This window comes from Bufo bufo, chromosome 8 (assembly GCF_905171765.1).
Source record: "Bufo bufo chromosome 8, aBufBuf1.1, whole genome shotgun sequence".
In the NCBI taxonomy this organism is placed as follows: Eukaryota; Metazoa; Chordata; class Amphibia; order Anura; family Bufonidae; genus Bufo; species Bufo bufo.
Window position 1 is genome coordinate 189,462,969 of NC_053396.1, and position 52,713 is coordinate 189,515,681.

At 43.7% G+C, this 52,713-nt stretch overlaps 1 protein-coding gene across 1 annotated transcript; it reads left to right on the plus strand.

The window, feature by feature from the left end:
• Window positions 1-9,987: 9,987 nt before the first annotated feature.
• On the plus strand, window positions 9,988-48,321 carry LOC120977355 (gap junction delta-2 protein-like). Its single transcript, XM_040405275.1, has 2 exons — window positions 9,988-10,058; window positions 47,490-48,321. The coding sequence occupies exons 1-2, from the start codon at window positions 9,988-9,990 to the stop codon at window positions 48,319-48,321; spliced, it is 903 nt and encodes a 300-aa protein (XP_040261209.1).
• The last annotated feature ends 4,392 nt before the right edge of the window (window positions 48,322-52,713 follow it).

Sequence of the window (52,713 nt, forward strand, 5' to 3'; positions counted from 1 at the left end):
CTTGTCCGGAGAAGAAAAGGTGAGCGCTACCATCAGTCCTGTGTCATGCCAACAGTAAAGCATCCTGAGACCATTCATGTGTGGGGTTGCTTCTCATCCAAGGGAGTGGGCTCACTCACAATTCTGCCCAAAAACACAGCCATGAATAAAGAATGGTACCAAAACACCCTCCAACAGCAACTTCTTCCAACAATCCAACAACAGTTTGGTGAAGAACAATGCATTTTCCAGCACGATGGAGCTCCGTGCCATAAGGCAAAAGTGATAACTAAGTGGCTCCCCAGATCTTAATCCCATTGAGAACTTGTGGTCAATCCTCAAGAGGCGGATGGACAAACAAAAACCCACTAATTCTGACAAACTCCAAGAAGTGATTATGAAAGAATGGGTTGCTATCAGTCAGGAATTGGCCCAGAAGTTGATTGAGAGCATGCCCAGTCGAATTGCAGAGGTCCTGAAAAAGAAGGGCCAACACTGCAAATACTGACTCTTTGTAATTGTCGATAAAAGCCTTTGAAACGTATGAAGTGCGTGTAATTATATTTCACTACATCACAGAAACAACTGAAACAAAGATCTAAAAGCAGTTTAGCAGCAAACTTTGTGAAAACTAATATTTGTGTCATTCTCAAAACTTTTGGCCACGACTGTAGATATGGAGAGGCATCTCTGGACGGCGTGCAGAGATGCCTCTCCATATCTATACTAAGGCTGTGACCAAGGTCTAGTGTTGACCGAAATGTTGGCCAGTAAATTTGTATTCACTTTCTGGACGAATGCCATAACGGTCAACTAATAAAAAAAGTATATTTGATACACCAGCAACTGAGTGGCGTGGTCTATCTTCCATTATGTGAACGCTAAATACCACTGAGCACCACCCGTACATAAAAGAGGTGTGCCGTTCAACTTCTCTTTCTCCATGTAAATAACATGACCCCCTCCCCAGCCACCTCCAACATACAGTTCCATGTAAATAACACCCCTCCCTTCAGCCCTAACATACAGTCCCAGTTAAATAACCACAACTCCCAGCATTGCTCTGACTCTCCCTTCACTTACCTCTCCTCATGTAGAAGACATCACAACAGCTTCACCTCTTCACTGCCTTCCTCTCCTGCACTGGTCACATGATGGTGACATCATCACAGGTCCTTCTCAACCACTGCCTGTTTTTCTGGTCACATGACCTGTGATGTCACCACATGTCCTTCAGCTCTTCCAGTGCATTAGATTAAATTGTATTGCTGTCAATAGGAGGGCAATACAGTTGTATCTAGCTGGCAGGCAGGAAATTCGGGGCCTGGTCCAAAACATCAGGGGCCCAGGCCCCAAATGCTTTAACCTAGCAACGCCCCTGATCCTGGCCAAAGGTTGGCAGCCTAGAGTCTGTGGCTCGATCTTCCAGCTGGCTCCCTGGTCCCAAGGCTGGTGGCCCAGGGTCTCTGGATCAGTTGTCCTGCTAGCCCTCAGGTCAAAGGGTTGGTGACCAAGGGTCTGTGACAGAGTATCACTGTCTCAGCATCTTCTTCTAGTCACTCATGCGCTCGCAAGTCTCTTTTTACTAAACACTGGTTCCTATCTGCAGATAACTAGGGTCTCTGGCTGCTCTCTTTTTTTCCAGTATATGAACAAGAACTTTCTAGTTGGAGGGGTGGAGTGGTGAAGCACAGCCTAACCAGAAACACTGTTGCAATTCTAGTCTGCCATAGACTTTTATAGATTTTAAAGGGTTTCTGTCACCCCATTAAAACGTTTTTTTTTTCTTCTTTAATAATAATCCCTATAGTGCGATCTCATGATACATAATCAAATTAATAATTTAGGTTCAGTAGATTTTGCTAAAAAACGATTTTTAAAATATGCTAATTACCTTGCTACCAGCAAGTAGGGCGGCTACTTGCTGGTAGCAGCCGCATCCTCCGATGGTAATGACGCCCCCTCGGCATGCTGATTGACAGGGCCAGGGAAGGTAATCCTTCTCTGCTGGCGCTGTTAGAATTTGAAATCTCGCGCCTGCGCCGTACCTGGCTTCAATCGGCGCAGGCGCACTGAGAGGCGGCCGCTCTGCTCGACCGCTCCATCCTCAATGCGCCTGCGTCGATGACGTCATCGCATACACCCGGAAGAGAAGACGCCGGCATACACCCGGAAGATTGAAGCCAGGTACGGCGCAGGCGCGAGATTTCAAATTCTAACAGCGCCAGCAGAGAAGGATTACCTTCCCTGGCCCTGTCAATCAGCATGCCGAGGGGGCGTCATTACCATCGGAGGATGCGGCTGCTACCAGCAAGTAGCCGCCCTACTTGCTGGTAGCAAGGTAATTAGCATATTTTAAAAATCGTTTTTTAGCAAAATCTACTGAACCTAAATTATTAATTTGATTATGTATCATGAGATCGCACTATAGGGATTATTATTAAAGAAAAAAAAAAAAACGGTTTAATGGGGTGACAGAAACCCTTTAAATACAAGTCTATGGGAATGACTAAGTACTTTTTCAAGACATAAACAAGTCTTCAGACGTAAACAACAGAGCTAAACCAGACAGTAAAAAGGTCAGTGTGTGTGTGTTTTTGTTCCCTCCAAAACTTTGCATAGTCCCTTATAGTAACTGTGGAAGATTTCTAACGTCTCAGTGCACAGAATGGAATGTCCTAAAGTCTCTACGTATTAGGCGGCTGTGGATTAACCCTTTCCGCAGTGCAGCTGTAGTGCAATAACAGTGCAGATGAACAGGATATATTACAATAAACATACGACATGTAGTTCAACAACATAAAACAGTATACATGTATACACTGGCATAAATCATAGTGCAAGTTAACCCTTCCGAGTGCACTAAAGTAGTCAGTTGATTGCTTTGCGTAGTAGCAATAGGGGCAATAGTCCAAAGTACTCTTACTCCAGGGCACTACAATATTGCTCGGGTGCACAAAGGGCATCATGCTGCACCGGGGCACTAAGGGGGTATTCAGTAGCATGATTCCCTCTTAGTGCCCACTATGCAGTATGTTGCCTCCTTAGTGCCCCCATGCAGCATAATGGGATGGGGGCACTTTGCATTTTATCACAGTTGGGCGGTAGGAGCTCTTTATCAGAGGAATAAAGCTCAAAGGCTATAAAGCCATGAACGTGCATAGAATGTGCAGATTATTTTTAAGTAGACATATGTGTCTAGAGTGATTTTTCGCATTGAAGCTAAGATCCTTCGGCTTGACAGCAAAGTTTTCACATATTAATGTAAAAAGCTTAGTAAGTATAATCTGAGAATATGCCACACACTCCGAGAACAAGCTGCTGTCTGTGAATGGTGACAATCAGTGCAAATTCTGATAAGATGGATTCTGACCAAAAACAGACTTCCCCGCTAAAACCCTCCTTTAATAATCTCTCTGGATGCAGTGAATCAGCTTTGGCATCTCGACAGAGCGGAAGAATTGCAAATTTGGTACTAAAATTAGAAAACGTCTTCAAAAAAAGGCTCCTCTCCTCGACCAATCAGTATCGTCGTTTATATCCCGGGAATAGTCACTTTTTTTAGAACCGAGGAGAAGACATCTGCTGACCTTGGGATGGCACTGGGACAAATCGTTTCCCAAAATGGAGAAAATAAATGACAGAACAAACTCCCTTTGTAAGACCCTGGAGCTACAGTACGTTACCGAATATCTACCATTTATGGTGGGCCTCATTCACATTTCCATTTTTTACTGAGGTGTGCTGTCCGCATTTTCCACGGACAGCACAAGTATCCATTGATTTTGATATGTCTGTTCACACCTCAGTATTTTCTTACTGGCTATAAGGGTTCATGCCGATGGCCGCTGCCCGTCCGTTCCGTGCATTGGGGACAGCAATTTGCGGTCCCCAATGCACGGGCAACATCTGTGCGGTTTCTGCAAGTGGATCCAGACCTATTCAACTAAAATGGGTCTGTGATCCGTCCACACTGCAAAAAAATAGAACATGTTCTATTTTTTTGGGGTGCGGAGCCATGGAGAGAAACCCCAAGAAAGTGGGGTGAATGGGTCCACATCTGTGATGCGGTGCAAAAACGTCTGGGGCCCTTATATTGCGGGCCCACTGTTTGCCGACACACTAAGGGCTCGTGCACGCGAACGTATATATTTTTTGCATGTTCGTTCAGTTTTTTTTGTGGAACCATTCATTTTAATGGGTCTGCAAAAAAAACGGAAGTTACTCCGTGTGTCTGTATTTCCGTTCCGCAAAAAAATAGAACATGTCCTATTATTGTCTGCATTATGGACAAGGATAGTACTGTTCTATCAGGGGACAGCTGCTCCGTTCCGCAAAATACGGAATGCACACGGACGTCATCCGTATTTTTTGCGGATCCTTTTTTACGGACCGCAAAATACATACGGTCGTGTGCATGAGGCCTAAGTCAGTAAAAAAAAATCACAGAGACGTGCACTACTTCTGTGATCCATATTGTGGACCAAACATGCCCATTGAAGTCTATGGATCTATGAAAATCCGTGTTTAGTCCGTTTTTCACTGACCGCTGATAGAGGAGATGCTTTTGAAATTAATTTTCAGCCTAGCAGTGTCTGTAAAATACAGGTGACACACGGAGGGCAAAAGTCGGACACATGGACCAAACATGGATCCTTCACAGACAACTTCACGGATGAAACGCAGATTTTTTCATGGACGTCAAGCGGACACGGAAATGTGAACGATGCCTTAGGCTCTATTCACACTTACTTTTTGGCTTGTATTCATAACATAATAGATGCCAGTAATAGCACCCTATAGCAAAAGGGACGGAACAGCCAGGGCTGGGCTCCATCTCTCCAAGGGCTCCATAGCAGATAGCTGTCGGCCAAATGCTCATTAGGGTGCCGCCTCACAGTGCAGCTGGCCACGTGTGACCAAGCCACGCTCACATATGGCAGCCAATGGCTGCATGATTTTGCAGTAACATCATGCGGCTATTGTCTGCTGTGGGTGACCAGCTGGAGAGTGGGGTCATACCCCTACAGATATTCTTCCCAACTCCCCCATACACAAGCATGCGTATTCAGTAAGACCAAATGGCAGCACTTTATCTCCCATGGAAACAAAGGGTCCTTCTTCTCCTCAACATCTGCTATCGAGGAAGGGGAAGGAGACCCCCATACACATAATGTAGTTGGGTGATCGGGTGGAAATTGGAAGGTTTTTGCAATGTTCCTACTTTACTATTAGTGTGCCACTGTACTTACACTACCGGAAAATGAATAAAGAACGCCTGGAAATGCGATTGAGCTGAGACTGACAGAGTATAAACCACTTGTGGTGCTCGGTCAATGATCACACAAGGTGGTTGGTGCCCCTTTATTTTGGGTTCTGCAGCAGGGTACATGGGGAGGTAACGCTAATACTGGGTGGCATCTCCCCTTGCTGTGATACAGGCGGCCTCTCATGGTGACGGTCATACAGATGCCAGGATGTCCTCCTGGGGTCATTCCAAGCTCTTTCCACTTGGACCCGTAGTTCAGCCAAGGCGGTTGCAGGCTTCTTTACATAGGAGATCTGTCACCCCATCCAGTCCCGCCATGACACCTGGTGTTGGTCTTGTGTGTTTCTGCACTATGCTTGATGGCAGTAGGTGCTCTCCAGTCCTCCTGTGAACGGCCATTATTAGTACCAAGGCGGAACCTGTTATCATCACTGAACACTACTGTTTGCTATTGATGGTCGCATCAGTGTTCACAGGAGGACTGGAGAGCACCTACTGCCATCAAGCATAGTGCGGAGACACACAAGACAAACACCAGGTGTCATGGCGGGACTGGGTGGGGTGACAGATCTCCTATGTACAGAAGCCTACAACCACCTTGGCTGAACTACGGGTCCAAGTGGAAAGAGCTTGGAATGACCCCAGGAGGACATCCTGCATCTGTATGACCGTCACCATGAGAGGCCGCCTGTATCACAGCAAGGGGAGATGCCACCCAGTATTAGCGTTACCTCCCCAGGTACCCTGCTGCAGAACCCAAAATAAAGGGGCACCAACCACCTTGTGTGATCATTGACCGAGCACCACTAGTGGCGGTTTATTGCATTACGTTTTCCAGGTGTTCTTTATTCATTTTCCACTAGTGTAGTTTAGCGTTCATTCAATTTTTTCAGGTTAAAGAGGACCCATCACCTCCAATCAGTGCTACCAGTATCAGACTGTCCAGGGACACCCTCCCAACTGATAACACCCAAGCTTCTAGTAGGAATAATAGAGGAATTAATAGGGGGAGTCTTTACTGACACAGACATGTCAGGAGAGGTGACAAGGCCTTTTAAAGATTGAGTGAGGATTCAACTAAACTGATAACGCACAATCATTTTGGTAAATCATTTCTACAATTGAACATAATGACATGATACAATATTCAATCTGTGTAGTGTAATATAGTAAATAGACTGGGAGAGGGGGAGGAGGCGGATGTAGCTGCAGGTTGGTGCTCAGTGGTTTATGGAGGGAGAGAGAAGAATGAAAAGAGGGTATCTGATTGGCTCAGTAAGCACATTTCACAGTTGTCACCATTTGGGGGGTGTCCCTGCACAGTCTGACACTGGCAGCACTGATGAGATAGTGTCAGACTGTGTAAGGACACCCCCCAGTTGGTGACACCCATCTGGATCTTCATTACAAACTGATAGTAATTCTTTCATAACGTCCAGCAGGAATAATAAAGGAATGGCACAACATAGAGTCATACGAATAGATGTTCCAGAATTGTTATTACATGGGGAATGCAGTTAGTTACGTCAGGAGAGGTGAGAGGTCCTCTTTAACATTAAGAACCTATTTTTCCAGTGGCCTATTAGCAACCACTTGATCTGTCTCCATGGCACGTACTCTTCTAAATATATGAAAAAATACACGGGGGGGCGGATATGAAAAGCACACACCTTGGGGCGTGCCGGAAAGTGGTGCTTGAATCTGCTGCCTCACCAGACAAAATCCAGTTGCAGAGTATCAAGGGAAATGAAGAAAAAGGAGACTTCTCGTGGGCGCTGCTTGTCGAAGAAACTTTCAACTGCGCGGTCTGAGTATATCTGTTTATTTCTGTAAAATAGAAACGCGTTTCGCGGCTGGACCAGCCCCTTCCTCAGGCATCACTCAGTAACAAGACAGATAAAAATCACACTTTCAGTAGATATTTCAGTGTGTTTTTTATCTGTCTATTTAGGGTGCATTCACACGACCGGAAGTGTTTTGCTGTCCGCAAATTGCGGATCCGCAAAACACTTATACCGGCCGAGTACGTTCCGCATTTTGCAGACCGCACATGGCCGGCGCCATTTAAAGAATGCCCATGCGAAGAAGAATAGGACATGCTCCATATTTTTTGCGGGGCCGCGGAACGGAACAACGGATGCGGACAGCACACGGTGTGCTGTCCGCATCTTTTGCGGCCCCATTGAAATGAATGGGTCCGCACCTGTTCCGCATAATACGTGTCGTGTGAATGCACCCTTATTATTGTCTGATGCCTGGTCCAGCCCTGAAACGCTTTGCTATTTTACACAAATAAACGGATAGACTCAGACTATGCCGTTTCTTCGACAAGCAGCGCCCACGAGAAGTCTCCTTTTTCTTCATCTCCCTTGATACGCCATGGTATGTATGATGCAGGCCTACAGTAAGTTACACATACTGTTACATAGCCCTTACTAGTGTAATAGAAGCAGAACCGCCAGCCTCTGAGACCGACGGCGCCGACAACACTGGCTAGCTTCACTCCTAAACTAAGAAGCAGACTGTGTCAGACTGGGGTGAGCTGATGTCATCGTCTTATCAATAATTCACATGCAGTTGTTGCTAATTAATAACATAACATTCGCTCACATCCATCCATATGCAACTGGCAATCCCTCTGCATTCCCACAGTCTATGTACATAAATAGCTGCGGAACCTGCCACCGGTATAATGCCATATTACCATATTATAGAGCAGATCGATGGATTGTGGGGGAAGATTTATAATCTATAACTTTAAATCCCTGTTCTTCTTATACTTAGGAGTCCAGTGGGCAGTCCTACTAAGTGATTGACAGATAACTTTATATTTCTAACATTAAATACTTGTTTTCCTATGCTTAGATGTCCAGTGGGCCGTCCTACTCAGTGATTGCCTGCCATATTTGTATTTTTTTTTTTACTTTAAATCCCTGTTATTTCTATGCTTAGGAGTCCAGTGGGCGGTCCTACTCAGTGATTGACAGCTATCTTTGTATGCATGGGAGGCTGTCAGTCACTGATAGGACCAGATGAATAAAATACAAGTTCTACTGAATCTTTTCCCATAAATCTATATATCAATCTGCTCAGCTCCTCCCGCTCTATAACCTGCTGCCTGCAGATCAGACGCCATGTTCCATGTGACGGGTTCCCTTTAACTATCATCCTTCGGCTATAAGTCAATCAATCTCAGCTCATAATACTAGTATATGTGTGACCTAACATCCATGCTGGGGGCATAGACTGGGATGGGCTGGTAAGGCAGGTGGCCCCGGTGCTGGACGGGGTTACTAGTCACTCTGCAATGACTAGCGCATTTAAATCCAGGGCTGAACTGAATATTTGCCCCAGGGGCAGCAAATCCTTGCTCCATATTGCCCAGCTCTCATTCTTATGACCTCTACCTAAACCTCTCAGTAATTAAATCAGAACAAAGGGTCGGAATCCACCAGTGACATGGAAGGGGAAGGATGCGGAGTGACAGTGATGAAATGGAGACAAGTGAGCGAGAGGGTGATGTAAATGCAGAGGGAAGGGTGAGGGGCAGCTCCTAAACCAAGCAATGACAGAACAAAAGGCTGGTCTGCTGCATATGGTAAGACAATGGAATGTGCAAAGGCGATGGGTGCGAAAAGAGAAGGCCGTGCAGAGTTAGGAGACATCCAGCAGCCTCGTGGTATCCGAGACAGCCGGGAAATGTGGGCTCCATCCATCACTCGCCTGCATTCCTGCACACAAGCCATTGCACTGACTGGGGAAAGATGCAGAATGAAATCAGCTTATAATATGGCAGAAAATCTCCTCCCATCCAATAGAGAAAGAGTCATTTATCCGGATTAAGCGAGACGGCGGCATGTGGGAGAGAGAGAGCGAGAGACAGACGGGGTACTGGAAAGAGAGCGTGTGCAGGGGAAAGTGACAGAGAGGGATCACAGCGTGTGCGAGATTCAGAAGGGGAGGGATCTACGGCAAGGAGTGAGGGGGAGACAAAGGGAGAAGAGGCGAGGGAGGGCAGAGAAAGGTAGAAGACAGAGGGATGCAATGACACAGGGAGAGGAGGGGGATAGCAGGTAGTCTCAGGAAAAAGAATGGGGGGCAGGCGGCGAGAAGGCGAGAGAAGAAGACGGGATGGCAGAGAGTGAGAGAGAACCTGGAACTGATGCTGATTGCTGGCAGTAAAGCATCTCCTCTGGACCAGCAGCTATTTCAGCACTGGACAGCGACCTGGATGAGCAAGGTGGACGCGAGGGAGACGTAAGATGCGAGCGTAGAGGGGGTGGCAAAGAAGAGGCGCTTCTACGCTAGCTCATTAAACAGGTGCTCGTTAAGGGTTGGCGGCGTACCCAACAGACCATCATTTATAATCATCCTAGAGTTATTGATCCTCGCCGTTGGGGGCATCGTTGTAGAAAGAGGCGGGTGTTTTCCACCTAGGACTAACCACCGGCCATCTCCAGGACTAGGCGACCAGTGTCAAGGAAATGCTACTACCTACCCCAAGATTTGGGGGTAAGCTGAGGACAGGACTTTAGGCAACCAAGGAGAAGGGGGGGGTGAGGGAGTTGTGTCTCTCTCCCCATCTCCCACTGAGGATGTTTTCCAGGAGCCATCGGTAGAAAAAAATAAAAAATTAGGACTTGGAAATCCGAAAGTGGGAAAAAGGTGGTTGGAGAGGGAGGCCAGCTCGTTCCTCCCCGGTGTCCGAGCTGAGCACGGCGGGGCAAGAGGCAGACGTGATGGGCGAGTGGACCATATTGGAGCGCCTGCTGGAGGCTGCAGTACAGCAGCACTCCACCATGATAGGAAGGTAAGCCGATGGACTGCAATGGAAGGGGTGGGCTGGGGGCCCGACGGCTTTAAAACATGGGAAAGAGATCATTCAACGAGATATGGGTTTGCAATCCTCAATATTACATTGAAGTCAATGCAGATGTCCTCACATCAGGGTAGAGGGAAGGTAGGTTAATGAGTAGGTGTGGTGAGTCGTTTCCATAGATGAGGTGAACCCATATATATTTTCTGTCGTCCCCCCCTCCCCCGACATGTTTTGGACATGAATGGGTTAAAGGCATCTATAGAAGCGATTCACAAGACTGGTCTCGTCTGATATTCATAACCTTGCCCCATGTATTGGGCTTTAAAAAAAATCTGAACGCTCTCCATTTAACCCTTAGAAGCCGGCACAGTGGAGCAGAGATGTGAATGTGCTAGGTGTGCCTATCGTCATTCTCACTATTTACTATATGTGTGTTGCTAGGTCACCGTCGGAGTGCTCGCGTAACCATGCAAACCTGTCTCTGCGTGATGGATGTATGGATGCTCCCATGTACTGCCGTGTATGCGCACTAATTGCGAACTCATAAAGATCACTTGTTCCCTGCAGTCTTTTCCTTCTCCCCGCCTGAAATGTCACACGCGATTTGCAGTTTTCTCTGGCTGTCCTGTAACCCTTCATGGTGCGAGGAATCATCATCCTTCCATATAACAGAAGACATTAGGGCGCCGGCCTGATTTTGTAGAGTAGATTCACTTTGGTGTCGGTCATGGTGAGGAGGTTCTCGCTTGGTCACCTCATGTCTGATGCATATGGCGGGCTCGCTAGCAATATTGCTAGCTTTGAGTATACTCCCAAAAAAAACGATGTCCTTAGCAATGCATGACGGGTTCCTTCATGTTCCTGGTGGTGTAGCTGTAGCCAGCTGCTGTCTGTCTAGAAGTGATGAGCAATACCCATTATTTAGGTCTTGGGGTCTATGTACATCTGCTTAATTTTGGTCTCCATCTTGAGGGAGTGGGAATAAACCACGGCACTTGTTATATATAGTTGAATCAATTATGCTTTTTTATCCATCCAGGAATTAATTGTATAAACTGGTCAACGTTGGCCAGTTTATACAATTAATTTCTGGATGGATAAAAAATAAAAAAGCATAATTGATTCAACTATATATAACGAGTGCCGTGGTTTATTCCCACTATATTGATCATAACTACCATTGAGCACCATACTGAAGAACCAGAGAAGTGCCGTCCAATCAACTCTAAACACTGGATTTGTCCATCTTAAGGGAGACAAAGAATCTTGTGTGGGTCGACCAGCAGTGACTATATGTTCCATTCTCTTCAGTGTTTCTCAGTGGGAGGCCCAAGGAGTCTTAAAAATGGCAGCTAGTTGGCTGGATTGGTGGTAGGCCCTAGGTCAGCAGATAACCAACCATACATCCTCTGCCGATCAGATGTACAAGCATACCCACTAAGGATTTACATTGAGTAATCTTCTTCACTTTGAGGCCTGAAGAAGACTCTTAATATTGTATACCGATTCGTCTCAGACATCCGTGGTCTTCACCTTGTTTCTGAGTACCACCATGCATCATGCCAATGTGTCCTAATTCTAGGCTAGTGTCTCTTTTACAGGGGTTTCCAGGACTGTCTGGTTTCTTCTAGAAATAGTGCCACGCCTGTCCACAGGTTGTGAGTGGTATTAAATTTCAGCTTCATTCATTTCAATTCAGGTGCAGTAGAAGACGTAGCCCATGGACAGGTGTGGCACAGCATTTTTCTTGCAGTTTGTTAATTTTGTTAGCCTGCAATCAATAAAGAAATATATAACGAGCTACAAACATGCATCGGGTCAGTGTCATATTTTTTTTAAATTTAACATTCTCTTGGTGTCACATTTTCTGTAGGACTGGAAAATGCATTAAAAAAACCCCGGCAGGTAAAATGTATGAATAAACACTACCCAAGGAAGCCTAAGGCTATAGATATAGATATACTACATATGCTAGTCTTAGGGTATGTTCACGTCTGCGTTGGAAGCTCCGTTCAGAGCCTCCGTCACAGAAATTATCAAAAATCTGGGAGGAAAAAGTCCATGCAGGACTTTTTTTTCTCCGCTAAAAAATGTTCTCCAGAAGGGAAATCGAACGTATCCCATTGAGATCTGTTAGGTTCCGTTTGTGTCAATTATGTGCCAAATCCAGCACTTACATTATTGCCATTCTTCTGCTTCTATAACGGAGCAGACGAATGGAAAATAATAGCACTGATGTGAACAAGCCCTTAGTCTAAAGTCAGTGGTCACAAAATGCACCAAAGTTATTAAGCACAGGTCTCTTAATAAATTTGGCGCATCTATCGGCAGTCCAATCACCAGAATTAAAAATCTATACCAGCTATGAGCTGGGGTAGATTTCTGTCATAATTTATGATGGTTTCTAGCGTAAATTATAGTAAACCTAGCGGGTGACGCCCCTACCACTTAGCTCCACCCCTTTTCACGTTACTAAGTGTGAGATGCGCAAAAGGTTGTGGCGTGGATCCAGCAATAAAGAGAAATGTAAGTTCTTCCTTGCTGTTTCCTATTCCTTTGGAATGCCCCAAAAAACTGCAACCAAATCTGATGCCAAAAAAAATGCTGCTTGTAAAACCACCCATAGTATCCTAAAAATGTCACGTTTCATTCCAGTGAGTTTTAGTTCTAAGCTGACGTGGTTTTAGTTTCAGTGGATTGTATACAGACCCGTCTTAGCTTGCGCCCCCACTGACCAGTGCTTTCTCAATGGTCATCCATTGTTCTACAGAACGGAGAGAAGGACGGTCATGGACTGACTCACCCAAGTACCAATGGATACCCAGTTTCTGACACAATAAGAGGCTCCAAAGGTCCATCAGTTGATGTTCAGATGTTCTGTATAGGCTGATGGAAGGCTTTGGGGATCTTTTCCATTGGTGGGACCAGCCTGACTGGAGAACTTAATGATGCCCTCCTTAGCTCAGAATAGGTTATCCCACGAAAAGCATTTATGAACTATCCACAGGATAGGATAAATTATATGATCGTTCGGGGCTCCACTGCTTGGACCACCACTGATCATTATGTTGGAGATCCTAAGCTCCCTTTCTGGAGGAGTTGGGATGGAGAGGTGGTCACACATGTGAAGATAGACTGCTCTCAGTTATCACTGTCAGTCCCAAAGAGATTGACTGGAGCTACAGACATGCGTGATCACTTCTCCATTCAACGTCCTCTGGAATGGGGGCTCCTCAGTCAAAGGGGCTACAGTGATCATACATTTATATTTCCTGTAGATAAGTAAATATTTTTCATGGGATAACCCCTTTATAGGGGAAATTCTGTCAAAATACTCTTCCCATTTGTCATAAACACATTTGAGAAGATCATGTTGGTTACAGGTCTTAGATCTGGGAACATCATAGATTTCCATTATTAAAGGGCTCTATATTAAAGGGCATCTGTCAGCAGTTCTGTACCTATGACACTGGCTGACCTGCTACATGTGCTCTTGGCAGCTGAAGGCATCTGTGTGGGTCCTATGTTCATCTGTGCCCGCATTGCTGAGAAAAATGATGTTTTAATATATCCAAATGAGCCTCTAGGAGCAACGGGGGCGTTGTCATTACACCTAGCAGCTCAGCTCTCTCTGCAATTGCTGTGCCCTCTGTACTTTGATAGACAGGGCCAGGCAGTGTAAACGTCATCACGCCTGGCGTGTGGAGATGGCATGGAAGTTGCAGAGAAAGTGGAGCCTCTAGGTGTAATGACAACACCCCCGTTGCTCCCAGAGGCTCATTTCCATTAAATAAAACAACATTTTTCTCAGCAATGCGGGCACATAGGAACATGGGACCAACACAGATGCCTTCAGCTGCCAAGCGCACATGTAACAGGTCAGCCATTTTCATAGGTACAAACCTGCTGACAGATGCCCTTTAAAGCGGTTCTCCGGGAATTAAAAAAAAAAGTAAATACTTAAATATTACTTTATTATAAATATATTCTCAAATACCTTTTTATTTTCCTAATGATTGCTCCCTAGACAAAACAAGCCATTCTAAGTAATGAAATGTATTTGTGAATATATTTATTATAAAATAATATTTAAGTATTTTCATTTTCTTAATTCCTGGAGAACCCCTTTAAGGTAGCAGTCCAGTCGAGGATGAGCCACTGCAAACCTGCATTACATAGGCATTCTGTGTACAGTTGGATGGTAGCACCTTGGGTTACCATGTTGTACCCAGGATGCAATGTGTCGAGGGGCGAATATTTCCGTAATACAGCATGTGATGGATCATACCACAATTTTCTTTCTCATTCAGATCCCGTAAGAAGAAAATCTCCATGTGCCTTCATCTAAAATCATATTTGTTACTGTGTGGGCTCATAGGTTCCTATAGGCGTTGTATTATGGATCCGTACAACACATCCATAATATGGGGACGTGTCTGATGCATTCGTTTGGATTTATGCCATTATCTTAACATTGTAATGTCTACAGCTGGTCACACACACTTTTTGGCCCGATATCAGAAATGAGCCAAATGAATGGGGAGATAATAACTGTGGTTTATATTCAGAGCGGCAGAAAATCAGCTGTATTCATATAAAACTACCACTGGGCACTTAATTGCTTATCCAGGGGCAGCAATCAAAGAACAGGCAGATGTCTTTATTACCATGTAATATCCAGCTGTGTAGGAACATCTTAGTGCTACAGATGTTTATATAGGGCCCAGTATATCCTAATCACTAGCTAGTGTCTTCAAACTAGCGTTTGCTGTCTTCTGGTAATATTACCTCCGGCCACCACTAGGGGAGCTCACTGCATACAGATGTATACAGCCCCCACTGAATTCAATACAAAAGGTTAAAGAAAAATCATTTACAGTTAGCTCCCCCTAGTGGTCGCTGCAAGCATCCAAAATTATATAATTTATCAAGGCAGAAAAACAGCTCCCTATTCGTATGTTGTATAAAATGAATCAGAACAGCATTTTGGCCCTAAAATTAAATGTTGGCCCTGAATTAGGTTGCGTTATATGCAATTATTCCAAGTTAAAAGCTATTGTATTCCTATGTTTCCTAGATCTAAATCTTACCTATGACCGTACTGTGTTTTGGTTCAAATATCTTGTATGAGTTGGCAGTAAGCTATGAAGAGTAGATGGGTAGAAATAGGCAAACGTCTTGAATTCCATCAAAGCCGCCGGAAAGACCGTTTTTCTGATGATAGGACTTTAAGGTGGCGCCGTAGTCACCTTGTCTAGCATGGATGGATCTGCAGAAGTTGGTACGTTCATAATACTACACCCTGTCCCATTCCAGTACAGATGCCCATGAGAACGTCAAAGAAAGTAGAATTGCCAAATACATGAACCATAAGTGACCTTTAGTGTCTACTTTCAAGTGTCTACTTTCAACTAGCTCAATCAAAGCCACTGGCTTTGCATATATAAATCTTCAGAGTGCCTGTTCTGCAGCCTTATTTTAAGCTTACATATTGTACTGCTCAGTTGTCTACTTCTCATTCATGTCACAGCCGCAAGCTTCTAGCAACCCAACAATATTGTACCCTAGATGCCTTCTCTGAAGTTCACCATCTTCTCCACAGCAGCCCACAGCCGTTCTACTCCTTATCCCGCATCATTATTCGTCTCTAGCCTGATATAATTCACACCTTCCCAGATTTCATACAACACTTCTGTTAACTGCAAAGCTTTATTCGATATACTTCAGGATTGTAAAGTTAGAAAGGGAAACCAATCATTTAATGTGCAGAATGACTCATTGACTATGACTCATTGGTTAGCACCGGTGAGACGCTTGTATCTACACACCTACTGATGAAAATATGTAATGAAACCAGTGATAAAGCCTTTCCTGATGTGTGCTGGGAGGGTGGTGAGACAGCTCTGGACCCGTAACCTGGAACTGATGACGTCACTGTGATGACATCACGTAGGGTGAGATACCCAACCAAAGACAGAAGCTGTTAGATCACTGCCGATGGTCACTGCTTTGAGCCATCATTTACATAGGGGACCTGGGAGGGGTACCTTGTGATAATAGTTAAAGGGGGTCAACTGGTTTGATAAATAATATGACAAATACATGTATCCTCTTAGTGAATTCTGAATTAATAGAGGTAGATCCCTCTTCATGGAAGACCCAGTCTATCTAATAATTACACATACAGACCATTGATTTCCACAGGCACCATGTAATACTTCATTTCCTCTGTGGTGGCGCTGCAGGGAAACTAAACACTTACTGCCAGGTTCTCTTGCAGATTACAGCTGATCGCTGAGTTTTTTTTTTTAGCAAGAGTCTTCCAAAGATTGTCCAAAGCATAAACCCTTTTAAAGTGAGAATTGTGGGCCAGGTCCAGCACACATTGCATCATCCATTGACCAGTTTGCATTGTAGGACCTTATTCGTCATTGAATGGCGTACAGAGCCTAAAGGTGGACATATAGCCATGAGCTGACCGCTATCCCTCCTAAGCATGCATGTGTTCTCAATAAGGAGAGCTGATAAAGCCACCGATTTATTTATCTGGCAGGGGCTTATCTTTCATGAAAAAGAAAAAGCATCAGTCAAGCTGAACCTCAATATCCCCGATCTTTCTTTCCACCCGACAGCAGAGGATGGCACCCCCCATAATGTGTATGGGCACCTTTACTGAGATTATAACACTGTCCTCTTAGGCCCTTGTGATAGACAGCTTCATTATACCGTAAACTGCATGCGCCACAAAACAGGTGCCTCTTTTCTTCATCTTCCACCCATCGATCAGATCTACATTGCCTGCAATTAGCGCTATTACTGACAATTGAATTAGGCTGATTGAAGAAGGCTATAGAAATTTATGGTATTGATGCCCAGTCCCATTCTCCTCCTTTGATGTCTACTCAGAACAGTGAATATATATATATATATATATATATATATAAAAATATATCAAAAATAGGCAGCACTCCAGGAAATAAATGAATTAACAATCACCTTTTATTCACCCATGTGGGCAGCGCAACGTTTCGGCTCACTACTAGAGCCTTGAGACAGGCTCTAGTGCTGAGCCGAAACGTTGCGCTGCCCACATGGGTGAATAAAAGGTGATTGTTAATTCATTTATTTCCTGGAGTGCTGCCTATTTTTGATATTTTTGTATTGAAAGGACTGCTTATCCTTTGGGCCGTGCACCCTTCCATTGATTGAATCCTCTGTGCTGCCTTATTTTTCTACACATCTATATATATATATATACACACTGTGGCTTACCTTTTAATAAGACGGTGCTCTCTTCAGATTACTTGTTTGCTGCTATGGCACCCTATAGTGAATAATGAGGACATTATCATACCCCTGACATTACGCATGACCCACAAAATCCATCAAAGCCTAGCAGCTAGTTATGGTAAATTATGCCGTCCTATCTGTGAAGAATGCTTAGACTATAAAGTCAGGAACCAGGTAATTTTTCTCTATGCCGGTTCAAAGTAAAATGGCCAAAACATAGTAGACATCATTTCCATACAAAATATTACAATAACAGTTTAACCTGTAAAGAAAACATGCAAAGACACATCATTCCTGTAAAACAATCATTCACCTACAGGGGTGAAGCTATAGAGAGTGCAGAGGCAGCCATAGTATCCCTCTGTCACACTGTACCTAGGCCCAAAGGGTAAAGAAAAAAAGGGGGTCAGTCAGCACATCCCATTGCGCTGGTGCGCGTTGCTATGGCTGAAAACACAAGGAAAAAAATACAATGCAACAGCTCTCTGCAAACCAAATAAAGTGCAATAAAGTATTCTAATGCTAATGCTATGCTTATTAAGTAAATTTGAGATTCTTGGCAAACACATTTTGTACATAATTATTTGGGCCCATCTGCCACACATCAAGGCGATCTCTGTAAGACGGGAACCTAACACTAAATACTACCTGTTATGTGCCATGACGGCGTGTAGGTTCCACATGCATGCTGGCCCACCTTAATTTTTGTCATTTTTGGTGCCAAAATGGCCTCCATTAAATCTTTGCGGTTTGTACCGGAGGTGTACTTGTTTCTGTTTTCAAGGTATGCTTTATTTCATCATATAATTCACATCACAGGATGCGTTTCGGCCTGTCCAGCCTTCCTCAACTGCACTATTATATGATGAAATATACAGTGCTGCCCATAATTATTCATACCCCTGGCAAATTCTGACTTAAAGTTACTTTTATTCAACCAGCAAGTCATTTTTTGATGGGAAATGACATAGGTGTCTCCCAAAAGATAATAAGACGATGTACAAGAGGCATTATTGTGGGGAAAAAAACATTTCTCAGCTTTTATTTACATTTGAGCAAAAAGTGTCCAGTTCAAAATGATTCATACCCTTCTCAATAAGACGGGAACCTAACACTTTACTTTACTTCAGAGTGCTGTTGCATTGTATTTTTTTCTTTAGGCATAAAGGATCCCTCTATCACATTGTACCTAGGCCAAAAGGGTCTCTCGATTACATTATACCTAGGCCCAAAGGGTCCCTCAGACACACTGTATCTAGGCCCAAAGGGTCCCTCTGTCATATTGTACCTAGGCCCAAAGGGTCCCTTTGTTACATTGTACCAAGTCCAAACTGCTCAACGGTCACATTGTACCTAGAACAAAAGGGTCCCTCTCTCACATTGTACCTAGGCCTAAAGGGTCTCTCAGGCACACTGTACCTAGGCCAAAAGGGTCCCTCTCTGACATTGTAATTAGGCCCAAAGTGTCCCTCTGTCACATTATACTTAGGCCAAAAGCGTCACTCTGTCCACTGTACCTAGGCCGAAAGGGTCCCTCTTTCACACTGTACCTAGGCCGAAAGGGTCCCTCTTTCACACTGTACCTAGGCCTAAAGAGTCCCTCGGTCACATTGTACCTAGGCCCAAAGGGTTCCTTGGTCACATTGTACCTAGGCCTTTGTAAGATCAGGTCCCTCTAATATCTGTGTGGTCAGGCAGATTTTGCATTTAGGACCAAGAATTTCAAGTTTGGCCTCTGGTAACATACTGTACATCCACTATGTCTTGGGTGGATGACCCTCTACTAGTGGTTTTCCTACTTTCATGGCATATCCATAGGAAGAAGATACTGGGTGGATTGGTGGATGCCATTGCTCAACTGTTTCCATATGTCCCATACACTTCGATGAAGAGAGCTGCACACTTCCATATAGTTTCATCCTCTGTGGAGCAGCTGCCCCTTTCAAGGGACCCTCTTTCTCCCAATAGTCTCTGCGACTGACATGGACCTCCATCCTCTCAGACATTTATGACATATCCTGTCCCCATTAGGGACTCTATCTAACACTGACCATCAATGAATATCAGACCCCAATTGTCAAAACTGCCTCACGAAGAAGTGGCCTGGCTGCTGATAAGAATCAATTAGGGTTTGGACTATTGGATTTAACTATAATGGGGACCGGCGAAGTTACGGCCGCAACCTAGCAAATATGCTGAGAATCAGCCAGACAAAAACAGTTGCACGGCGGGTATCAGATAGCGTCCGGTAATGCCGGATCCATAAATCTCCGGCAGGCTGCTCCCTGCCGGAACAGCCTTCCGGAGATGTCTAATGCTAGTGTGAAACAAGCCTTAGTTGCCTATAGCAACCAATCAGAGAAATAAAAAGTGGAATTTGAATGGTTGCTATGGACAACTAAGCCAGATTTCACTTACACCAGTTTTGATAAATCTCCCACCGCGTCTTATCTGTATAGCCAGTTTTACAGCTAAGCCTGCAGACACCACTAGAGGGAGCTTAGGAGTTTACTGTACAGGGTGGGCCATTTATATGGATACACCTTAATAAAATGGGAATGGTTGGTGATATTAACTTCCTGTTTGTGGCACATTAGTATATATGAGGGGGGAAACTTTTCAAGATGGGTGGTGACCATGGTGGCCATTTTGAAGTCGGCCATTTTGAATCCAACTTTTGTTTTTTCAATAGGAAGAGGGTCATGTGACACATCAAACTTATTGGGAATTTCACAAGAAAAACAATGGTGTGGTTGGTTTTAACGTAACTTTATTCTTTCATGAGTTATTTACAAGTTTCTGACCACTTATAAAATGTGTTCAATGTGCTGCCCATTGTGTTGGATTGTCAATGCAACCCTCTCCTCCCACTCACACACTGATAGTAACACCGCAGGAGAAATGCTAGCACAGGCTTCCAGTATCCGTAGATTCAGGTGCTGCACATCTCGTATCTTCACAACATAGACAATTGCCTTCAGATGACCCCAAAGATAAAAGTCTAAGGGGGTCAGATCGGGAGCCCTTGGGGGCCATTCAACTGTCCCACGACGACCAATCCACTTTCCAGGAAACTGTTCATCTAGGAATGCTCGGACCTAAAAACCCATAATGTGGTGGTGCACCATCTTGCTGGAAAAACTCAGGGAACGTGCCAGCTTCAGTGCATAAAGAGGGAAACACATCATCATGTAGCAATTTCGCATATCCAGTGGCCTTGAGGTTTCCATTGATGAAGAATGGCCCCACTATCTTTGTACCCCATATACCACACCATACCATCAGTTTTTTTGTTCCAACAGTCTTGGAGGGATCTATCCAATGTGGGTTAGTGTCAGACCAATAGCGGTGGTTTTGTTTGTTAACTTCACCATTCACATAAAAGTTTGCCTCATCACTGAACAAAATCTTCTGCGTAAACTGAGGGTCCTGTTCCAATTTTAGTTTTGCCCATTCTGCAAATTCAGTGCGCCGATCTGGGTCATCCTCGTTGAGATGCTACAGTAGCTGGAGTTTGTAAGGGTGCCATTTGTGAGTAGCTAGTATCCGCCGAAGGGATGTTCGACTAATGCCACTCTCCAGTGACATGCGGTGAGTGCTACGCTGTGGGCTCTTGCTGAATGAAGCTAGGACAGCCACTGATGTTTCTTCATTAGAGACAGATTTCATGCGTCCACATTTTGGCAAATCCAACACTGAACCAGTTTCACGAAACTTAGCAAGCAGTTTGCTAACTGTAGCATGGGAGATGGGTGGTCTCGTAGGGTGTCTTGCATTGAAATCTGCTGCAATGACCCGATTACTGCGTTCACCAGACATCAACACAATTTCTATCCGCTCCTCACGTGTTAACCTCGGCGACATGTCAATGGCTGTAAACAAAGAGAAACTTGTAAATAACTCATGAAAGAATAAAGTTACGTTAAAACCAAGCACACCATTGTTTTTCGTGTGAAATTCCCAATAAGTTTGATGTGTCACATGACCCTCTTCCTATTGAAAAAACAAAAGTTGGATTCAAAATGGCCGACTTCAAAATGGCCGCCATGGTCACCACCCATCTTGAAAAGTTTCCCCCCCTCACATATACTAATGTGCCACAAACAGGAAGTTAATATCACCAACCATTCCCATTTTATTAAGGTTTATCCATATAAATGGCCCACCCTGTATACTGTTTATACATTGAATTCAATGATGACTCAGTATTCTCTAATTGAGCTCCCCCTAGTGTAAGCTGCAAGCAGACTGAGTTTTGTCATCCAGCTTTAGGTCTAGGCAGGGGATTTCTAGCTCTTTATCAGAGAAAAAGAAATATGAAGAAAGTAAGGAATGGCTTTGTTGCCTATAGCAACCAATCACAACGCAGCTTTCATTTCTTACAGTCCCCTTGTAAAATGAAAGCTGTGCTGTGATTGGTTGCTATGGGCAACACAGTCCGCTTTCATAAATGTGCCCTTAAAATGGTGGACAATCACTTTAAAGCAAAATAAAATGTAACAAGAGATGCCTGTCTAATGTTATATTGATGCCATAGGCCCCAGCGGATCCGTGTGCTGACCTACAGATAGCAGGCGGGCGGACCGTCCGGTCTGAATGAACTGTAAATACAAAGCATCGCATGTCATTTCTCTTCACATCCTCAGCTTTAATTTCTGCACTTCGCCAGCTCAGACCCAGCTTTCCTGGTGATTAATCACTGCACAGGCCAATACTAGGCCGCCCAATTAGAACAATCCATTATGGAAACTTCATTAAAAAAAAACTCATTACGAGGTGGAGGTAAATGCCGCCTTCAGCATGGAAACAGATTCTGCTCTTATCTACCGAAAAGGCCTCCATATAATCATAGACATAATGTCGTCTACAGATAGGTTTGCCTCAAGAAGAGGAGGCTGAGGGTTAAAGCCAAAGGGGTAGGTGAATGTTTACTACTCCACTATGGGACGCTGCAAAGTATGACGGACAATAGACTACAACTCCCATTGTATGAAACTCCGCTGTCATTCAGAGGACCCGCAAACAGAAGCGTAACTTGAAGCTCCTGGGTCCCAACTTAAAGAGGACCTATCACATTAAATGTCTACTTAAAGGGGTTCTCTAGGAATTAGGAAAATGAAAATACTTAAATATTACTTTATTATAACTATATTCCCATATACCTTTCATTAGTTATAATAGCTCGTTTTGTCTCGGGAGCAATCATTAGGAGAAATAAAAATGGACGCTGTCCTAGTAGTACACACAAAACCTGTCCTAATCACACAGGAGGACAAGTTATTTCAGATCACTGAGGTAAAGAGCCGCCTCCTCCTCCTCCTCTCTGCTCTGCTCTGCTTGTCAGGAATTATGATCCTGAATACAGATAAGATCTTCAGCTGAATCTCTGTAGGAATGGAGTTCATGAAGTACAGAGAGGGCAGACAAGACAGGCTGTGGTAATGGAGAATGATACAAATGCTGCTGCTCATTACTCCCACCATCCTCTCTGTACTTCATGTCTCCTCATAAACTCCATTCCTACAGAGATTTAGATGAAGATCTTATTAGCTGTATACAGGATCATAATCCTTGACAAGCAGAGCAGAGAGGAGGAAGAGGCAGCTCTTTAGCTCAGTGTTCTAAAGTAACTTGTCCTCCTGTGTAATTAGGACAGGTTTTGTGTGGACTTGTAGGATGGCGGCCATTTTATTTCTGCTAATGATTGCTCCCCAGACAAAACGAGCCACTATAACCAGGGGCGGATTAAGTGCATGATAGGCCCAGGGCTGTCTACCCAACTCGCCCCCCCCCCCCCTCCATTATAGTAATTTCCCCCACACTGCGCCCATATAGTAATTTCCCCCACACTGCCCCCATATAGTAATTTCCCCCACACTGCCCCCATATAGTAATTTCCCCCACACTGCCCCATATAGTAATTTCCCCCACACTGCCCCCATATAGTAATTTCCCCCACACTACCCCCATATAGTAATTTCCCCCACACTGCCCCATATAGTAATTTCCCCCTCACTGCCCCATATAGTAATTTCCCCCACACTACCCCCATATAGTAATTTCCCCCACACTGCCCCCATATAGTAATTTCCCCCTCACTGCCCCCATATAGTAATTTCCCCCACACTGCCCCATGAAGTAATTTGCCCCCACACAGCACTCCCATGAAATAATTTGCCCCCACACTGCACTCCCATGAAATAATTTGCCCCCACACTGCACTCCCATGAAATAATTTGCCCCCACACTGCACTCCCATGAAATAATTTGCCCCCACACTGGCACCCATAAAGTAATTTGCCCTCACATTGGCGCCCATAAAGTAATTTGCCCCCACACTGGCGCCCATAAAGTAATTTTCCCCCACACTGCACCCCATAAAGTAATTTGCCCCTACGCTGCATCCCCTAAAGTAATTTGCCCCCACGCTTCACCCCCTGAAGTAATTTGCCCCCACACTGCCCCATGAAGTAATTTGCCCCCACACTACACCCCCTGAAGTATTTTGCCCCCACACTGCACCCCCTGAAGTAATTTGGCCCCACACTGCCCACCATGAGGAATTTCTCCCCACACTGCACCCCTGAAGTGATTTGCCCCCACACGGCCCCCCATGAAGTAATTTGCCCCCACACGGCCCCCCATGAAGTGATTTGGCCCCAAGTAATAATCTGCCCCACATGAAGTGATTTGCCCCCATTTAATAATCTGCCCCCCCCCCAAACTGATTTTCTACCACACTGCCCCATGTCCTCCTATTCCCCCCCCCCCCCCCAAAGTTATTAAAAAAATTAAAAGCTATACTTACCTGTGTCCGGCATGGTGAGGCAGGCGTGCATTCTTCATTGTTCTGCGTCCCTCCCAGCACAGGCGCCCAATGACATCATCACGCACGCCTGCGCCGGGATTTCACTACCGCATTGGCCTCAGGCCTACTAGGCCTGAAGCCTATGGCGATGATTGACGGCGGGGCAGGGAACTATTCGCTCCCGTGCCCCGCCGCAGTATGTGGGCGCTCGGGTCGGCGTTGGGCCCCCCAGGAACGACCCTATTATAATCCGCCACTGACTATAACAAATGAAAGGCATTTGGGAATATATACACTGACCAAAAATATAAACGCAACACTTTCGGTTTTGCTCCTATTTTATATGAGCTGAACTCAAAGATCTGAAACATTTTCTACATACACAAAATACCCATTACTCTTAAATATTGTTCACAAATCTGTCTAGATCTGTGTTAGTGAGCACTTCTCCTTTGCCGAGATAATCCATCCTACCTCACAGGTGTGGCATATCAAGGTGCTGATTAGACAGCATGAATATTGTACAGGTGTGCCTTAGACTGCCCACAATAAAAGGCCACTCTGAAATGTGCAGTTTGATCACACAGCACAATGCCACAGATGTCACAACGTTTGAGGGAGCGTGCAGTTGGCATGCTGACTGCAGGAATGTCTACCAGAGCTGTTGTCCGTGCAATGAATGTTCATTTCTCTACCATAAGCCGTCTCCAAAGGCGTTTCAGAGAATTTGGCAGTACATCCAACCGGTCTCACAACCGCAGACCATGTGTAACCACACCAGCCCAAGATCTCCACATCCAGCATGTTCACCTCCATGATCGTCTGAGACCAGCCACCCGGACAGCTGCAGCAACAATCGGTTTGCATAACCAAAGAATTTCTGCACAAACTGTCAGAAACCGTCTCAGGGAAGCTCGTCTGCATCTCATCGTCCTCATCGGGGTCCGGACCGGACTGCAGTTCGTCGACGTAACCGACTTGAGTGGGCAAATGCTCACATTCGATGGCGTCTGGCACGTTGGAGAGGCGTTCTGTTCACGGATAAGTCCCGGTTTTCACTATTCAGGGCAGATGGCAGACAGCGTGTGTGGCATCGTGTGTGTGAGCGGTTTGCTGACGTCAACGCTGTGGATCGAGTGGCCCATGGTGGCGGTGGGGTTATGGTATGGGCAGGTGTATATTATTGACAACGAACACAGGTGCATTTTATTGATGGCATTTTGAATGCACAGAGATACCGTGACGAGATCCTGAGGCCCATTGTTGTGCCATTCATCCACGACCATCACCTCATGTGGCAGCAGGATAATGCACGGCCCCATATTGCAAGGATCTGTACACAATTCCTGGAAGCTGAAAACATCCCAGTTCTTGCATGGCCAGCATACTCACCGGACATGTCACCCATTGAGCATGTTTGGGATGCTCTGGATCGGCGTATACGACAGCGTGTTCCAGTTCCTGCCAATATTCTGCAACTTCGCACAGCTATTGAAGAGGAGTGGACCAAGATTCCACAGGCCACAATCAACAACCTGATCAACTCTATGCGACGGAGATGTTTTGCACTGCGTGAGGCAAATGGTGGCCACACCAGATACTGACTGGTTTTCTGACCTCTCCCCCAGTAAGGCAAAACTGTGCACATTTCACAGTGGCCTTGTATTGTGGGCAGTCTAAGGCACACCTGTGCAATATTCATGCTGTCTAATCAGCACCTTGATATGCCGCACCTGTGAGGTGGGATGGATTATCTCGGCAAAGGAGAAGCGCTCACTAACACGGATTTTTGAACAATATTTGAGAGTAATGGGTCTTTTGTGTATGTAGAAAATGTTTCAGATCTTTGAGTTCAGCTCATGCAAAATGGGAGCAAAACCGAAAGTGTTGCGTTTATATTTTTGGTCAGTGTATATATCATAAAGTAATATTTAAGTATTTTCATTTTTCATAATTCCTGGAGAACCCTTTTAAGTAACTACTTGCATTCCCCATGTAAATAGAGCATCTATTTTTTTGATTCTACGATGTGCCATTTCTTTATTATTTCTGCGAGAAGTTATGAATGAATTACTAGCATTTTGCAAAGAAGGTCCAGCTGGGTGTTACCAGTTGGTGTGTGTCACTGTACAGTCAGACACTGGCAGCACAGATAGCAGTCGCAACTGGTGCCTGAGGAGGGCCAAAATAACTGCCAGTATTATGAATGGCACACGGTACATTTGGGGCCCTGCTACATATTTTTCACCCAGGAGCTTTAAATTATACTGCTGGATGGGCCCTGTTCTGCAGGGCCTATGTGCTACTGCTTAGGTGATATGAGTACTCCTGCCCCTGAGATCCATAGAACAGAGAGAGGCGGTATTGAGATGGGCCAAACATTACCCCATCTAAGTTCCTGCTTCCAAAATGTAACACTTAAAGGACAAGCAGCTTGGCACAGGGCCCTCTACTTCTATGGGTGCAGTCTACATCTGTGTATGGGTGCACCAGTCTTTAGTGGGGATTCACTGTTCTCCATCAGATCCATATGCCACAACTGGAGAGAGGTAATCCCTAGAGTCCTTCAAAGAACTGATCAAATGAGCTCTTTTACCATCAGTGCATCTTTATCCAACCTTCTTGCTAGAGACCACCTCTCTATATGAGCTATACAGGAGCCACCTCTAATATACCTCTCGAGGGAAATGTAATTTTGGGTAGTGTCCTGCCTATGAACACGTTACAGCTGATGGACACACTAGAGCTTGGGAAACTGTCCACTAGTGGATGCTGCCGGGTTGGCAGACTCTGCTGTTTCCCTAGTCCCCAAGGTTCATGATGGCATACAGGAGGTGGTGGAACTTGCTAACAATAGCTTTTAGCTCATTAACACCTCGAAGGCATTGCATCCAACTAGCGCTAGAAGTCTCACCACGTGCTGGCACCTTCACAAGATGCTGAGGAGGACCCAGTGACAGCTTATGCTATTCCCATAATTAACCCTTTATGACGACATTCCAGGTTTGCATGTAGAATTCCAGATTTCCAAAAGCCGTGGTCTTCACCGTGGTCAGGAGCTTTACAAGCTCTCTGTCTATTAGATAATTCCATAGGGAGAATGAAAACAATTCGTTCTGGAATATAAAAAAGTTAGAACCTTGTGAGGCCAGCTGGCCACCATCACAATAAAGTTTAAAAAATGTATAATTTTTATAGGAGGGAGAAAGAAATCTGTTGTTGGACGTAGCTCCCTCAATGGCATGTTGTATGACAACGTCAACTGAGGAAGTGGGTTGGGGGACCCTGTTTATTGCATTTTTGGGGGCATCTACCATGGTAGCATTTCAATAAAATCATCAGTGGTTGGCCATCTGGAGTTTTCTGGGAGCCAATTCTATGGCAGGCACATTGGTGGTATTTAAAGGCCCTACATGAGGGCATTTGTGGCTGGTACCTTGAGGTCAGTCTCTATAACAGGTAACCTGGGAAGCATTCCAAACTAAGGCACTTATGGGGTATCCCATGACAGCAATGAGGTCCCAGTGGCCAGACCCCACTCATGTTTTCAATGTGTCCAATGAACTTGCCTAAAAGTCCCCTTTTAAAAGCAGATCCATTGGGACACTAGAAAACGGCAAAGGGTATCTGCATAACGTCTATTACAAGAGAATATGTTAAATCCATTATAATCTATCTGTTCAGCTCTAATCTGTTTTCTTCCAATTATGTAATCCGTCAACTAAGCCCTGTCATGTTTATTAGGTCAAATGCCTAATGCTTGTATGATGACTATAAATGATCCGGTTCTTGGAGGTCAGGGGGTACGTCTGATCACTTTTTGAGCACCGTATCCTTCAAATTAACCTTTAAGAAGTTTTCATACTTGGACATAAAAGGAAGCCGAAAGATTTTGTAAAGAATATATATATATATATATATATATATATACACAGTACAGACCAAAAGTTTGGACACACCTTCTCATTCAAAGAGTTTTCTTTATTTTCATGACTATGAAAATTGTAGATTCACACTGAAGGCATCAAAACTATGAATTAACACATGTGGAATTATATACATAACAAACAAGTGTGAAACAACTGAAAATATGTCATATTCTAGGTTCTTCAAAGTAGCCACCTTTTGCTTTGATTACTGCTTTGCACACTCTTGGCATTCTCTTGATGAGCTTCAAGAGGTAGTCCCCTGAAATGGTTTTCACTTCACAGGTGTGCCCTGTCAGGTTTAATAAGTGGGATTTCTTGCCTTACAAATGGGGTTGGGACCATCAGTTGCGTTGAGGAGAAGTCAGGTGGATACACAGCTGATAGTCCTACTGAATAGACTATTAGAATTTGTATTATGGCAAGAAAAAAGCAGCTAAGTAAAGAAAAACGAGTGGCTATCATTACTTTAAGAAATGAAGGTCAGTCAGTCAGGCGAAAAATTGGGAAAACTTTGAAAGTAAGGGCTATTTGACCATGAAGGAGAGTGATGGGGTGCTGCGCCAGATGACCTGGCCTCCACAATCACCGGACCTGAAGGCAAAAGGGCTAACAAGTGCTAAGCATCTCTGGGAACTCCTTCAAGACTGTTGGAAGACCATTTCAGGGGACTACCTCTTGAAGCTCATCAAGAGAATGCCAAGAGTGTGCAAAGCAGTAATTAAAGCAAAAGGTGGCTACTTTGAAGAACTTAGAATATGACATATTTTCAGTTGTTTCACACTTGTTTGTTATGTATATAATTCCACATGTGTTAATTTATAGTTTTGATGCCTTCATAGTCATGAAAATAAAGAAAACTCTTTGAATGAGAAGGTGTGTCCAAACTTTTGGTCTGTACTGAATATTATTAGAGAAGTTTTGAAAAATTGATTTGGCAGCTTCTCCGAAGTTTGACAAGAAATTTGATTAGTTACAAATTCATTTGTCACGAATTGCTATGTTGAAACCCTATTCAGCCTATCAATCAATGAGACTGTTTTTAACGGCTGCTTAGACAGAAGTGCACCCGTTAAAAACTGTAATATGCTAGTGCAATATGGCCTTTTGAGTTTAAATATATATTTTTTTAAATCACTCACCTCATCCCCAGAGGCAGTCCGCTCCTCTCTTGAGTGGAAACGAGCTGCCGAAGGACCGTCACCATGTGATCACCCTGGGAGCTCAGCGTAGGTCCTTTGGCGGGTCCTCTCTTCTCAAGAGAGGAGCGGACTGCCACTGCGTGAGCAAGTGGTTGTGGTATTTTTTTCCCCTTCTTTCTAAGACAACTCTAGCAGCCATTGTAGGGAAAATAATTCGTTACCACAAAGCGCAAGGAAATTCTACTTCGTGGAGAATCTAATTTTACCTAAACTTTGCATCGAATTCCACTTCGGATGCTTCGATTTGCTCAACACTAATATATATATATATATGTATTTTGCTGGCACTTCATTTTAAGATGAGCTTTTTCTGTGGTTGGCAAACTGTTGATGGAAATCTATTGGTGTCTTCTTACAGGCAAAGAGGCATCAGGGTATCTTCAGGCACCACACCACGGATCAAGTGTGACTGCATGCTTCCTATATGTTTAGGTTGACAATATCAACAATTTCACAAATCATCTGAGATAAAGTACAGTAGATATTCAGCAATGCCCTAGTATGTATATTATGTACACTTGCCATGCCCATAGTGAATGCACTTCAGCATTATCGATTCTGCACAACGTCACCTTCAAATTTATCCCTGGCTATGCTGTTGGCCCCATTTACTTGAATGGACCTGTGATGTGGCCCCTTAAAAGGGTTATCCCATGATTAATGTAAACAAGTGAGAATCAGACATCATATAGTGCATACCAGTCTTTTTCTAACAAAGCTAGAACCAGTCCTGTACCTCACATGGATCCAGAGATTTCCCCATTCATTGTTTCAGTTGCTCCGCTAGATCTCGTTCAGGCCGGCAGCTTGTCTCCCCCTGCGCCCAGGGGCATGTCATTTGTGCTCTAGCTCTCTCCCTATAAGTATCACAGCTTCTAAGAGTAAAAATAAGGCTGGTAGCAGCTGAAGGATGGAATTGGGCATGTGCGTCCACCTCACTGAGGTGGACAGAGAAATTACAAAGAGAACAAACAGCAGGTGGTGCTATACAGATCAGTTTTTATTGAATAAGTCATTGGCTATACTAAATTTATTCTAATAATATTCAGATCCAGGTGCTTAAGTAGAATATTTTTCATGGAACAACCCCTTTAATTCTCAGGGGACCCAGAGGTAAGACCACAGGATTCTTAAAAGCATATCCTACAATTATGCCATAACTTTATGAGATGGGATTACTCCTTGAATTGAATTCTATGACTGAACGGATTAGCGGGAAATTGGCACGACCTACTGAACTAGGGAGTGGTTTTTGATGAGACGATGTGTGTGATAAATGTGCAAAATTTCGGAGCACAATTCGTTCATAAAATCAACTAGCAGGCGGTGTAAACTTAGGCGAGACCAAGGGTCAGCAATCTTCAGCACTACATTTTTATCATGCTCCATTCGCTTTTCTGGAAGTTCCAAGAACAGCCTGCTGGGAGTTGTAGTTTCACAACAGCTGGAGTGCCAGAGGTTGATGAGGGCCTGGACTAGACAGTCTAAAAGCGCTTTAGACTGTCTAGACTAAATTTACTGAGTCTACACCCAGGGCCGGTGCAAGGATTTTTGCCACCCTAGGCAAAGATCCATTTTGCCGCCCCCTCATGTCACTCACTCACTGACAGACACACACACTAACAGACAGGCACACATACACTCACTGACAGACAGACACACTCACTGACAGACAGACACACTCACTGACAGACAGACACACTCAGACACTCACTGAATGACGTAAACAGAAACTCACTGACAGACAGACATACACTCACTGACAGACACACATACACTCACTGACAGACAGACACACACTCACTCACTGACAGACATACACCTACCCACTGAAACACACACGGAAACTCACTGACAGACACTCACTCACTGGCAGGCAAACACACATATATACTCACTGACAAACACACAGACACTTACTGACCGACAGACATACACACTCACTGACATACACTCACTGACATACACACATACATTTACTGACAGAAATACACACACACATACACTCACTCACTGACATAAATACACAGGCAGACACTCAGTCAAACACTTAAACACTCACCTCCCTGGGGTCCAGCTCCTCAGTCCTCCAGCGCGCCGTTTAGTATGCCTGGGCCGGAATGACGTCATATTGCGGCATCACAGAGGGCGCGCGAGGGAGGAGTGGGGAGCTGCTAGAACAGCCTCCCTTACCGCCCGCCTCCTCTCCTCCGGTAATTTACTGGCAGAGCAGGCACCTGCCATCAGGGTAAGCAGATCCCTGCTCTGCCATATTTAAGAAGGACCTTCACCTCCTGGCCCCCTGTAACGGCGCTGGGGGCGGCTCAAGAGCCGCTCACCCAGGGCTACAGCCCCAGTCAGGGGGAGCCCACCAGGGCGCCCCCAGCAGGCCGGCGCCCTAGGCGAACGCCTAGTTCGCCTATATGGTTGCGCCGGCCCTGTCTACACATTAGAAGGGTTAGGAAACCTGCCCCAGTGTATGTCTAGTTGTACCTGAGTTGTGTCAAGAGCAGTAACTCTTTTAGATATCAGCTGTTTGCTGCGCCTTCGTGCAAGGTCTAAGCCTGTAGAAGAAAAGAGGAACATCCTGCTAGGGCATTGTGCACTCCAGGCCATTGTTTGCCTGAGTGCGCGTCTAGAGCCCTGTGGTGCAGGCTGGCACATGTGTGACCAGCCTTTCCATCTGCTCCGAGCTGCACGCAGACCATTGCTCTCTGCATGACAGAACTGCAGACCGCGGCCTCGTATTCCTGCTGTTTTATAATATATGAGACACATCAAAGCCCCATCTGTTGTGCACTGGCTGTACTTCACACTGTAGACTATGTGAGCTCTTAGCGATGTATATATCTTACATATGAGGGCTAGCTGGAAATATCCGACATGGGGCGTTGACAGCAGGGAGTTTCTGAAAAGTGCCCGTATGTGGCGCCTATTTATATAGGTTACACCGACAACATAGGGTATTTAAATTATGGAGAAGTACATATGACCCCCGTCATCACTCCACAAAATGAATGCAGACCTTAGATAAGACCCCGTAAACTAATGCAGACCATAAACAAGACCCCCTAAGGCTACATTCAAGCTGTGTACGTTAGAGGTATACGTTGGGAGGATATCCCTAGGTTTACTTCCAGCACCATACGTCACAACACTAATCCATAGAGGTTTACCAAAGATGGAGGCCAAAATGACTGTTGGGTGAGTGGGGCCCACGGATACATTGGACTTTCCTTCTGCATAGGAAGCCACTTCCAACATGTGGAGCTGGCGAGATGGTTCTCTTTTTTTGGAAGATACCTCTTTGCATATTCATTTCCCATGGTGCATTGCCAGTAAGTCTGCATACAGAACTGGTCTCTTTAAGGAGATTCAGCACCCTGGCTAAGCTGCTTCCAAGTCATCGCACTAAGCTAGCCAGAATCCTACTCCATACTGATGCACCCCAAAACGGATGGATATCTGGCTTGGCTATATTCCCAAATCCAAAGGCTTGATATAAAATTGTGTTTGAAAAAAATATCAGTATAGATGGGCACTCATACACCTGGTACCACCTGGAAGCAATATCAATACACAATTTAATAAGCACTGAATGCGATAATCAATAAAATATGGCATAAAAAAAATACCATAAAAAACATAGATAAAACACTATTGAAAAGCAAAAGTGGTCTGTAGTGTTCCGATGTATTACTAGAACTAGTGCTGACAACTAGCCACCTGGGTAATATAAAGGATCAGCAGACAAAATGTCATACACTATGCAGTAGAATATCGAGGTCGATCCAGAATTTAACTAAAACCAAGAATCCAGAATTTAGATAATGCCAAGGAATGGATAACAATGTCGCTTTTTGAAGATACATCTTACACCATAAAATGAGCACACATGTGGAATCGTGATATCACTTGAAGATAGACGTTTTTGTATCCAAATGTCTAGGGTTGTCTATTGATATATAGTAGTTATTATTGTCCGTGATGGAATAGAGTTGATGATATGGCAATTGTGTAATGCCGATACTCCAATAGAGCTGATATAAATATGTATTCTAACAGTAAACGGTTCTGATTAGTTGCTTGTGAGATCCATTATTGGGTGAATTGTTTATTGTGCTCTGGTCTACAGTGCACAGTGCCGTATTGTCTTCCATATACTATACTCACTGTTTTATGAAGTATATACCGTTTGTGGCGACCCACGTGGTGGTTAAAATGGTAAACTTACTTCTATTGGTATAGTATAGATAGCGGAGATAGATACTTATCTTTTGAAGACAAAGTTTCCCAGGCGGCTGTAAGGAGATGCGTTGTGCGCTACCCAGTAGGTGCTCAGCATATTCTGTGTCCCGGCAGGTAACTGAGGGACTGTGGGTTGCAGAGTATAGGCAGCGCGCGCTCGGCGTCCCACGTGTCTCGGATCTTTTCTGCCGCGGTGATGGTGAGAATCAAATAGTTAGCGCCTCTTCCTGGATCCGGAGGCTTCGTGCCTTCTCTTATCAGTATTTTCCATGAAAGGCTTCGCTAATATTTGGATATAGGGTTATGAATCATATCTATGATTAATGGCCATAACTCCTATGGATGTGCAAGTGTATAAAGAACGCCATACGCGTTTCGGAGTGTCACCTTACTTCTTCATCAGTGGCTACACTTGCGCAAAATGACTGCCGGTTTTATGTCCTTAATTTTCAGACAGTTTGGAAAAGCTGGACCGGATTCAGGAATGCAAAGACGCATATTTAATGACATTGCGGTTCTTATGCGGTTTTTTGGATGCTAGTGCGTTTTTTGGTGTGTAACATTTGAGTCAACTATAGAACATTTCTGATAAATTAGTTAATAAAACATACTTTGCTTTTCTTGGAAATCAATCAAAACACATAAAAGGTTATACAAGACATATATAAAATATATGAAATATAACATAATCATATAAATAAAATATAATGATCCGTTCCCGATGTTTATTTCAGGGAAAAAGAGGAGAAATAGATCTTAGTGTATTGTGTTGGTTTTCCATTCTTCTACGAAAATATAATTAAAGTAAATGTATTCAGGGTATGGCCAATCCAAACGAGGTTGAATGTGTTCGCCCGAAGTGTAGGGGATGGGGGCCCACCACCGAGAAGGGAAACAGCCTGACTGCGATCCCTCGTCGGTAGGGGGCACCCACCCAATGGATTAGAGAACCCCGTCAAGATCGGCATTCAATCCATCTGGTAAAAGACTGCCAAAGTCACAGATCCGTCTGGATTCTGCTCTTCACATTCTGGCGATGTACCCGTGACATCAAATGCTAAAAAATATATGGATGAATAGACCAAACATACAGAACTGATTCATACGGAAATAATTTAACAAAACAGGAGATATGTGCGATCAAACAATTACAAACACAAAACTACTTGAATGTATTAGTTGACGCAGCGGAGGGGGCGGCGCCGTTCACCTCGGCTGTGGGACGATATTTCATAATGAGTAAGCGTGCTTGGGCTCGAAATTAAGGCGGGATGGGCACTGCAGGGGGCGTTACTGGGCTCAAGAGATGAAGAATAACGCCCCTCCGGGCACCTTAAAGGTTCTTTTGCATATCAGAATTAAACCATGAAGAGAAGAAAGAAGACCACTGCAGAAAATAAGGTAGTTTATTGTGCATGGCAATGGTGACAGCTTAATATGCTCAAACCTGGTGACAGATTTCCTTTAAGGACACAACGCAAATTATCAAAATTTTTGAAAATTTGAAAGTACAACCCCACTGGATAATTGGAACATTAGATGCCCAATCACTCTACACTATTATTGATCATAATCAGGGAATGGCAGTGATGAAGCCTCAACTGGAATTCAGTGGAGATTTCGGGGAGAAACAAATACAATTTCTGATAGAGGGTGTAAATTATATACTGACCCACAACTATTTTTATTTTGAGAAAGACTATTACCTTCAAACTGGCGGTACTGCCATGGGCACTAGATTTGCCCCCAGCTATGCCAATTTATTCATGGCACAGTGGGAACTCCACTACATTGGAATAGTTTTATTCTGTTTTCAAGCTGCCATTTACCCAGATGGCTAATTAACATTCAATTTCGTCGAATTAAAAGAAATTGTACCAACAATGAAAAATTTGAGGAAGAAGCCATTCAAATGAGGGAACAATTTAAGACAAAAAAATATCCAGAAAAATCGTTATATAATGCGTTACAAAAAGTAAAAGAGAAGGACAGAACAACCTTCTTTGCAACAGATTCAGATAAAATGAACAAAAAACAAGAAGAAGAGAAACCCTGTATAATCGTGCCTTATAACGCACAATTCAAGACAATTGAACGCATTATGAAAAAACATTGGCACTACATTCAAAAAGATAAACTAATAGGATCTACAATACCTGACTTACCGCAAATTGTTTATATGAAGGCCCTGAATCTGGGATTAAAGATAGCCCCCTCCATTAAATATCCTAAAAAGAACAATCAATCCATACATAAGTGGCTAAATATGAGTGGTTTCCACAGATGCGAAAGATGTATTAATTGCAGAAACACATCATTCCAAAAAAATAAAAATAAAAATAGAATCAATTCGACACAAAATTCCTTCACTTTCAATATAAAATATTTTCTAACATGTAATTCCTCCAATGTTATTTATATCATTCAATGCCCGTGTTCTAAACAATACATTGGAAGGAATAAAAGATCCCTTAAAGTTACATATAACAAACATTAAGAATGGATATGAGAAACATTCTCTGTCTAGACACTTTAAACTAGTTCATAACAAAGACCCAAAGGTACTTACCTTTGCTGCACTAGAACAAATAGAACATCATTGGAGGATTGGCCATACCCTGAATACATTTACTTTAATTATATTTTCGTAGAAGAATGAAAAACCAACACAATACACTAAGATCTATTTCCCTCTTTTTCCCTGAAATAAACATCGGGAACGAATCATTATATTTTATTTATATGATTATGTTATATTTCATATATTTTATACACTCACCTAAAGAATTAATAGGAACACCTGTTTTATTTCTCATTAATGCCATTATCTAGTCAACCAATCACATGGCAGTTGCTTCAATACATTTAGGGGGGTGGTCCTGGTCAAGACAATCTCCTGAACTCCAAACTGAATGTCAGAATGGGAAAGAAAGGTGATTTAAGCAATTTTGAGCATGGCATGGTTGTTGGGGGCCAGACGGGCCGGTCTGAGTATTTCACAATCTGCTCAGTTACTGGGATTTTCACGCACAACCATTTCTAGAGTTTACAAAGAATGCTGTGAAAAGGGAAAAACATCCAATATGCGGCAGTCCTGTGGGCGAAAATGCCTTGTGGATGCTAGAGGTCAGAGGAGAATGGGCCGACTGATTCAAGCTGATAGAAGAGCAACGTTGACTGAAATAACCACTCGTTACAACCGAGGTATGCAGCAAAGCATTTGTGAAGCCACAACACGCACAACCTTCAGGCGGATGGGCTACAACAGCAGAAGACCCCACCGGGTACCACTCATCTCCACTACAAATAGGAAAAAGAGGCTACAATTTGCACGAGCTCACCAAAATTGGACTGTTGAAGACTGGAAAAATGTTGCCTGGTCTGATGAGTCTCGATTTCTGTTGAGACATTCAAAAGGTAGAGTCCGAATTTGGCGTAAACAGATTGAGAACATGTATCCATCCTCTGATGGCTACTTCCAGCAGGATAATGCACCATGTCACAAAGCTCGAATCATTTCAAATTGGTTTCTTGAACATGACAATGAGTTCACTGTACTAAAATGGCCCCCACAGTCACCAGATCTCAACCCAATAGAGCATCTTTGGGATGTGGTGGAACGGGAACTTCGTGCCCTGGATGTGCATCCCTCAAATCTCCATCAAGTGCAAGATGCTATCCTATCAATATGGACCAACATTTCTAAAGAATGCTATCAGCACCTTGTTGAATCAATGCCACATAGAATTAAGGCAGTTCTGAAGGCAAAAGGGGGTCCAACACCGTATTAGTATGGTGTTCCTAATAATTCTTTAGGTGAGTGTATATGTCTTGTTTAACCTATTATGTGTTTTGATTGATTTCCAAGAAAAGCAAAGTATGTTTCATTAACTAATTTATCAAAAATGTTAAACACCAAAAGACGCACTAGCATCCAAAAAAACGCATAATAATCGCATAGGAACCGCAATGTAATTAAATATGCGTCTTTGCATTCCCGAATCCGGTCCAGCTTTTCCAAACAGTCTGAAAATTAAGGACATAAAACTGGCAGTCATTTTGCGCAAGTGTAGCCACTGATGAAGTGATGAAGAAGTAAGGTGACACTCCGAAACGCGTATGGCGTTCTTTATACACTTGCACATCCATAGGAGTTATAGACATTAACCCTTTCCCGACTGCAATCTGTATATATACGTGATAGCTGCACATGCCCCGTGCAGCTATCACGTCTATAAACGTCAAGACAGTTCTTTAATCCAAGCGCTGCAAAGCGCTTGGATTAAAGCTTCTGCCCCCGCACTGCTGCTGTCACGGACAGCATACAGTTCAGTAATGCCGGCAAGGGACCAATCAGAGTGGCCCCTTGCCGACAATCGATCCGATTGGTTAGTCTGTGCAGACTAACCAATCGGATCGCGGCAGTGGAAAAAATGCCGGTTTCAGGCTCTGATCTGCGCTCTGCAGATCACAGCCTGAAATCAGGTAGTGTCTCTGTGGCCCCCAATCTGTGCCCCTTTCCTGTGCCCCCCTATCTGTGCTCCTCCAACACCCCCCTGTGCGCGCCTGCCCCTGATGAAGTAGTTTCCCCGTCCATATTTATGTAGTCCCTCCCTGATGCGGTCCGCCCCATGCTGTCTCCCCGCCCCTCCTGCCCCAGCCTCCCTCACCCTCAAGGTTAGCCGCCGTACCCCAATACAACCCCCCCCCCATTCCAGCGCTGCCCCCGATCCTGTGCCCCCGCTGTGTGTGATGGCGGCGGCTCCATTCCTGAGCCGCCGCCATCAGCAGCGAGTGTCAGCTCTATGCTGACACTCTGCTGTAACCCCATAGATGCTGCGGTTGCAGCATCCATGGGGTTAATAGAGGGAGGGAGCTCCCTCTCTGAACCATCGGGGCTGCAGCGCTGATAGCAGCGCCCGATGGTTGCCATGGCAACCGGACGCTTTGCAAAGGCGTCCGGTTGCCATGGCAAAGGCATCTGGTGCTGCCACCTACAGGGCATCTAATAGTATTATACTTTGCAATGCAAGAGCATTGCAAAGTATAGTACAGCCATCAGCCCCATTGGATCTTCATGATCCAAGAGGGACTTGATAAAAAAGGAAAGTGAAAATAATAAAAATGAAAAATAAATAAATAAAAATGTAAATTAAAAAAAGAAATTGCCTTTTCCTATAAAAAAAATAAATAAATAAAATACACAAATTAGGTGTCACCGCGTCCGTAACGACCGTCTCTATAAATATATCACATTATAGACCCAGTCCGATAAACACTATTAAAAAAAAATAAAAAAAACTGTGCCAAAAAAAGCTATTTTTGTCACCTTACATCACAAATAGTGCAACAGCAAGCGATAAAAAAGGCTTATGACCCCCAAAATAGTACCAATTAAACCGTCACCTCATCCCGCAAAACATGATACCCTATTTAAGACAATCGCCCAAAAAATATAAAAGCTATGGCTCTCAGACTATGGAGACACTAAAACATAATTTTTTTGGTTTCAGAAATGCTATTATTGTGTAAAACTTAAATAAATAAGAAAAAGTATACATATTAGGTATTGCCACGTCCGTAACGATCTTCTCTATAAAACTATCACATGACCTAACTCCTCAGATGAACGCTGTAAAAATAAATAAATGAAAGCTGTTCCAAAACAGCCAATTTTTTGGTCACCTTGCCATATAAAGTGTAATAATGAATGATCAAAAAATCCTATGTACCCAAAAATGGTACCAATTAAAACCTCAACACTTTCTGCAAAAAACGAGGCCTTGCACAAGACGATCGGCAGAAAAATAAAAAACATATGGCGTTCAGAAAACCAATCCAGCAAAATCTGCCTTCCAAAAACCGTATGGCATTCCTTTCCTTCTGCGCCCTGCCGTGTGCCCGTACAGCAGTTTACGACCACATGTGGGGTGTTTCTGTAAACCGCGGAATCAGGGTAATAAATATTGAGTTTTGTTTGGCTGTTAACCCTCAATGTGTTAAATAAAAAAATGCAATAAAATGGAAAATCTGCCAAAAATGTGAAATTTAGAAATTTCATCTCCATTTTCCTTTAATTCTTGTGGAACACCTAAAGGGTTAAAAAAGTTTGTAAAATCAGTTTTGAGTAACTTGAGGGGTGTAGTTTTTGCAATGGGGTCATTTATGGGGGTATCCACTATGTAGGCCCCACAAAGTGACTTCAGACCTGAACTGGTCCTTATAAAGTGGGTTTTGGAAATTTTCTTAAAAATTTTAAGAATTGCTTCTAAACTTCTAAGCCTTCTAACGTCCTAAAAAAATAAAATGACATTTCCAAAATGATGCCAACATAAAGTAGACATATGGGAAATGTTAAGTAATAAATATTTTATTAGATATGACTTTCTGTTTTAGAAGCAGAGAAATTGAAATTTGTAAAATTGTGAATTTTTCAAAATTTTGGGTACATTTTGGATTTTTTCATAATTAAAGGTGAAATATATTGACTCAAATATATGACTATCATGAAGTACAATATGTCACGAGAAAACAATCTCAGAATGGTTTGGATAAGTAAAAGTGTTCCAAAGCTATTACCACATAAAGTGACGCATGTCAGATTTGTAAATTTTGACCTGGACATTAGGGCATCAATGACCCTTGGTCACGAAAGGGTTAAGCATATATATGATTCATAACCCTATATCCAAAGATTAGTGAAGCGTTTCATGAAAAATACTGATAAGAGAAGGCACGAAGCCTCCGGATCCAGGAAGAGGCGCTAACTATTTGATTCTCACCATCACCGCACCAGAAAAGATCCGAGACACGTGGGACGCCGAGCGCGCGCTGCCTATACTCTGCAACCCACAGTCCCTCAGTTACCTGCCGGGACACAGAATATGCTGAGCACCTACTGGGTAGCGCACAACGCATCTCCTTACAGCCGCCTGGGAAACTTTGTCTTCAAAAGATAAGTATCTATCTCCGCTATCTATACTATACCAATAGAAGTAAGTTTACAATTTTAACCACCACGTGGGACGCCACAAACGGTATATACTTCATAAAACAGTGAGTATAGTATATGGAAGACAATACGGCACTGTGCACTGTAGACCAGAGCACAATAAACAATTTACCCAATAATGGATCTCACAAGCAACTAATCAGAACCGTTTACTGTTAGAATACATATTTATATCAGCTCTATTGGAGTATCGGCATTACACAATTGCCATATCATCAACTCTATTCCATCACGGACAATAATAACTACTATATATCAATAGACAACCCTAGACATTTGGATACAAAAACGTCTATCTTCAAGTGATATCACGATTCCACATGTGTGCTCATTTTATGGTGTAAGATGTATCTTCAATAAGCGACATTGTTATCCATTCCTTGGCATTATCTAAATTCTGGATTCTTGGTTTTAGTTACATTCTGGATCGACCTTGATTTTCTACTGCATAGTGTATGACATTTTGTCTGCTGATCCTTTATATTACCCAGGTGGCTAGTTGTCAGCACTAGTTCTAGTAATACATTGGAACACTACAGACCACTTTTGCTTTTCAATAGTGTTTTTTCTATGTTTTTTATGCTATTTTTTTATGCCATATTTTATCAGCGGTTTTATATGCTATAGGTTATTGATTATTGCATTCAGTGCTTATTAAATTGTGTATTGATATTGCTTCCAGGTGGTACCAGGTGTATGAGTGCCCATCTATACTGATATTTTTTCAAACACAATTATTGATTAAGGTGAATCAACATTTTGGAGCACCACTCCACGTTTAGTAAGGGGTGAGACACATATTTTATCTTTTGATATAAAATTGGATTTTGACTCATAGGGATCTACTTCCAATAGGTGGTGTTGGTGAGATGGTCCTCTTTCTTGGGAGATACTTCTTTGTATGGAGCATTGCCAATAAGTCTCCATACAGGACTGGTCTCTTTAAGCAGATTGAGAACACTGCCTCAGCTGCTGCATACCGCAAAGTGTGCACACAAATACAGACTCCTGCTAAATATATACAGACCATCCGTATTCTTAAAAACGAATACAAACCTTGTTGAGATCCCTTAAATACAGACCACAGACCTGACCACCTGACTAAATACAGAGCTTCGAGCAGAACACACAACCCAGCCCCCATAACTAAATACAGACCCCAGACCAGGCGCCCTAACTAAATACAGACCCCAGACCAGGCGCCCTAACTAAATACAGACCCCAGATCCAGGCGCCCTAACTAAATACAGACCCCTAAGCAGAATACACAACCCAGGCCAAACCCACTAGTCAAATACAGACCCCAAAATAAATACAGCTCTCAGACCAAACACCTTACTAACTCTTTCCAGACCCCCTAACTAAATACAGACCCCAGAGTGGAAAACATAACTCAGACAAGCCCCCCTAATTACAGACCCCAGACCCCCTAACTAAATATAGACGCCAGAGCAGAATACACAACCTAGACCAACGCCCCTATTATATACAGACCCCAGACCAGACCCCCTAAGTAAATACAGACCCCAGATCCAGACACCCTAACTAAATACTTACCCCAGATCCAGGCGCCCTAACTAAATACAGACCCCTAAGCAGAATACACAACCCAGGCCAAACCCACTAATCAAATACAGACCCCAAAATAAATACAGTTCCTAGACCAAACACCTTACTAACTCTTTCCAGACCTCCTAACTAAATACAGACCCCAGAGCGGAAAACATAACCCAGACCAGCCCCCCTAATTACAGACCCCAGACCCCCTAACTAAAGACAGACTCCAGAGTAGAATACACAACCCAGACCAACGCCCCTATTATATACAGACCCCAGACCAGACCACCTAACTAAATACAGACCCAGAGCAGAAAACATAACCCAGACCAGCACCCCTAACTAATGACAGACCCCAGACCCCCTAACTAAATACAGACTTCAGAGCAGAATACACAACCCAGACCAAAGCCCCTATTATATACAGACCCCAGACCAGACCCCCTAACTAAATACAGATCCCAGAGCAGACCTCTTAATTAAATACAAACCTCAGGGCAGAATACATAACCCAGGCCATACCCACTAACTAAATACAGAACCCAAAATAAATACAGCTCCCAGACCAAACACCTTACTCTTTCCAGATCCCATAACTAAATACAGACCCCTAGACCAGAACCCCTAACTAAAGACCCCAGACTAGAGCCCCTAACTAAATACAGAGCTCAGAGCAGAATACACAACCCAGACCAGCCCCCCTAGCTAAATACAGACCCCAGACCAGACTCCCTATCTAAATACAGACCCCAGATCAGACCCACTAACTAAATACAGACCCCAGACCAGACTCCCTATCTAAATACAGACCCTAGATCAGACCCACTAACTAATTAAACCACAAAGCAGAATACACAACCCAGCCCAGACTCACTAAATACAGACCCCAAAATACATTTCCCAGACCAAACAGCTTACTAAATCTTTCCAGACCCCCTAAATAAATACAGACCGTAAAGAAATGCAGCCCCCAGACCAGACACTTGTGGGCACTCTATTTCTCTGGTATCACTGACACATTCACCCTGTAATGATTCTATATACTGTATAATGCAGGGGCAGTAGTATGTATGGTATATATAGAGACCCCCCGTCGTGTTACATTATAGTATGCACAGCTGGAATATACACATAGCAGGCATGAGGCTACAGAATATAAAATACATGTATATTGTATACACGCCGATGAAATCAGGGGGAAATGAAACAAATGTTCTGTCCCTTCTTCTCACATCCCCGTCATCCGGTGGTGCAGGTACCGCTGTGTACTATTCTAGCACAAATGAGACATGACATGAATGTCTGGAGATCTCATGAGACAGACACCACATATGTGCCGGGTCTAACAACATCTGGATGAGACTCTGAGCTTATTCATATATTAAACAATACAACCATTGTTTCCAAGGCCTAGGTATAAAGGTATGATGTACAATAAGGTACCTTCCATAAAGGAGGTCCAAGACAGAGGAGGCATGGTACTGTACAGGTTTAGGGCTCTTTCACACCTGCGTTATTGTCTTCCGGCATAGAGTTCCGTCGTCGGGGCTCTATGCCGGAAGAATCCTGATCAGGATTATCCTAATGCATTCTGAATGGAGAGAAATCCGTTCAGGATGCATCAGGATGTCTTCAGTTCCGGTACGGAACGTTTGTTGGCCGGAGAAAATACCGCAGCATGCTGCGCTTTTTGCTCCGGCCAAAAATCCGGAACACTTGCCGCAAGGCCGGATCCGGAATTAATGCCCATTGGAAGGCATTGATCCGGCCTTAAGCTAAACGTCGTTTCGGCGCATTGCCGGAGCCGACATTTAGCTTTTTCAGAGTGGTTACCATGGCTGCCGGGACGCTAAAGTCCTGGCAGCCATGGTAAGTGTAGCGGGGAGCAAGGGAGCAGTGTACTTACCGTCCGTGACGCAGATATGGTTTTATACACTTCCCATGGAACATAATACTAGCTGTAACAGTTCATATACATTTACAGTAGCTCCCTCTAGTGGTGGCTGCATGCAGTCAGAATGAAATAATTTTTTGAAGTTAGAAAGACCGAGCTCCTCTCTACAAATATTTAATGGAATTAAATCAGCTATTAAAATTCAGACAATTGAAAAATTCTGTGATAGACATTAATAAAGGCATAGTACATTTGTCAGAGTTCTCATTAGGGTGCAGCGTAACCCCCGAAGATATGTCTTTCTTTTTTATTTTCAAATGTAGGGAGTCTGAAGCAGGTTTCCATTGCCATGGGAAAATGACATTGGACATTGGACGAATGGTGGCAAATTATTGCTGGCCTAGCCCACTAATAACCATTTTTGTTATTAACTAAGACATTTCAATAAAAAAAATGTAATAAAAAAAGTCACCCTCCGCCTCACCCACTTTATCCAATTTCTATGTTGTTCTGAACATCACATTTCTCAATGCATTTACACCTTACGACTGGCATAAGTACATGGATAAAACTTACTGTAACCGACCATGTAATGTGTATGGCGGCCTCTTAACTCGGGGGGGAAAGAAGGATCGGCTGGAAATCAAGATACCCAATCCTTTTGTTCTCAAGGGAAATAGGCAACAACCAGAGGTGCCTGGCAGAAGCTTATTTTGCCCTCTCCCTGTTGAAAATACATGCATGCACTGCCAAGCTGAGCATGCATGTGCAGTGATGGTCAGTTCGCAGTGTTTGCCAGTGAACACATGCGAGCTGCCATCTTTAGTAAGGTAGATTCACCCGTCCGGTGATGCACAGGTAAGCCCTTAAATGTGCCGGGAGCCGGTCTGAAATCAAACGCAGTCACCGGGAGCAGGCAGTTCCGAGAACAGCCCGATGAAGGCCCCTGGCGGCTGTTCTCGGAACTGCCTGCTTCCGGTGACTGCATTTGATTTCAGACCGTGTCCCGGCACAGGCACATTTAAGGGCTTACCTGTGCATCGCCGGACGGGTGAGTCTACCTTACTAAAGATGGCAGCCCGCATGTGTTCGCTGGCAAACACTGCAAACTGACCATCACTGTGCATGTGTATATGGGCATCAGAAGAAATAGCTTACAGCTATCTGAAGTGTATGGTCAGCTTAATGGGCATCTGTGTTGGTCCAATGTTCATATGTGCCCGCATTGCTGAGAAAAATGATGTTTTAATATATGCAAATGAGCCTCTAGGAGCAACGGGGGCGTAGCCATTACACCTAGAGTCTCCACTTCCTCTGCAACTGCTGGAGTGGAGAAGGTGCAGCAGTTGCAGAGAGAGCAGAGCCTCTAGGTGTAATGGTAACGCCCCCGTTGCTCCTAGAGGCTCATTTGCATATATTAAAACATCAGTTTTTCTCAGCAATGCGGGCACATATGAAGATGGGACCAACACAAATGTCTTCAGCTGCCAAGCGCACATGTAACAGGTCAGCCAGTGTCATAGGTACAGATCTGCTGACGGATGCCCTCCAAGGGCACCATAGTAGCTGTATGGGCGGTCCTGGCAATGAATGTATATATTTGATGGTTGGAAATATCTAAAAATAAATATTCTGCCCAAAACTGAATTTGGGCAGAGTTTCCCTTTACAGTGAAACTGGTTAGATGCTACGCATACTGCATAAAGATATCACAATGATTGCACATGCCTCCATGGCATCTGTGACATTGAAAGGTACAATGCAATGTAGCAACCAATTTGTCAGGGGGTGCGGTAGCTGACAGCTTGTCCTACGGCTATGGAAACATCACAATCTGACAAGTGTCACCGCGTGTCGCCCCCGCTTTTTCATATGCTGTTTTGCAGGGAATGTCTTCCTCTCAGACAGCACACCCTCACTGCACTCTCTCATTTACTGCGCTGGATTAGTTTGATGGCAGAGCAAGGGTTAATAAAGCAATCCCCTGCCGCCGAAGCAATGGAAAGGAAGAGGTAATTATATAAGCGCATTTGTTTTAAGACACAGGCGGCTAGATAAATCGTGCTCAATTTAAAATATGCCAGGGTGGTTTCACGTTCGGGATTACTTAAAGATTTTAATCAAATCAACAATTATAATGACAAAACGACTGTGCGGTACATAGTGCTCTTCACGAAGACGTATGAGGGCGCATGATAATGATACATTCTCTGCAAATGACGAGGCTTTATGCAGATTCAGAAATGTTCAGTAATCTTATTTCTACATGTGCAGATTGGGTAGCCAGTCTGGAGAAGAGGCTGATTCAGTCTTGAAATGCGTCTGATAAAGCAACTTTAATATACTTCTGACCGGCCCAATCTGTGTCATGCTAAAGGAGAGGGTAGCGCCATAGGGAAGGGATTGATCTTCTATCTGTCCACAATCGTCCCATTATGGGGCCAGCTGGTTGAGGTCCCGGGACAATTACATGGTCCCATCTGGATGTTCTTATTACTATTCTTATTAACCATGAACATGTTTAACTTGTCATTTGCAGGGGTGTGCACAGATCTCATAGGGCCCCATACCAAAACTTAGTATGGGCTCTACCCACTACGTGTGCCTCAAACCCCCAGATTTCTTATGCATTTACCATTTTTGTTATTAACTGGAAGACATTTCAATAAAAAAATGTAATAAAAAAAAAAAGTCACCCTCACTCACTTTATCCTATTTCTATGTTGGAAAAAGTGGGCAAATATGGCACTTGTTCTGAACATCTTATTTCTCAATGCATTTACACCTTACAACTAGCATAAGTACATGGATACAACTCCCTATGCAGGCATATATCTGCTGCTTCATTCATACAGTTTATATAAAATTGTCTTCCTGAAGCCACCACTAGGGGGAGCTCAGTACATTGTCATTTATACAAAAACCACTGGTAAAATTCTCTTTGCACCGTGGACAAATATGGCACTTGTTCTGAACATCTTATTTCTCAATGCATTGACACCTTACGTAAGTACATGGATACAGCTCCCTATGCAGGCATATATATCTGCTGCTTCATTCATACAGTTTATATAAAATTGTCTTCCTGAAGCCACCACTAGGGGGAGCTCAGTAAATTGTCATTTATACAAAAACCACTGGTAAAATTCTCTTTGCACCGTGTTCCCCCTATTGGTGGCTGCAAGAAAATGCAGTGTTTATGTCAGGAACAAAAGAAAAATCTCAACATCCACTCATTGTCCCAGGCAATGCCACTGGTCATGCTGACACGGGGCTTAATTATCGGATTAATTTGAGTAAAATTTTTATAAATCTTTAAGTATTTTCCCTAATCATTTCAAGTTTTCATAAGAAGTTTTATGGTGAATTTTTACTTTTGTAAGGGTTTGCAAAGCCTACTGCTTGACAAGAGAGGAACATTGTAGACTTTGGTTATGCAGTGCCACATATGTTGAGTACTCATTATCTTCTTCTCTTCCCGGTAGGATTCTGCTGACTGTAGTGGTCATTTTCCGCATATTAATTGTGGCCATCGTTGGCGAGACGGTCTACGAAGACGAGCAGACTATGTTCATGTGCAACACTCTTCAGCCTGGCTGCAACCAAGCCTGCTACGATCGAGCTTTCCCAATCTCCCACATCCGGTACTGGGTCTTCCAGATAATCCTTGTGTGCACACCAAGCCTCTGCTTCATTACATACTCTGTCCATCAGTCTGCAAAGCAGAGGGACCGGAGATATTCCTTTCTCTACCCCCTGCTAGAGAAGGAACTGCCACGAGAAAACAGGAGAATGAAAAATATCAATGGGATCTTAATGCAGAACCCAGACCTGTCCTCCAAGGATGAACCAGACTGCTTGGAAGTAAAAGAGATCCCGAACACTCCCAAGAAAGCAGCAAAAAGCCCCAAGGTGAAACGTCAAGAGGGCATTTCCCGCTTCTACATCATTCAGGTCTTCTTCAGGAATGCTTTAGAGATTGGGTTCCTTGCAGGACAATACTTCCTTTATGGCTTTAGTGTGCCACCCATCTTTGAGTGCGACCGCTACCCTTGCTTAAAGGAGGTGGAGTGCTATGTATCTCGGCCAACCGAGAAGACAGTCTTCCTGGTCTTCATGTTTGCTGTCAGTGGCATCTGTGTCCTTCTTAACTTAGCCGAGCTAAACCACCTTGGTTGGCGAAAGATCAAGACGGCCATGAGGGGAGTACAGGCTCGCAGAAAGTCAGTGTGCGAGGTGCGTAAAAAGGAGCCATCCACCCTGGCTCAAGTGCCAACGTTGGGGAGGACACAGTCCAGTGAGTCGGCTTATGTTTGACCGCACGTTTGGTCAATACTAGTGCTTTAGAGATCTCCTCAATGCTATAGAGAATGTAACTGGTACATGATTATGGCAGAGAACGGTGCCAGTCTTCCAACCACCAGTGGAGACCCTCAAAACTACGTTAACAAGTCTGTCAATAATTATGGCTGCTGGCTTATCATGGGCAGAAAAGTTTCAATTTAATGGGGAGGACGGGTGGGACACGTGTAAAGGGTGGGAGATGCAAATATGGACAATTGCTTTTTTTTTTATTTTTTACAATAACTACAACTGGGCCTGTACATTGATGAGTTTTGCTTAGTATTACTATATTCTGCAACATCTCGTTTTTATAATGCCAGCCACTGACGGACTGATGATGATAGAAAGTGATATATATGTATTCTCCAGGGTGTGTATAAATATAGAAAATCTGCACTAACTTATAAGAAGCCATAACGACAGACGGGGAGGACAAATAAGATGAATAGGGGTTCTTTAAGAGAGGAGTTTCAACAACCTCTCACGACTGTTATATACCTCTCACCTCCCACACACTGCAAACTCCCTCCGAAAAAAAAATCCTCATTCACATCTCACCTGCTCCCGAAACAGAATTGCCAATTACAAAACCTGTTAAGGAGCCAGGAATTTCTTCGCTTCGCTTTTCTTTTTTTAAGCTAACACGTATCACAGAAGGGCACAAGAACACCCAGCAGGCACGATGAGAGAATAATGTAGCAAACAGGGTAAAGGAAATATCGTAACACTGCAAGAGCAATGACCGAAACTCAATGGGTATTATGGCAGAGGACCTACACACACGAAGGTAGAACCAGTGAAGGTCCAAACACAAGATAGCCAAGAAGAAATGGTGAGGAAACACCAAAGCCAAGGAGACATCATGAAGGAACATTGTATCTTGACATAGACATACAGGGTAAATGACACTACTCCCAACCGGCATGTGCAGGAAACCCTCCAACACTCCTCATGATTTCAACACTTTGATTTAGTAAGGGATGCAGTTTAGATAGGGTACTGGCTCTCCTTAAAGAGACCAGCCCTGTATGGAGGTTTACTGGAAGTGCTCCATGGGAAAACAATATGCGAAGAGGTGTCTCCCAAGGAAAGAGAACAATGTCGGTTGCACCACCTTGTTGAAGTGGCTCCTTACGAGTCAAAATCCAAAAATCCAACTTTTTAACAAGACTTGGGACATGGCAAAGTAAAAGGAGGCATTTGGCTTGGCTGTTTTCCCTTGTCATGTCCCAAAGCTTTTTGACTCATAGGGAGCCACTTCCACAAGATGTCTCTAGCAAGATGATTCTCTTTCCTTGGGAGATATCTCTCTGCATTTAGCAAGGGACAACGGGTCGTCACAAGCTCAGGGGCTGACAAAGTAAGCTCCCCTTAGAGCAAAAAGAATGGCATGTGAAAATTCAGCTCGCTCAATCCATTTTTCCCCGACATCTGCCAAAAGAATTTCTAAAACACATTAGATCAGGGATCAGCAACCTCCGGCACTCCAGTTGTTGTGAAACTACAATTCCCAGCATGCTCCATTCATTTCTATGTGATTTTTTGGAAGAGAAGAGTAAGTATGCATGCTGGGAGTTGTAGTTTCACAACAGCTGGAGTGCCGGAGGTTGCCTACCCCTGCATTAGATGGTTGGCCAGTACTGCTGAAATCAGCGAGTTTGGCCAACTTTAATTTAACGGTTATGGCCACCTTAGAGGGGCTCTCCCATGAAAAAGTATTACTATGCAATGAACAGGGCATTTCAAAGGGGGTAATAAGTTCAACAGACATGCAATAAAAATACTGTAAGGTTTTAATGTACATTTTCCTCTCTGGTAGCGCCTTTTGCCGTTTCTCCTTCTGGTCCAACTTCTGGTTCTCCTTCTGCTCCCTTCCTCCTCTCAGTGCCGGCGTAGTGATCCCATAGTGAAGCCGTACTTCTAAACTCATAGAAATATTTACAGTTATATCTGTCTCTAGACAGTGGAGAAGGAAAGCGGGGGTGAAGAGGGGGGTATTACAAACCATAGTGCAATTTATAATGGGTGCCCTGAAAAGACTCAAGATCCTGCAAGGCGAAACACAGAAAGGGCCAAGAACCTCACTAATCGAGCACTACAGCTCCCAAAATTTTGAGGGTGCATCATGCAAACAAAGGGCACACAAAGTCTACCGGCCTCAACAAGAGCAAACATTAAGTAAGCAGAATGAGGATACATGATACACAACGAGGGAGCACCAAAACACCAAGCTGTTGAGACGCAAGGCTTCAGGGCAGATTTCATAGACTGGCGGACGGTACGAGTAGCATGACGATTGACAATTTAAAAAAAACGACTCGACCTAATTTTTAGAAAAATTTGCATGTTGAAGATTAATATTAAGATTTGCAAGATTTGATGATGCCTCCGAGGACACGAATGTCTTGCTTGGGGAAACCAGGAGTGCATTTAGTGGTTGTAAATTTGGCATGTTGTGGTGCTATCTTCATTTGATATCTATATATAAATTATCTGCATTTTTCAATTAATGACAAATTGTCAGAGTAACTGGCATGGGTTGAGGGCACCAGATTCATAGGTGGGGGATTTCAACCAGCACTAGCATGGAGGACATCAAGAACTGGGGTTTTAACCTATACTAAGTTTTAAAGGGTCGTCTGGTTTAGAAACCGTGTAGGGCATTTGGGATTAATAGAGTGAAGAGTGGCTACAAAGAGTGTCTCTTGCTCTGGAGGACCCAGCATGTCTGTACATTCCATAAACAGCCATTCATTTCCATGGACACCACATAATGCTTCATTCCCCCAGTGGAGGCACTGTAGGGAAATTGAAAACTTGTTCCTAGGTTGCTCTATAGATTACAGATGATCGATGGTGGTTCCAACAGCTGGACATCCAGAGTAGACAACCTCTTTAAAGTTGGCACATCCACCTAGTTTGACCTACTTTAAATAAACGAATTCTGAAGACGGTATTACAGAAAACTCAGTTTAACAAGGAGAGTATTCTTTAATCAGTTGCTCTTTTTGAAGATGCCACTTCTCGTAATAAAGGTATCCCTATCCAGTCATTTGAAAATTCCTCAAGATGACTTCCCAATGAAGTGTCAGTAACTGTTGACCGGGGAAGGTGGGGGAATAAAGTTCACAACAGCTATCTACTACGGGAAACATTCTAGATATACACAGATAATCGGAGATAGATATTTACTTTCTCATGGTTTGGACCAGTGTTTCTCAACATTTCTAAACCATATCTCCCAACTCAAAGAAATCTCAATGTACCCTTAAAGGGGTTGTGCCACAAAACATATTCTATATTTTTCAAACCAGAACCTGGATCTGAATACTTATGTAATTAAAAATTTAGTATAGCCACTGAGCTATTCAATAAAATGTATCTGTATAGCGCCACCTGCTGTTTGTTCTTTTCCGCCTCACTGAGGTGGTCGTACACGCTCAGTTTAAATAGTCAACTGCGACCAGCCATTTATTCTGCTAGAAGCTGTGTTGTCAGTTCCAGGGAAAGAGCTACAGCAGAAAGAAGACGCCCCTGAGCTGCCAGCCTGAAACAAGTCTGGCAAACCATTGCAGTAATGAATGGAGAGATCTCTGGATCCATGTGAGGTACACGGCTGGTTCTAGCTCTGTTAGAAAGAGATTGTCATGTACTACATGAGGTCTGATTTTCATTTTTTACATCAATCATGGCATAACCCCTTTAAGGCTACAATCATATACTGTGCCTGCATTAGCAAAGTATAAGTACCTCCCAAAAGACACGTACCTCCTGGGGTATACCTACCACAAGTTAAGAATCTAGGTTTGGACCCTATTCTGGAAGGCTTTGTGGGCGACCACCACCACCCCACTTGGCAAATATTTTTTTAGGTTACCTTTACTTTATTATGTACTATTAATAAACACTCTCCTCTATAATTCATCATGTTCCTTCCAAAGCTGCCAAAGGATCAATCCACTGGGTCTAGAGACTTAGGTAGCAAACCCTCAAAATTCTCCAGCAAACACATTCAGCATTCCAACAGAGCCAATAAAACAACAATTGACCAAAAAAGCTGAGGCATATGGTTAACCGGCAGCCACAATCTGATGGCAAGTGCTCATGGGCCAATGGGATCCAATGGCTTGTAGCTGAGATTGTGGAGATGCTATAAACGTTCTTTTAATGCACTTTTTGTATAGTCTCCGATTATCATATAAGCCCAGGTAACGTGGTAACCTTCTGATCTAGAAAACAACTGTGGTGCTAAATCTCAATAAAGAGGTAGGGTCTTGAGAGGGATACTACTAAAACAAGTGTCAGTAATACAGAGTTGGCACTGCCCAGTTTTAAAAATACGTTTTCAATATCAAAATCAAAAGT

Coding starts and splice junctions, on each gene's coding strand:
- LOC120977355 (XM_040405275.1), top strand. CDS start 9,988: ATGGGCGAGTGGACCATATTGGAGCGCCTGCTGGAGGCTGCAGTACAG. Junction 10,059..47,489: donor CACTCCACCATGATAGGAAG/GTAAGCCGATGG, acceptor TCTTCCCGGTAG/GATTCTGCTGACTGTAGTGG.